We start from the raw sequence: 70972 nt of genomic DNA on the forward strand, positions 1-70972 counted from the left end.
CAATAGAAAGGTGCTAGTTGCATGAAGCCTTATTAAGTTAGGTGCTGCTTTACCAACGCTACCAAGATTGAGGTCTGAGTTAAGCCCACAATCAGTAGTATTTAGGGTTTTTATTTATTTAGATGCAATAGTATTTTAAACTTATAACGTCTACTCTATATTTTTTAGTAATTAGTTAATAATTTTTTATCATTAAGCTAAGACTACCATTGATTTTTGGTGTAAGTAATAATCAAATTATATATCTCTTATTCAATAACAAGAAATTTTGCTAATTGAGATGATTGGAATTTATTGGTTCATTACAAAATATTTATATAATCAATTAGGAATTTATGCATTGTAACTTTTTATGATAATGGATTCGAGTATATATTTTTTTAATTAAAAGTGCCCTTTACTGGTTTTGCTCATGTTATAATCATTATGTAACACCTATCACATTTGGTAATCCTTAAAATAATCACTAATATCCAAAGTTCGTCCTATTAAGGATTCCATTAGTCAAAAAAGGCTGGTGGAATGTGATAAACCTTTTCCAATCAAACTCTTTTTTAATTGTAATGAATTAATAGAGAATAATACCTTAAAGAAGAAAATATACAAACATACAACCTTAACATTAACATATAAGAAGAGGAACAAGATCCTCTCAATTTCAAGTTTAAATTCTTTTCATTTTGTTCATTTTACTGTTAATATTTTATTTTTTAGATTTAGCAGTGCATAGAGCTACAAATTACCACTGTCCCTTGAAATTTGTCATAGAAATAATAAAACATGATGAAATTTTAATTAAGTTATTTTTTTTACCCAAAAAAAAACCCCACTCTTATCGTTTAACCAATTGTGAGTTAAGGACTTTCTCAAAAAAAAAAAAAAAAAAAAATTGTGAGTTAAGGACAGAATAAGGATTTCTTTATATTTGTTGTGCTTGTAACCCTGACAAGCCCAAACCATTGGGCTTCTATCCCTCCGTTGGGGCAACTTCTTTTTTTCATAATTATCATGTAGTTTATCTGGGCTTGTGATGGATTGTTATCTTAAGTTCTATGGTTGGGCTTAAAAGTTAGCCCAACCAACTAACTCTTTGCAAGTTGTTTATTAATGAAAATTCAGGGAGATACTTATAAAAAAAAATTGAATAATATTATATCCACAAATTATTTTATAATATATTTAAAATTTGTAATTACGGTAAATTCTTACTGTTTTTCGTCGGGACCGACTAATAACAATACTTTTTTACTTATCAATAACTGTTCACGACATCAACAGTTAGTAAAAAATATTGTAAAATAGTTTGTAACTCTAACATTTTTCTAACAAAATAAAATGAAAAGAAGAACAAAGGGAAAGAATTGAAAGAAATAAAATTCAGGGAATTCTTTGGTCCAAATGGAGCCTTTAAAAAAAAAAATTTGAAGCCTCAATCAGCAATTAATAGTGGCCTCATGGGCCGGAAGATAGGCCCTCGATCTGTGGTCTAAACTTAAACGAGTGAACTTTGCCAGCAGACAGTGTTGCACAAATGCAATGCAGCATTTTCGGAATGTCTGATATGCCATATCTCGTGTAAAAGGTTCAACAGGATCTAGTTGAGTCCAATCTTACGTGTTTGGATCCCATTTTGTAGCCACTCAAGTTCAGATATTACAGACCAAATACAGGGCCATACTTGATCTGAGCCCAATTTGCCATATTTCCGTTAAAAGACTCAAAAGTTTCTTAATTCAAATTAAAAAAAAAAAGATTTATGATTAGTTTTTTTTTTTAATACAAGATAGAATTTTTTCTACAGCTTAATCTAAGTGTATATGTGTGTGAAACTTCCTCCTAGAGACTTGAACCCCAGCTCTTGTTCCCTCACACTCTAGCCTAGTCTTGATTTTTTTGAACAGATTGGCAAGCCTTGCAAGTTACTATTGAGGTTACGTTATGCTTAAACAAAATCCTCACTCCTCCAATGTCATAATCAATGATTCAATGTAGTATAATTCATTTTTTTTTTTCAATATCAAGTAATAAAATTTAAACATAGCCTGTGCATGTCAATTTAAAATAATTATTTTCTGTTAATTAACACAACAGTGGCTTACTTCTGGGTAATTAAGTATTACTTTTTCAATGAGCCAAACAATCAAAATCACAAAATTTGAGGTTTTGTTATTTTCAGATTTGAATACAAATACAATACTACAATCATGCCCATCTACACACGAAAAATGCTGTGAAAGCAACAATGTACTTCATCTTTCATATTGTATTTGAGAAATATGAGCAGCAACATAACAAGTTGCCAACCTAGTAAAAACACAAGCTCTTGGCATATATGAACTTTGTATAAATTTTAAGACAAAATAATAAATAAGCAGGCTTTAAAGGGTTCAGTTAACAAATATTAAGTGTACTTTTTAAAGAGTCGGGCAATTTTTATTTAGGAGTATTTGTTTGTTAACTTTTGGTACTTCACAATGCAATGTAACTCACTAAATTTCTCCTTTATAGTTCCACTATAATACTCGTTAACAATAACTTTATAAGATTTTGTTAACATGCATTTGTTGAGAACAGATTTAATGAGTCTTAATACATTAAGAAGAAGAAGAAAAAAAAGACAAATTTCCCTTTAACCAAAGATTTAAAAAAAAAAAGATTAAAAAAAAAAGTTTCTCAAAAAAAAAAAAGATAAATAAAAAAAAGAAAGAGGACAAATATTTCTTTAACAAAAATGTGTAACTCCCAAAAGACCCGAACTTAGTCAATACTTTCGGCCTTCGTCAATTTCACTCATGTTAAAATTGAGAGTAATTATTTTTAACTTTGACTAGTTTTGCTTCGAAAATTAAAAAAAAAAACAGAAAAGAAAAAGAATAGTGTTGAAATTTGTCCATTAACTACCACCCAACAAAACTGATGATCTGTACTCACACCATGACCCCCAAGAAAAAGAATGAAGAGCCAATAGAGTAACGCCACGTAGAAGACAGTCATAAACTCGAGTACGATGATGCACACCATAGTCACGCCTCTCCGTCTTTGGTTAACATTCAAAACAAATATTTGTCTGCAGAAGAAAAAGTTATCAACTAAAAACACCCAATAGCAGCAATAGCACACAGCTCACTTCCTCTCTCTCTCTCAGTCTCTCTGCTCATTTTCTGTAAAACTCTCTCTCTCTCTCTCTCTCTAGAAGCTTCAGAACCTCAGTCCTCAAATGGCGTCCGTACTCAACACAGTTCCGTCCTTAAGATTATCGAACTTCAACAACACCAACCGAGTCCGAACTCGTCAAGTTTTCACACCGAATCCTGTGTCATTCACCAGTGAGTTCACTCCTCAATAGTTTTTATACTTTGTGCCTTTTGATTACCCAAAAAACACCAAAGTAGAGAAAAGAAGCTGAAACTACTGACCTCATTATAAAAACTATTCAAAAATTTCAATCATAGTTACTAAAATTAGTTTTTTCTTTGTAACCAAACACGGTCTAAGATTGAGTTGTTTGACTTTTTTTCAGGGCGGAGGCTTACGATTAGAGCAACTGAGACCGATGCAAATGAAGGTCTTATAAATTAATTAGTTAATTAATTAAGTTATTTTCGTGTTTTTAAAATTTAAGTAGGAAGAAATTGAAGTTGAATTAAATGTGTGTTATGCAGTTAAACCTGAAGCACCGGATAACGCACCGGCAGCTGCCGGTTCAAGCTTCAACCAGCTTCTAGGTATTAAAGGAGCTGCACAAGAAACTGTGAGTTTGTTATTTGTGAATTTCAGTTTGAGCTCTCTTGGTATTATCATTCTGTGAATTTTTTGAGATTTTACTTGGGTCAAACTTCACTTTTGTTTATTAATTTGAGATAGTTTCAACTTATAGTATTCGCTTCTAACGATAACTCATTAGACTAAGATACCAATAAAATTTTGGTGTAGGCGGGATTGAACCTCATATCTCTTATTCAATTAAAAAAAATTTTAGCAGTTGAACTAATTGGAATCCACCCATAACTTTCATTTCACTAGGGGAAAATTGATTAAAAACCAGTTTTGGGCAAAAAATTATATATATATTTTGGGTTTGCTACGGCAGTGATAGAGCTTGACTAAATTATACATTGGCTGTCAACCTATCACAACCTTTTTCCTTTTTCTGAGCTGCGAAAAAAAATATAATACTAAGCATAGATGTGGGTGAAATTTTATATATATATATATATATATATATATAACATTAGAATATAATGGTGTTTATTACACACACTCTTGCACACAACTGTACACACACTAAGGTCACAATTTCAGTGCAAATTCGTGTGTGTGCGTAACTTGGCATTCTGAATCAGTTTGGACTAAAAAAAATCCTTTAGTATATAAATCTATACGTTAAATTTGTTGAAACATAGCTCTGATGCCATATTAGAATTGATGTTGGAATTAAGAGTGAGAGTGAGAAGAGAGAAATGGAGAGCGGAGGTAAAATTAATGTAGTTCGGCCTGCATGTAAGTTCTAGTATGTTGAATCTAGACCTGTTACAACAGGCTCGGGTCTTGGGCCTGATATCTCTAACACTAAATGCCCTGCATTGTCACAAAACTTATTTGTTTTTTGATAGCATCAATTACTTCCAGTAGAATTAGTATGAGTAAAAGATCCATGGATAAATAAAGAAGGGAGTCCTTCAAATCGTGACTAAATTTTCAGTTTATGATTTGTATAAAAGAGATCGAATCAAATTAGCTATTAAACAATGGCTTTGGTTTATTAGAGACATCATCATAGCATGTTGTTTTAGCTAGGAATATCGTTACAATCCCAGTCTTCTATGTAGAGTTGACATTGTGATTTGTATATTGCAGAATATATGGAAGATCCGACTTCAACTTACAAAGCCTGTTACTTGGCCTCCATTGGTATGGGGAGTGGTTTGTGGAGCTGCTGCATCTGGTACCCCCCTTTGCAAATTATCAGTAGCATTTTCTATCATGAATATTCTAATCCTTGTTTTTGAGCATTTTGTCAGTTTAAATGATACTTATGCTTTTCTCTATTAAATACTACTTCTTAATCTTCTTCCCCCATCCTAGTAACTTTGTTGTTATCATATATTTAGTGCTTGTTTGGAGTTGCTATACGAAGTAAATTGTTAATTGTAGAGCTTTAGTGGTAGAGTTTTTGTGATATAAAGCTTTGATTGAAAAGTTCTTTAAAATTGTTTGGCAAATGAGTGAATATAGCTTTAGACTTATGGATTTATAAAGCATGAACAGTAAAGCTGAAAAGAACTTGGAGACTAAAGTTGAATTTGGGACTTTTAGGGGGAATAAAAAAAGGTCTACAATTTTTTTTCCCCCTAAATGCCCCAAATTCAACTTTAGTCTCCAAGTTCTTTTTAGCGAAATTGCCTAAGTATAGGAAATTTCAGCTAAAAGAGGTTAACCCCATTAAAGTATTGTTCAACCCCTCCTAAAGTAAAACCAGACGCGCCCTTAGTCCCCACTTGGTTAAACACCATAAAAACCTATAAATTGGGATAATTGTAAAATCTCTAATTCCTACTTTTGATAAATATTGTCAAGCTTTGGCCTCAAAGATCCATGTAGGATCCCAGACTGTGCGTGTGTGATTCAATTTTTCTTACATGACAGGAAATTTTCACTGGAATGTTGAGGATGTTGCCAAATCTATTGTTTGCATGATGATGTCTGGTCCATTTCTCACTGGCTACACACAGGTACAATCATGGGAGATTTAAATGGGGCTCCACTTTGACTGAATAGGTGCTTCAAGTTCATCTAACATAAACTTGTCTGCCTGTTACATTGTTCAGACGCTTAATGATTGGTATGACCGAGAAATCGATGCAATAAATGAACCTTATCGACCAATTCCTTCAGGGGCTATATCTGAGAATGAGGCATGTAATTCAACTTTAAAAAAAAAAAAAAGGATATAGGGACTTAACTGATTGTAATGTACATGTTTAACTGCCACAAAGCTTATTTTCTCTCTTCAAAAATTTTTCTCAGGTCATTACCCAAATTTGGTTGTTGCTTTTAGGAGGCCTTGGCTTGGCTGGCCTGTTAGATGTGTGGGTAGGTAATTTATAATGATTTATACATGTTACTCCATTTATAAATATTGGAAGATGAATTTCAATTCCTGATTTTTGTTCCTTACAGGCCGGGCATGATTTCCCTATAGTATTTTACCTTGCGCTTGGTGGATCCTTACTATCATACATATACTCTGCTCCACCCTTAAAGGTACTTTATGTTATTTTTTTTTTTTTTGTCTTGTCATTAAGTCAAGCCATTCTACTTTCCTTCATGTAGCAGTCAAAACTCTGCATAAGACATGACTAAGTTCTAAACATTGTTGCAGCTGAAACAAAATGGATGGATTGGTAATTTTGCCCTGGGAGCAAGTTATATCAGTTTGCCATGGTGAGATATCCTGTGCTCTATTGTCTTTGCTAAAATGATGTAGACAGATTGAAGTTTTTCTGGGTGTCGTTAACATATTGCAATTTTTTCATTTATTGAATTATTCGTTCGTTATTATTCAAGGCATATCAACAGAGAAGTGTATGTCTTGTTGTAAGTGTTTGTCTACATGATGCACAGGATGAGACCATGACATATCTAATGGGGGATCCTTTTTGTAATGAAAACAGGCTTAATTGAACCACTATAATAACCAATTCATGATTTTTTCAGGAAAAAATTATAGGACTTTTGTTGTTTATCCATTGCTTACAGCCCAGGACTTTGTAAATTGGACGTTCATTACTATTGCTTGTTTGTGGGTCAAATGCCTAATAGGATGGGAAATCATTCAGGTTGTAGGTTAAATTCTTCCTTATGAGTTGCCTCAAACATGTTACTAGGATGCAAGTTTCATACAATAGGCTATTCAAGAACCATCATAAGTCTAATTTTCTAGGTTAATTAACTTTAAAAAGCTGAATTATGAGTATAGCTAGTTTTAATTTGATCTCTTATTGACAGGTGGGCTGGTCAAGCTTTATTTGGGACCCTTACACCAGACATAATTGTTCTGACTACCTTGTATAGCATAGCTGGGGTATGTTTTTTGGGAGAAGTTTGGTTATATATGTTACATGTGCGATCCGGTCATCACTATCTGATTATTGCTTCATTACTTTCAGTTGGGTATTGCCATTGTCAATGATTTTAAAAGTGTTGAAGGAGATAGAGAATTGGGACTTCAGGTACCTCTATTGTCTGTTACATATTAATTATATAAATTCTCGCTATCTTAGAACACTTTATTGCCCATCCTTAGAAGTAGCTGTCACAACCTTTTGTATGGTAATGCTGTTTGAGCAGTCACTTCCAGTTGCTTTCGGTGAAGAAACCGCGAAATGGATTTGCGTTGGTGCTATTGACATAACTCAGATATCTGTGGCTGGTACATCATTTTTATCTATTTCCAATATTTATATTTCTTTAAAGAAATATATTTTTTTTGAAGATATATTTCTTTAAACAAATATTTTTTGTTGCTGATGTTATGTCACAATGTATTGAACAATGGGATTGATGTTGCAGGTTATCTGCTAGGGGCTGGTAAACCATACTATGCTTTAGCATTACTTGCTTTGATAATACCACAAGTCATTTTTCAGGTAAAGCACTTACAAAGGTTCTCCACCGTAGAAGTTAAGGTTCAACATTGAATATTTGGTGCTTTCCTTTTATTGTAGTTGAGTATTCATGTGGTTATACTTATATCTTGATGTAAAACATAGTTACAATTCCTTGGGTGTTATACCTTAGGTTCCCCAATTAAATCAATAACGTAGTTGCATTGACCAATGAAGCATGGATGATGTTATCTTTTTCCAAGGATGATAAATTGATTAGATTCAACTGTATGGTTCATTGGTTAATGCAGCCACACGATTGAATTAATTGGGGAATCTAAAGTACAAATGGAACTGTATCTCAGTTTCACGGCTTTCACCCTCTATCTTGCTACTTAAATTTCTTTGCCTTCTATTATGAAAGGTAGCCAGTTGCGACGAGTATTAAAAAGAAAGTTTATTGAACTGTCATCCTTATAATAATCTACTAATATATGATTTGTGTTTCGTTTCATTATTTTAGAAAATAAGCACTGCTAATACTAATACTTTTTATTTTTTATTTTTGATAAGTACTCTTCTAATACCAATTCTTGTGCACTGCAGTTTCAGTATTTCCTCAAAGACCCTGTTAAGTATGACGTGAAGTACCAGGTATCTCCATTTATTGAATTACAGCTTTACAAGGATTTTCCTGAAAATTAAACTTGCCAATAAAGAAATTTCATAAAGGATATAACTTCTACTTTCAAAAAACTATTTAGTCAATTAGTACAAGATCAACCAGCACAAGTGGATAACTTCACGGTTTGATATGCCACATGAATTAACAAGGACCTCCAAAACAACCCATACAGCTTTATAGGTGAACTATTCATAATGGTGTGGATTATAAGCTCTCAAAGTCCTGGACATCCGATACCCACCTAGATCTTCCATGTCTGACTCTTTTTTGATAATCTTCCATGTCTAATTCTGATCAGCATATGTTTATCCTATATGTATGTTTCAGGCAAGTGCCCAGCCATTTCTTGTGCTTGGTCTTTTGGTGACTGCTTTAGCAACCAGCCATTGAATTTTCATGCGGGACTTTCTAAATGACACTGTGGAGAGAGAGACAAGAGATGGACGCAGAGTGAAATGCTCATTGAACACACCTGCTTTGGTGCACAAACCACACGAATCAAATAATACTGCTTTGTTAAGTGATAGGCATGTTCTGCTGATTAAACTATCACGGTAGCCCCTTTTAAGCCGTTGCCTGAGGCAAGATCGGCGTAGGCTTGTCAATCATTGTATGTCTATTTTTTCCTGTTTATACAGTTTTTGCTTTTTCATTTTTGGTTTTTTGCTTTCTAGTCTTGTAAATGTGCGATGGTTTGTTGTAGCATTGTGCTTTATTAGCATTCTTCCTTGATTTTTACTTCTCAAAGCACGAGATGCCCAGAAAATGCATTCCTGAATCCTGATAATGCTCTGAATTTACATTTTGTTTCAAACGGAATTTCCTTACATTTTTAAATATGTCCATTGATCCCATTACCTTATTTGCTCAAACTTCAGAACTTTGAAATTCACTCTCTCGTGTTAAAACTTCAGAATTTTGAATTTTGAATTTTGAATTTTGAATTTTGAATTTTGAATTTTCACTTCCTTTTGTATAGAATGACACTTCTTTTACTTCGTATGATACATCTCACACTTGTTCTTAATGAGTCTGTTCCCTAACCAATAAACACGAAGAAAAACAGCCTACCTCATTTTAGATTTGGACTGGATAGAAAGCCTAAATTCAAGCTGGAAGGTCCAAGGAGGCCCCAAATTTTGGGAATGTCCGAATATTTTGGTTTGCAAAACCAAAAAAAAAAAAAACTGTTGCTATTTATTGGGCTAATTTAGAGGTCAACATTCAACAAACCGAAATCCAAAGTCATTTCTAGAAAGAGAGACTACTTTATTGGATTTCGCTTAACCAGTATAAAAGACAAGGATAGCAAAATGAGCAAAGCATGGATTTTATTTCATTAATCATTTTGCAACAACCAAATAGCGTCAAGGAAATAACCACCTTAGCAGTATAAATTTTTTAATGACGTCTGCGAATAAATTGAAGTTTTATCCCATTTCTTAATAGCGTTTTATTAATGTGTGCCAAGATAGATTATTTTGAAAATTTTTTTATTGAGAAGAAAAAAAGTGATTAACTTAAAAAAAAAAATTTATTGAAAAATAAAAAAGTAATTAACTGTTTTGACATTTTTTATAAAACATTTTTTTTTTCAATTTTTCATGTTGAATTTTTTTTTTTCAAAAATAAATGATTAATATATACCCTAAAGATATATATTAACCGGACCATCTTCTATATAATTCGACTTCATAGACACCAACCGAGATCATAGGTATTTGCGTGTGTACATATATTGGAATGTTCCATGCAGACAAATAAAAAATACACTAAGTTCAACCAAAAAGTTTAGAATCAACTATTGAAAGAGTAATAACAAGCCAACCGTTGCATAAAAAAGAGGGCACCATGCATTATAGGAAGAAAAAAAAAAAAAGACAACATCCTGATACCATATATCACGCCCTTCCCATTCTAGCTAAGCTAGACTTCAGCATAAACTTAAAACTAAGATAGAATACAAAGCACAAACCAGAAATTTCACACCTACTAAACCTAAACCATTTCATTCTACAAAAACATAAAGAGACATCACACAAAGCCTAGCTAGCCAGAGTTCCAAAACTCGTTAGTAGCGATCAACGGCTCTAAGTCCTGAACTTGGACTCATCAATCTCGATGCCTTTGTCAGCAGCATGCTCTCCTCCACTCTTGTCCATGGTGCTGAGTCCGCCTTTGCGGCCCATCTCCTGGTATCCCTCATGTCCCATCTGATCTTTCCTAGCCTGTCCTCCTTTGCTGCCCAACTTTTGGTACCCCTCATGTCCCAACTGCTCCCTCCTTGTCTGCCCTCCACGGCTACGTCCTACATCGATCACCACCACCACCAACAATGCCAATTAGGACATCTTAAATTGAATCAACACTTAAAACTGCTTAATTATTCCAAAATTTTAAGCCGTTAACAATGATCTACGGTATTTAATCATTAATTATCTACATTGATCACCACTACCACCAACACTGAACCAACACTAAAAACTGTTTATTTCAAAAGTTTAAGCTATTAACAATGATCTACAGTATTTAATCATTAATTAATTGTTCTGATAAACTCCTAATAATATAGGAAAATAACTAATGCACGCAAGTTATTGCACACAAAGTTAAAAAATTTATACAAAGTCAAAAAATTTATTACACAACTTTGTGTACGTTGTGTAATAGGCTGAGTGATAAACACTGTAATTTGAGCATGTCTAAACTTATTTTTTAAATGTTAAATAATATATATTTTTTATTATTGAAATGATGTCCAAAATTCTTCAGCATAATTTATTTTTTTATTATTAAAATTTATGTCCAAAATTCTTCAGCACCTAATTAGTATTCCCTCATACTTATGTATAGTCACACACCGGATTTTATTATTAAAACTTTTTTTTTAATTGTGATTAATCACAAAAAAAAGTTTTAAACGTTTTAAGAGAAGTCATAATTTATTAGAACATGTGATATGAGTTGTTCTATTCTTTACAGAATTGATAATTAATCAAATCATATATATATATCTCTTTGAAGAAAAAGTCAACTTAAACTTTATATATGAGAATGAAAATTTTATCATTAAGAAAGGTAAAGTGGAGAATTATATATGAAAGAGGCCCTACTACTTGTAAGTGCACAATTGCACCTGGACCCAAAGAAGATTATGGGCTCAGGCCCAATGAGCCTTGAACAATAAAATTTGTAGAGTGTGGGCTTGAAACCTAGGTTAGAAGTACTGGGAGTTTGATAATAAACTTTTATAAATAAACACAAGTAAATAACGAACGATAAAGGCAAATGGATCTCCTCGGACTTGAGCCGATGACTACCTCTTTATTATTTCTACTTCTTCCTTAAAGATTACACTTTCTCAATTTCTTTCTTAGCTACCGCCCCCCTTTCTTTGGCCTTTACCCCCCTTTTATACTTCCTTCCCTGATACTTTTTGAACAGCCGACTGTAAGCTTTCCACCTCACCGTTCGTGGGTCACCTCCCCATAAATGCGGCCAGAGTAGAAAGGCAGCCTTTAATGCGGAGGTGGCAGCCTTTACTCTTGATATTTTCTTTAATACTGGTGCATCTAGAAGATTTAGGATGTCCCCTTTTATCCATTAGTCTTTCCAGAGTTGTGCCTTTGACCTTTATAACAAAATCTTGAATTCTCTTGGATCTGTCTGAGGTGAAACTCTCCCTCGGCCGTATCCTCGGACCCTCGGCGTATGGGCCAACTCATAGAGTTTAATCCTGGAGCAGGTCGGCCCCCCATGTTACAGCCCAAAGGCCCATATGCCCATTTGGGCCCTTTTACTCCCCACAATAGCCCCTAAAAACTCTATTTTTCATCATCCGAGGAGAAAAATAGGGTTTTGATCCAACGAACACTTCCTCCACACTTTCTGTAAATAACCAAACGTGTGAAAACCGTTCTGCGTTCCAGAGGGTGACACTTGGCGGTTTTATTTTCAAAAACGCGCGCATTTATTACTATAAGTTACACCTTGTCCCCCACGTTCAACGGTGAGATGGGCATCCAACGGTCCTCATTATTCCATGAAAATTTGGGCGGGATAAACATAATTTCGAGGCCGCTTTCCGCACACCGTGACGCTTCGGGAACCTGCGCCTTCATTTAATTCATCAAGGACTAATCCCATCAAAACATCAGTAAACATACTTTACCCGCAGAAAACCGTGGAACTCTGCACAACTTAAGATTCGTAAGTTTTTGATTCTCCCTTTCTTAACCTTTTCTCCTCGGATCTTGTCCTCGGCTATCCTTGTAGATATTTTCCCTTTTAGAGTTTAGTCTTTCGTCCCTCCCTGATGGAAAAATTTAAGTGTCTAGTTGATACTGCCGCTGGAATGGAAGGCTTCAGAGCCAAGTATCACATTCCCGGCGATGTAGGTTTAAAATATTGCCCGGCGGAAGCCGTGGCCGGCTCTAGAAAGGAGGGAGAGGTTATCATCCCAATGATAGCCTTCGTAGAGGGTGGGATGACCCTCCCAATGAAGCCTGTAACTAGGGAGTACCTTCGCAACCATCGGTTGTGTCCCGATCAGTGCCTCCCAAACGTTTTTAGAGTTTTGGGTAGCGTCGATGCTCTAAACGAGCAAATGGGTCTAAACCTCACCTGACACGATGTCGTCTTTCTGTACGAGTCCCACAAACTTTCCAAAGTAGGTTACTACATTAAATCCCGCTCCAGCGTCGTTAGGCTAATATCCCGTCTGCCCAAATCCAACAAAGGCATGAAGGATGACTACCTGATCGTCTCTAGGAACTGGCACGACGGCCTCCACTGCCCAGTTGAGTGGGGAGATCCAGGTGCGACACCTTAGGATTAACCTCCCCCCGCACAAATTCCTCTAACACTCACAAAAAAATGCGTATTCACCTGTATTCACGTTTATTTAGGTTTATTGTGTGTTGTGTGAATCTGACCATGTTCGTTTGCTTTGGTGCCTTTCTTTGCAGATAAGCAACACGTGCGCCCACGCTTAAGCCATTGCAACGTTGCAGATCTCAACCGAGTACTGCGCTCCGAGGTGTTTGTCAGCGAGGACCTACAACTTAGGGCTGCTCATCTGATTCTGGGGTACAATCCCATTTCTTCGGACTTCCAGGAGATAGAAAACGCCATAGTCGCGAGTGACCAAAGGCGAAAGAAGATAAACGTAGCCCGGCCCCACTTTTTGGACGACCACGATCTTCCTGACAGCCCTAACACCATACTGTATTTACAACCGATCGCTGCGGTCCCTCTAGCTACACACTCCCAGGCAACTGTTGTCCCAGAGGAGCAAGTGTCTTCTTCAAACACGCTAGACGAGGAGATAGAACGGTTCCAACTTGAAGACACCGAAAGACCTCGAGGGAACCAGTTCGTTGTACTCTTTGACGAGGAAGAAGAAGCCACTGAGGCCTCTGGAATTGCAGGATTAGTCGTTGCCCAACCAGAGGACGAATCCGAGGAGGATATGGACAGGATAAAGGGTCTCCTAACCAATAGAGCTGCGAAGGTTGTTGAGAGAAAGACGGGGGGGGGTCCCAAGCTCTTTCATCCTTGCCACCTCCCCCTCCTCCAGCTGAGCCAAAACTTCCAGCCGAGGATCCCAAAAAGAAAAGAAAGGGGGAGGCCGAGGGGACAAGCGACAAGGAACCAAAGAAACCGCGACAACAACCGCCAGCCATTCAGCAGCAGAGGCTGGATAAAGGCAAAGGCAGGGCCCGCTCAGTTGAAAGCGGGGAGATCAGGGACGAGGCCGAAGTGCGCCGAGCACCGGCTGCCTGGTCTCCTGACTTAAGGCTGGACGGCGCACCTATCTCCTGCCAGTCCAGTATCAGGGCGATTCAACAAGGCTATGCCCACCACTTGGCCGAAGTGTTGAAGTGCCCTCTTCTGCTGCCCAAGGACATGGAAACCTTGGAAAAAATGAGCCAACCACAACTATTCCTCTCTTTAAAAAGGGATTTAGCGCTGGTAAGTTTAACCCTTTTAGGAAGATTCCACTTTTAACAATATCAGATTATTCATAAGTGCCTTGCTATATCTGACTTCCTCGCACTTTACTGCAGTGCCATTCAAGAAGTCTTCGTAGCCGAGAAATTTATAGAAGACACTCGAAGAAGGCCGAATCGAGTTTGAAGTCGTCGAGACCGAGAAGTCCTTGGGCCCTTGCCGAAAATGAGAAGCTTACCTCGGAGGTGGTTGAGCTAAAGAAAGAGAAAAATGGGGCCGAGGCGAACCTAAAGACCATGAAGAACCAGGTAGAAGGGCAGCGCAAGCTTCTTCGTGAAAAAGATGACGAGCTCTCCCAAGCCCAAAAGGAGCGCTCGAATTTGGAGAAGGAACTTGCGCGAATGAAGGAGGAAGCCGGCGCATTCCATCGTTCTCTCTTGCCGCCAAGCGGTGCGAGTTACGAGGAAGGGGTAGCGGTCACCGAGGAGCAACTGACAGAAGCCTTTGCGGCTCTTGTGCCGGGAGTACGTCAAAAGGTCTCGGGGGAAGCTTCCGAACGTAGCAGAGTTCCTCTATCCTCGGATATGAGGAAGTCCGAGAATGTTCAGCCTTCCCCGGAGATACAGGAGATTGCAGAGGCTCCCCGCCGTTTACTCCTACCCCGAAACAACTCTTCCCCGCTCTTCCTCCCATGGTCCCAAAGCTAATTCCAGATCCTACGTAACCTTCGGGTTCCAATAAAGAAAAGGAAGGAGACGGGGATGCCGAGAAGGACCTCGAGCCGAATGTGGAGTCCAACGTCCCTCCAACAAAGGCAGCAGACAAAAGAAAGCAAGTGCGTCTCCCTTTGAGCGGAGTTGAGAAAGACCGAGGCCACCAGCACTTCTCAGCAAGACCCCCCTCCAAAAGCTTAGGACCTAGCTTAGGACTTCTCTTTTTCCATATTTGAATTAAATATGTAATGTATATTTGAATGATTAATGAAGAATAATTTCATTTAATTCTCACCTATGTTGCATCCATTTTACTTTATTCTTTTTGTATTTGTCATAAAGATTGCCATTAGTACATAGTCAAAAAGGGACAGAACAAACAAATCTAACTCCAAGTATTACACAATCATAACCTCCACGCAGTCATTCGCATGTTTTAGTATTAAAAACTTAACAGCAGATGACATGGTTGAGATATTTTAAACAATGCCTTGGTAAAAAAAAAAGACCTCATATAACGGTTAAACCCTTATAATGTGTGGTTTTGTTTTTAGTAGGATGTAAGATCCGAGGACCATTCCTTACATAAATTTGCTTAACACTTAAAGATATAGAACTTCAAGATCCGATCTAACAAACAGTAAGGCACTAATTTCCAAACGCAATAAGAAATTAACTTTAATCAAGTTTGCGGTCCGAGAACAAGACTTAACCAAGTTGCTGTTTGATTATTTAGATCAGTAACTTCAAATGTTAATTTTTCCAAAGTAGGAGGTCCGAGGACCCGGCATAACTAAGGTTCTGTTTAACAAATGACAAGACATCAATTTCCACAAGGTTTGTGGTCCGAGGACTACACTTAATCAAGTTTCTGTTTGATTATTAGGAATAGTAACTTCAAATGTTAATTTTCCCAAAGTAGGAGGTCCGAGGACCCGGCATAACTAAGGTTCTGTTTAACAAATGACAAGATATTAATTTCCACAAGGTTTGTGGTCCGAGGACAACACTTAACCAAGTTTCTGTTTGATTCTTAAGGATTGTAACTTCAAATGTTAATTTTTCCAAAGTAGGAGGTCCGAGGACCCGGCATAACTAAGGTTCTGTTTAACAAGTGACAAGATATCAATTTCCACAAGGTTTGTGGTCCGAGGACGACACTTAACCAAGTTTCTGTTTGATTCTTAAGGATTGTAACTTCAAATGTTAATTTTCCCAAAGTAGGAGGTCCGAGGACCCGGCATAACTAAGGTTCTGTTTAACAAGTGATAAGATATCAATTTCCACAAGGTTTGTGGTCCGAGGACGACACTTAACCAAGTTTCTGTTTGATTCTTAAGAATTGTAACTTCAAATGTTAATTTTCCCAAAGTAGGAGGTCCGAGGACCCGGCATAACTAAGGTTCTGTTTAACAAGTGACAAGATATCAATTTCCACAAGGTTTGTGGTCCGAGGACGACACTTAACCAAGTTTCTGTTTGATTCTTAAAAGTAGTAACTGCATGCGTCAGAGGTACTCATAACTTTGAAATGTTAACTGACAAAAACACATTTTATTAATAATAATACCTTCTAGGATTATTTACATTCCATGGGCGTGGTACAATTCTCTCATCTAGGTCAGCTAGCCAATATGACCCTATGCCTCATCGAAACAATGCGGATAGAGCCTTCCCGGGTCCTAGCTTACCCCAAGCCGGGTTCTTAGAGGTGCCCACAACTTTTCTTAGCACAAGATCACCAGTGCAAGTGGCCTTAGCTTCACGTGGGCATCATATCCTCGTTTTAGCTTCGTTGATAATAAGCCATTTGGACCATAGCGCCTCGCGCCGTTCCTCAAGTAAATCAAGACCTTTCTCCAGGAGTCCCTTGTTATTCTCTCGGGCTAAAAGAGCTCGTCTTTAAGGTAGGAAAACCAGATTCCGCAGGTATCACCGCCTCGACTCCATAAGTCATAGAGAATGGCGTTTCTCCAAGGGGACCTCGCGGTGTGGTCCTGATACGTCCACGGAACATAGGAGCTCTTTTACCCATCTACCTTTCGCATCGTCCAACCTCTTCTTGAGCCCGTTGACTATGACCTTGTTAATGGCATCGGCTTGTCCATTTCCCCGAGGATAGCCGGTGGAGTACCCATTTATGATACCCATGTCACCGCAATACTTCCTGAAAGCTTTGCTGTCAAATTGGACACCATTATCTGATATAAGTGTATGTGGTATTCCAAATCTAGTGACGATGTTCTTCCACACAAACTTCTTGGAATCAACATCTCTAATGTTTGCCAAGGGCTCCGCCTCGACCCATTTAGTAAAGTAATACGTTCCTACAAGCAGCCATCTTTTGTTACCTGCTGCCCTCGGAAATGGCCCCACTATGTCCAACCCCCACTGTTCGAAGGGCCAAGGACTGGAAAGGGGGTTAAGAACTCCTCCAGGTTGATGGATGTTAGGGGCGAACCTCTAGCATTGATCACATTTCCTGGCGTAGTCTTGAGCCTCCCTTTGCATATTGGGCCACCAATAACCCTGAGTCAGAGCTCTGTGGGCCAAGGACCTTCCCCCAGTGTGGCTGCCACAAATCTCTTCATGCAGTTCTTCCAAAAGTGCTTCCGTTGAGTCAGGGTGCACACACAGCAAGTACGGTCCTGAAAAGGATCGTTTATACAGTTTCTGATCCTCGGACAACCAGAAGCATGGCGCCTTTCGACGTATCTTATCTGCTTCCGATTTGTCCTCGGGAAGGATGTCACTCTTAAGAAAAGACACGACCGGGTCAATCCAACTAGGTCCAGGCCTTACTAGATGGATGCGAGCCACATTGATGGGGGTAAGAGTTGGCTTTAATAAATCCTCCACAAGGATAATCCTGGGCAAACCCTAAGCCGAAGATGTTGCCAATGTGGCTAAAGAGTCTGCATGGGTGTTTCCACTCCTAGGAATGTGAGCTAAGGCAAATGAGTCAAATTCAGCTTGCTGACGTTTGACCTGGGCCAAATATTCCTGCATTCTGGGGTCTCTAGCCTCCATGGTCCCCATGACTTGGCCGACCACTAACTGAGAGTCCGAGAACACATGGATTTTCCTTCCACCCATCCTACGTACCATCTGCATGCCTACCAAGACTGCTTCATACTCGGCCTCATTGTTAGTAGCCGAGAAAGCCAATCTTAAAGATTTTTCGAAGACAATTCCTTCAGGGGACATTAGAACAAGTCCAACACCAGACCCTCTCTGATTAGCAGCCCATCCACATACACTTTCCAAGCCGAGGGCACTGCGGCCGTGATCACTCTAACTGATTTTCCATCCATGTGTGCTTCTTTTAGAGTTTCTTCTAGCAATGGTTCAGTAAACTCTGCCACTAAGTCAGCGAGGACCTGACCCTTCACCGAGGTGCGAGGCTTGTATTTAACGTCAAAAGCTCCCAGGATGGTCCCCCACTTTGCTATCCTGCCTGAGTAGTCAGCACTACGTAGCACTGCCTTGAGGGGCAATTGGGTTAGGACAACCACGGTATGGGACTGGAAATAATGAGGAAGCTTTCGCGTGGCATGAACTACGGCCAAAAGTGCTTTCTCCAAGGGTAGATAGCGCACCTCGGCTTCGTTTAAAGATTTGCTAACATAGTATACCGGCCTTTGCACCCCGTCATCATTCCTTATAAGGACCAGGCTGACCGCATGGACAGCCACTGCCAGATAAGCAAATAAGACCTCGTCCGCCTCGGGACGAGACAAAATGGGCGGCCGAGAAAGATATTGCTTGAGTTGTTGGAAAGCTAACGCGCAGTCCTCGATCCATTGGAACCCTTTCCATTTGTTCAACAACTGAAAGAAAGGACGACATCGGTCAGCCGACCGAGATATAAATCTGTTCAAGGCGGCAATCATTCCGGTTAATTTCTGGACTTCTTTTGGGTTCCGAGGAGGCTGCAAGTCCCGAATAGCCTTAACCCGTGTCGGGTTTACCTCATGCCTCTACGAGTGATCATGTACCCCAAAAAATTTTCCAGACCCAACGCCGAAAGAGCATTTCGAGGTGTTAAGGCGCAGCTTATACTTTCTTAACACCTGAAAGGTGTCACTGTGTCTCTCACGTGCGAGGGTATTGTTTTGCTCTTCACCACCATATCATCCACATATACTTCAACGGTCTTCCCCTGCTGTCGTTCAAACATTCTAGTCATCATCCTCTCGGTAGGCAGCCCCAAGATTCTTCAAACCAAATGGCATGACCTTATAATGATAATTCCCCGTTGGAGTAATGAAAGCGCCTCTCTTGATCCTCCAATGCCAAGGGAATCCGGTGATACCCCGGAAGGCGTCCGTAAAACTCATCTGGGGATGTCCGACAAGAGTATCCACCAGCTGATCAATACGAGGCATTGGGAACGAATCCTTGGGGCAGCTTGTTCACTCGCAAAGTCCACACATACCCTCCATGTCCCATTCTTCTTTTTAACAACAACAAGATGGGCCAACCACTCGAGTAGAAAACTTCTTTGATAGCCCCAGCCCCTCTTAAGTTTAAGAACCTCTTCCTTCATTGCCTCGAATGTTCTCTAGAAGATCGCCGAGGTGGCCGCCTTCTCGAACAATAGCCGGGTTGACATTTAAATGATGACAAATGAAGCTCAGATCAACGCCTGGAGCTTCATAAGGATCCCACGCAAAAACATAAATATTGTCCTTCAAAAATTCTAACAATTCCATCTTTTCTTGGTGCGGCAAATGTATACCGACTTGAAAGAAACTCTCTGGGTCTCCCGCCTACCGGAAACTTTTCTAACTCCTCACAATGTGTCTCCTCTCCCGTCACCATTCCTGGATGAATCAGAGCTATTAATCGCTATAAGTCTTTGGTGAGTAAAGCCGAAGGCTCGCTTCCCCGTCCGATGCGCACTGCGTGCCGATATGCACCGCCCGGCCACCGATTGGCTGCCGAGGATTTCTCAACACATTCCCCGAGGGGAATTTAACTTTAACATGCAAGGTAGAGGAGACAAACCCAAGCGCGTGCGCCAAGGCCCGGCGAGGATGGCTGTATATGGGAGAGTACACGTCAACCACAATGAAATCCACCTCAACCGTTTCTGAGCCGGATTGAACGGGCAAACGGATCTGTCCCTTCGGCACAACGGCTCTCCCTTCAAAGCTTATAAGCGGCGAATCATAAGGAGTAAGATCTTCCAACTTCAACCTTAACCCCTTAAATAGATCGGGTACATGATATCTCGCACCGCCGCCCCGATCTATCATCACCCTCCTCACATCATAATTCCCTATCCTAAGCGTAACTACAAGTGGCATCGTCACGGGGCTGGATAGTCCCTACCTTATCCTCGTCTGAGAATCCCGAGACGGGCAAAGTGCCCTTCATCCTCTTCGGCTGCTGCCCACATCCTCGGCCCGAGAATGGGAAACCGCCATCACCCTAGCGGGACCTCGAGCCGGTCCTACTGTGCAGCAAAGATAACATTGATTGTTCCCAATGCCGGCCGAGACGAATTGTTCCTCTCGATTATTGGAGCCGGACCGGCTGCCCCGACTCGCAGGTTGACACAAGTGCTGCCGCTTTTCCTTCACCGACAAGCCGCTCCAAATGGTTCCAAAGGGTCCGACAGCTTCTCGAGCTGGCCCACATCCCGATGGTACCGACAAAAGAGGTTCGGATTCCTCTTCGCAGGGTCTCCCCGCCATCTTACCAAGCCATTTGAAGAAGGGTTCCTTACGAACTTTCTCCAACAACCGATGCACCGGTTCTCGGAACACGCTGCTCACGGCCCGAGGTGCCGCCGAGCCGGACCGCCCAACGTAATCTCTCCTCGGCCCGTTGTTGTGGTACCGTCCGACCTAAAATCCATTCTCTCGCGGGATAACCTTCTCCTTTCCCTTACCTTGCCGTTGGTCTTCCTCCACTCTCTTATACTCGTCAATACGGTCCATGAGGCGACGTACACTACGGACGGGCTTTTAGTCAAAGACTTTCTCGTGTCGTGATCGTAGGAAGGCCTACCTTAAAGGTATTAAGCGCCACCTCATCAAAGTCGCCATCTATTTCATTAAACATCTCCCAGTAACGGTCGGAGTATGCTTTCAACGTCTCCCCTTCCCTCATGGTCATGGATAACAGCGAGTCCAATGGCTGGGGTACTCTGCTACACGTAATGAACCGCGAAGCAAATGCTCGAGTAAGCTCCCCAAACGAACCTATAGACCCTGATTTAAGGCTGTTGAACCATCTCATAGCAACGGGTCCCAGGCTAGAGGGGAAAACTTTACACATCAGGGTCTCGTTGTGAAAGTGCACCGCCATCCTCTGGTTAAAGTGACTCACGTGCTCCACCGAATCAGTCCGGCCATTGTATATGGTAAAAGTGGGTTGAGTAAACCTCCTGGGAAGCCTTCCCTTCTCAATCCTCCGTGTAAACGGAGATTTGGAGAGTTGGTGCAATGCCCTACTCATAGCATCATTGCCTAAGCCCCTAGAACGAAGCTTCTTACGTCTGCGAGTTGGCTGGTCGTCCTCCTCACCGGAGGACGTTGCACTGGTGGGGGAGCGCGACCTTGAGCTGTAGCCACCTCCCCTATCCTCCTCCGAGGAAGAATTAGACGAGGACGGTGAAAACCTACGTTTAGAACGGCGCAACTTCCTCTTCAAACGATTGATTTCCCTCTGCATGGACTCAGAACCCTCCTCGTGGGTAGTGCTACCCCCCCCATGAGTATGGCTAGCCCCTAGGTATTTAGTGTGGACGCTTCCCTCACGATCCCTTCGACGTTCAAGACGCTCAAAATGATCCTCTGGTTGTGATCCCTGTGACTCTGCATGGTGAGCACCTAAGCCTGCCATAGTATCCCTACCTCTTCTAGACTAGATTTCCCACAGACGGCGCCAATTGTAAGTGCACAATTGCACCTGGACCCAAAGAAGATTATGGGCTCAGGCCCAATGAGCCTTGAACAATAAAATTTGTAGAGTGTGGGATTGAAACCTAGGTTAGAAGTACTGGGAGCTTGATAATAAACTTTTATAAATAAACACAAGTAAAAAACGAACGATAAAGGCAAATGGATCTCCTCGGACTCGAGCCGAGGACTACCTCTTTATTATTTCTACTTCTTCCTTAAAGATTACACTTTCTCAATTTCTTTCTTAGCTACCGCCCCCCTTTCTTTGGCCTTTACCCCCCTTTTATACTTCCTTCCCGGATACTTTTGAATGACTAGAAGTTTCCACCCACCGTTCGGTGTCACCTCCCCATAAATGCGGCCGTGAGGTAGGCGGCAGCCTTTAACGCGGATGTGGCAGCCTTTACTCTTGATATTTTCTTTAATACCTGCGTGCATCTGTAAGATCACATTGCCCCTTTTATCCATTAGTCTTTCCAGAGTTGTGCCTTTGACCTTTATAACAAAATCTTGAATTCTCTTGGATCTGTCCGAGGTGAAACTCTCCCTCGGCCGTATCCTCGGACCCTCGACGTATGGGCCAACTCATAGAGTTTAATCCTGGAGTAGGTCGGCCCCCCATGTTACAGCCCAAAGGCCCATATGCCCATTTGGGCCCTTTTACTCCCCACACTACTCATATATGATAGCATGATAAATTATCATGTATGACATGTAACTTGAAAAAGATAACCAAAACACAAATAGGGTTTACGTACCTTCAGCGAGGTGCTCCTGGGCTTCAAGGCTCTTCCCACCAGTTCCACCAGGAACAACTGTCTCTCCCTGCCTTGCCCTAGAGTCTAGTTCTGATCTTTCCTGTCCTGATGCCATTTCGTCCTTCTGGTACTGATCTACGACTCTCACAAACTATAATCAAAACTTAGTTATTCTTGCCAATTGCACTGATTAATGCTACGTATACTACAAATCAACAATGAAGATATCCGAAGTGTAGAGACTTGCTATATATATATATAGCTGAAAGTAAAGGTGGTGACTCACTTTAGTGGATAGACGTGGCAAAAGAATGGCAATGGAACGAGTTGAGTCAGTGAAAATAGTACCCATTTACAGCAATCAAAATGACACGAGTCCTTGGTTATGGTAGTTAAAACTTAAAAGTCTTCCACGTGTTCTTTGTGTGTCTCACATTCCTGCACAAGTTCCATGGATGTTGGAACTTGGAACCACAAACATGACGCAAGTGTGGATGGATTAGAAGCTCTGTATTGCACGGCCTGGAAATGCAATTAACTCATTGGCAACTAACTTGGATTAAGATCCCATGCAATTGCTACCCTCACTCTTTCATGTTATTTTTATTTTTATTTTCTTACTTTTACTCGATTTTTATACTCAATGTCTCGGCATTGACAGTGTTGCATTGCGTTGATTTGTAATAAAATAAAAATGCGTTGCTAAGAAAAGTTTTGATGGAAAATAAAAATATGATTAACTTTTAAAAAAAAACTTTCTCAATTTTTTTTATAAAAAATTTACTAAAGTAGTTGGTTAATGTACTCTTCTTCTTTTTTTTTTTTTGGTAAACTTCAATGTATTAACTCAAAAAGACAGACAAACTAAGGCATCTTCCTCACAAACAGCAGCCAAACTGGCTGGAAGAGTGCCTGGTACAAAACAGAAAGAACCTAAACAGTCTAGTGCGTACTTTGCTGTCACATGAGCAGTAGCATTTCCACTTCTATTAATCCAAAGAAAAAGACGAGGAAAAAGACTTAGCCAACTGACTGATGTTGAAGGCTTGAGTAGAGATAGCCCACACGGGGATGCCTGAAGAGTCTAAAATGGCATCAATGCTAATTTTTGAGTCGCTTTCCACAGAAATATGCCTCCAGTTTTCCCCATAAGCTAGGTTCAGAGCCCATAGGATTGCTTCAGTTTTAGCAAGAAGGGGGGAACAGAGAGGTATGATTTTTGTCCAAACCTTAATCACAGCCCCACGCTCATTTCTGGCAATTACTGCTAAGGTTGCATTTGATTGGGAGATGGCTGCATCGACGTTAAGCTTGATGGTGCCCACAGAGGGAGGCATCCACTTGACAATGGTCTTGCTTGAGTAAGGAATCTCGCAAGGAGATAAAAACCGAGAGCATTCCTTGAATTTAGCATTGATCCTTAAACAGGCTGCATTAATATCAGCAGAACCTTTGAGATAAAGAACATCATTTCGGGTATGCCAAATTTCTTCTAACGTGAGTGCCATATTAAGTGTAACTCTCCAAAGGTCCTGGGATTGGCAGAGGGCTGAAGGGGGGGTCTAGGATGACCTTTATAATATCACTGGTGCTAGAACATTGGACTACATCTAGTCTGAACCCCCAGCAAGCCGCAAACCAGATAGCTTTCGCTGCTTGGCATCTAGAGAACAAGTGAATGGCAGATTCTACCTCTTGGTTACATAGGACACAACACGGTTCTGAAATGTCCATGCGACACATGAGGTTTTCCCTTGTGGGAAAAGCATTGACAACTACTCTCCATAAGAACATTTTTAATCTTTCCGGGCCTCTGATTTTCCAAATTTTGGACCAATTCACATCATAAGGAGCCTGCACAGGAAGATTTAGCATCAGTTCTTTGTATGCGGATTTCACCAAGAAGCAACCTTTGGATTCCGGGATCCATATGAGCTTATCAGGTCTAGGCCTCGATGGTAAAGGGATGGATAGAATGGCATGTGCTGAACTGGGGCTAAAAATGTCGAGCACCAGTGATGTTTTCCAAGTGTGGAGCTCATGGTTGATAAGGTGGGCTACCTTCATGGGCGATTGTACCAAAGACTCCACCTTTGGTGATGGGATGAAGTTTTGAACCCAAGACACCCAAGGGTCCAGCCACATATCAACGGATTCGCCATCTCCAATACGGAAGCAAGCACCTTTCTTAACCACCGACCTTGCTTTCTCGATTGCTTTCCAAGTAGGGGAAGCATGCTTAGATGTGTCCGCCCGAAGCCAATCCTCTTTGACCTTGTATTTGGCTCTAAGGATCCTCATACATAGGCTATCCTTTTTGGATGCTATCATCCAGGCTAGCTTGGCCAGTAGAGCAGGATTGATACTTATCGCTTTTTTGAAGCCTGGGCCTCCCAACACTTCTAGGGCAGCAAAGATTGTCCCAGGCTCTCCAAGCTATAAATCTACCTTCCTGCTGATTGGGCTTCCACCAAAACCTTCTAGCTAGTCAGTCTAACTTGTCACAAACTTTATTGGAATATTGAAAGTGGACATGGTGTAGATAAGGATGGATTGTGCCACCAAGTTTAGCTCCAATATACTCCTTGAGACATATATTAATGGGACCCAAAAAAGTCCTTGCTTAATGTTTGAAAGTCAAGTATACTATGTAAATATTTTTCCGAAAAAAAAAAACTATGTAAATTTTATTTTATTAATTTTTTTATTAAAAATTTGATTCATCGATCCCTATTATTTTAGAGTTACATTCGTTAGTTTTAGGAAAACTATTATGGATTAGGATTTAGAAAGTTTCATGATTTTAGAAAGTTTTAGGAATACACTTAGTGACCGTTAATTGGGAATAGATTATCTAGTTTTTATTGAAAACTTTTTACTGAAAATATACTAAAGTATACTTGTATTTTGAATTTTTTTAAAAATGTGAGAAAATGTAGAAAAAAAAATTCTAAAAATTTGTACATAAAAACTAAAAACTAAAAATTAAAAACTAAAAGTTGAATTTATAAGTTAATGCCTGTTAAGGCTCATTTTTGAGAAGCCTAGCAGTAAGAAGAAGCCCAACAATATGGGCAAAAAGAGAGTTAGTGGATTGATAAGAAAGAACCATTAATGGCAGGAATAATGGATCACAAACCCATAAAAAGAATAAATGGGTCTTAAGAAAGGCAAATGGGCCCAGAGGAGCCCAAATAAGGAAATAGTAAACTCATGGGCATTATGTAACGAAGAAAAGAAAGAATGGGTCATGGCAAACCCGATGTAATGAAGTAAGAAAGAAATGGGTTGATGGAAAGCCCATGAGCCCCAAGGATGAAAGATAAAGTAATTGGGCAAAGGAAGCCCAAAAGAGTTAGCAAAGTGCCCATGGGAATGCAGAATTAGGAAATGGGCCGAGAATGCCTAAGGAAAGCAAATGAGCAAAAGATGCCCAAGGAGAAAGAAATGGGACAAAAGAGCCCATAAGCAATGTAATGGATTGAGAAAGTCCAAAGTAACATGAATGACCATATGGAGTTATTGAAAGAAGGCTGGGCAGCAGGCCCAAAGAGGCCTAGCAAACACGGGCCTAATAACACCGTGGCAAGAACAACAGAATGGTGTGGCAGGAATGGCAACGAGACTACGGGTGGAGCAAGGAATAGACTAAAAGGAGAAAAACCAAGCAAGGCCCAGCCCTTGGAAAGAAACAAACCAATAAAGAATGAAAGACCAGAAGACGGTTCATGCCATAAGAGGTCAAGGGCAGGCGGTAAAACGCACAAACAAGCCTCAGACCACGACAAACGCATGAGCAACAAACAGATTTTGGACATACACGGGAAGTGGAGCACACGCAAGACCCAGGCCATACCATCCTGTACACAACCAATACAGGAGTGGTGGGTTATGGATCAGAGGTAAGAGAGGTATGGTCTAGCGGTAAGGAGAAGGGGAAGCTTATTCTGGGGTTCCTACTCAAGCTCTTTTGGGAAAAATGTCCTGTTGGGATGACATATTACCTAAAAGAGGAAGGATGAGCTGGAACTACTAAGTACATACCATAAGGGATAGGAAGGGAGAACACTTACACCGTGGCAGATGAGAAGGCCCACAATGAGCAAACAAACAAAATAACCTTTTTTGTCTGGTAATTGGGAGTGGCACAGCCAGCATAGGTAAGTGGTGGTGGCTGGGGCACTGACAGACCAGTGGTGGTCGGCAAGGACCGGACCAGACAAAGGTTGTTAAGGGGTAAAATGGTAAAGAAACAGTCACATCAGACAGTATATAAAGAGCCTTTTCCATGCATAGTAGGGGAGAGAGGCAACTGTGGCATTCACCACAAGAGTGATCACCATCACGCAGCACAAGAAAACAAAAGGAAGAATTGAAATGGTAAAATAGGGGAAAGAAAGAGAGAGTAAAAAAAAGAAGCAAGAGGGATTAGAATGACAGGCATGCACTAATGAGTTTTCTCCTTCTCTCCCTCTTAAAGTCTACCCTCTGCTAAGACATACTTTCGGACACAAGCCATTCAGGTCCGCTCCTTCAAAGTATGTAATTTCTGCGGCAGGATGCTTCTACGAGGTTACCCACATTGAGGAAATGGTTCCCTTATTGGCCACAGCCCCGTAACTAAATTAAATATGGCAAATTAGTCATATTCTTCTTTGACTTTACTGATTATTAATGTATTTTCTCCTCCAACTTTTATTATTACTCTTACAACTTTTTCTTTTTTTTTAGTGAAAGACTGTTTACTTAGTTCGTCTAACAATAGCGTATCTCGCTTATCATTGTTTTGTTGTACCCATTCTGCCACAACCTTTTTTTGCGGCAGTTTCGCCTGCCGTGGGCATGTGACAATAGTTTCGGCAAACGGAGGCATAGTTTGTGCGCAAGCCGAACCAAAGTGAGTTGCAATTGGACCGGTCCCGACCCTCTTATCCAGAATACTTTGGCCCAATGCAGTAGGAGACAGTTCAGCCCAAAATCACAAAAAAGGCCCACCACAATGCCAAACAATCCCTAATACAGATCATTAAATTTGTTAATTTATCAGGCGAAATCTTTCATCTAAGTACTTCATTGTACTCTGCCTATTTTTTACCATTGGCATCTCTTGGAAATCTTGCAAAGGTATCTCCCTCTTGAGTTACATAGGCTTCACTTGATTATTTTGTTAACATACTGAACTTAAGTAAATAATATTCTTTTGCAGTCAATTCTTTTTCTTTCATTATTTTTTGGTAACACATTGTAGCTATTGTAGATGTAGAAGTGCACCATAAGTATGTGTTAAGTGATTAGACTTATATACTGATTTACTTGAGATTGAAACTTAAACAGGTTGTGTAGCAGGAGGAGAAATTATATGCCTAGTATATTTCAAATTACTCCTAAGACTAACCAATTTAATTGGGTAATATAGTATTACTAAAACTAAGGAATGTAACTCTAAAATATTAGGGATCAATCTATCAAATTTTCAAATAAAAAAAAAAGAAAACATGAATTTTTAAAAAAAAAATTTACATAAACTTTACTTTCAAGATATCAAGTTTATTTTTATTTTACTAAGAAAACAACACAACGCTAACTCCCACCGCATGTGCTCCCTCCAAAACCACCGCCAACTCCTCTCTCCGTGCCATGTCACTGGCACACCACAAAGACAAAGTGCACGTCACCGTCGCCGGAGCTCCGGTGGAAGAAAATTTGCTCCAGTACTTCGGTGGAAGAAAATATGCTCCGGTGGAGGAAAATATATTGCCGAGACATGTGCCGTTGGTAATGGATGGGAACCAATTCTAGAATTGGTTTCGCCCTTTTTTGTTTTTGGTGTTTTTTTTGTTTGTGATTGAAAGGGTTCTGTTTAGTAATGATGCAGGTGGAAGTTAAGTTTTTAATGTAATTTTTTGAAAGAGGATTGAGAGAAAAAATGGGAGCTTTTTGAGGTGAGCATTTGAGAAAATATATTACTTCCTTCAATTGCTACCTCTTTTAGAGAAATTAAGAATTAGTATAGTTTTATGATAAAGATTTAGGGTTTGTTTGTTATACAATCTCAAACTCACATTTTTACATTTTAAACAACTTTACACACTTTTTCAAACACTTTTTCACCCCACAAATTTTAAAAAATTACAAAAATCTCATCTCAAACTACTCTACCAAACACCCCTATTAGTTGTTTATTTTTTATTTTTTTGGTTTTTAAGAATATAAGGTGTTTATGGTGGTACTTTCAATGACTTCTTAGCACGTCTTTTTTTTTTTTTTTTGGGTATTATATGGTTTCTTTCTTTGTCATGAAATAGACATTCTTAATTTCTGTAGCTTTGGTTTGCATTTGTAAGATGCTTGATTTATATTGAAGGGTATCGAATTGAATATTTGGTTATGTGAGACTTGCAGAAATTGATTGGCATGGATTGGGGAGTGAGTGAATGATTACAAAGGACTATTGGCAAAGACTTTAGGTCCCATTTTTTCCAATAAATTTTTCTTTGCTCACCCTAACCCTCACTAGAATTTTCTAATAAGGGACAGTAGCTATACTATCTATAGTCAAAATCTTTTGGATTGTCTTAATAGCTTATCAATTCAGTTTATATAAGGGACAGTAGCTATACTATAAATAGTCAGAAGCTTAAGGAAAAAAAGTCAATACTCAGATTCACCAGATCTCTCATCTCAGGAAACAAGGTTGTTGCTTTGTTATACACTTCCTCAAAGGCAAAGTTAGCATCAACCATTGAAAGTAATAAGCCAACCATTGCCAACAAAAAAGGGAATCATGCATCAAGCCCTTCCCATTTCAAGCAACCTAGACTTCATAGAAACTTAAAGAGTACTGGTTTATGATTATCCATCAGAAACACACATACACTGATGGAACACAAGCACAAACCAGAAAAGCAACAGATTATTCTTACACAACTACCAAACCTAAACCAGTTTATTCTACAAAAAGCAGAAGAGAGACGTCACAAGCCTAGCTAGCCAGAGTTCCAGAACTATTTAGTAGTCATACTCAACGGTTCTTAGTCTTGAACTTGGACTCATCAATCTCAATCCCTTCCTCTGCTGCACGCTCTCCTCCAGACTTGTCCATGGTGCTCAATCCGCCTTTGCGACCCATCTCCTGATACCCTTCATGTCCAAGCTGCTGTTTCCTAGTCTGTCCTCCTTTGGATCCAATCTCTTGGTAACCCTCATGTCCCAGCTGCTCTCTCCTAGTCTGTCCTCCTCTGCTGCCTAACTGCTGGTACCCTTCATGTCCAAGCTGCTCCTTTCTAGTCTGCCCTCCACGGCTACGTCCTTTTCATCACCACCAACAATGCCAAATTAGCACAATATGATCATGCTCACAAGTTTAGGTTTATGCTATAACTTAGTTTCTTAGTGCTTATTTGCTGCTAATTTTATTTGTTAAGAAAAAATGCTTTCAGCTTATTTTGATTAAGCAGACGAACTAACCAATTTGTTTTTAGTTGGCTGGAGTCCTTGTCCCACAAACATAATAATAAATCTTAGATGAGTATTGTTAATGTCACATATTTCTTTACCTTTTTCAATTCTATTTAAAGTATTCACTTTTCACATAGAAAATTTATAGTACCCTAAAAGCAAAAAAAACAAACAGGTTTTACCTTCAGCTAGGTGCTCCTGGGCTTCAAGGCTCTTTCCACCAGTTCCACCAGGAATAACAGTCTCTCCTTGCCTTGCCCTGAAGTCAAGTTCTGATCTTTCCTGTCCTGATGCCATTTCTTTTTCTTAAGACTCTACCCTCACACCACAAACTGCTATAATCAAAGCTTAGTTGCCAATATTGCACTGATTGTTGCTAGCTATTATACGAACAAGTACAATGAAGATCCAAGTAAACACACTACTCCTTTATATAGAGAATCCAATTGTGAAGCTGAGAAAGGAGGGGTAGAAGACACGTAAGGGGGTAGACGCGTCAAAACAGTAGCAGAGGAACTATAGGTGAATGACAAGTAGCAACCTGAGTCGGTGAAAACAGTATCTATTTACAGCAATCAAATTGACACGAGTCCTATCCTAGCTTTGTTCCCAGCCATTCGGTTGGCTATGCCTATGCTAGTTTTACTGTCTTCCACGTGTCCTTTGTGGTCTCCCATTCGATCATTCCTTATGCCGCTAACAACCTACACATCAGTCCCATGGAACTTCATACATGCTTGCTTCGGCAGAAATGTGACAAATTGCAAGTTATATGAGAGAAAGAAAAACAAATACAACAAGCCTAACGGTTCATAAAACACATATTTTCTTCTTCTTCTTCTTCTTATTCTAAATAAAAAATACAATATAATTTTAATGTTAGTTTTATGAGGATTATTTTTTATTCTCAAATCAAAATACTGATCGATTTTTTTTATGTAAACGGGTTTGAATTCTAATTTTTTTTTTATTCGAGAATAAGAGATTTTATCAATTAAATTAATTAGAATCTACTCACACATTTTCCAAATTAGTTGCATAGAATTTCTCTAGCTAAGAAAAAACTATTTAAGACTTTATGCTCTATAAGCTCTATTTTAAAAGAATCTATTTAACTGTTCGTATTAATTATTAAATACCATAATTTCGATTTTTGAAGATATATCAAGTAATACATAAAATTTTAAATGATATGATAATATTAATAGGTACACTATTATTTATAAAAGCCTAATAAAATTTGTCACACTTAAAATGGAGAGGGATTGTTTCCATGGGCGGAGCTGTTATTGGACTAGGGGGGGCAATGGCCCCCCCTAATTTTTTTTATAAAAATATTATTATACTAATAGGTACTAAGTTTAACAATTTTGTTCAATAAAATTACACTTTGCCCCCCTTAATAATGCCATTAATTCTTTTGAGAGTAATCTTATAGCCAAAAACGTTTTTACAATGTTTATACAAACTATTAAGGTAGCAAATTCTTATTAGTTCGTACACTTGCATAACTTTTTATATATCAATAACCACTTATCACATTAGTAATTTGTAAAAATTTTGTAGTTTTAGCATTTTTCACCTTTTAAAGGACATAAAAAATTAATAGATTAAATCTAAAACAAAATATAAAAACTCAAAAAAATTAGCTCAACAACAAAAATTACCAATATAATAAAACTAAAAAAATTAAGTCCAATCAATATATTTTACCCAGAACAAACTACTTGGCCATTTAAAAAAATTTTAACAAAAATCCTTAGTAGTAAAAAAATAGGCTGAGTCGAGTCACCATGTCATAGCAATGAAAGCCGCTAACTCCAAGTACTGGCTTCGTCCCTGATTGTTTCTCCCTTTTGTTTTTGTTTCTGTTTCTGTTTTTCAGGGGTCTAGAGGATTGAAATCAGACTCTGCTTCGCCATTTTTATTAATGGGCTTGACAAGGCTTTGGGCAAATATTACGGGTTTGTAAGTGTACCATAAGCCGAGGGAGGAAAATAGAACAACAATTGAATGGGCATTATATGGGTCTAATTTTAAGCAGGCTTGGGCATCACAGGTCACACGAGTGAATCGCTATAACAGCCCAACCTAAGAAAAGGGAAAAAAAAATCTAAGATAGGTGCCTAGGTGGTCCACCAGGGCTTGCACGTGCCCAAACGTCTTTTCTAATTGCTTCCAAAGTTCCAAGTCCAAGCAGAAGAAGATATTCGCATTTTGAGTCGCTTCTAAAATATTCCACGTCTCCCCATATTCCATATACTTTTTATGAAGTGAAATAATTTATTCTATACTATATAATAAAAAGTGAGCTTAGAAGTTGTAATTGCGCAAGTTGCTTCACTAAATAGAAGAAATTTTTTAAAATTTTAAAATTTTAAAAATATATAATTTTTTCTCCTATAATTTTTAAGTTGATAAAAATCTTAATTTGATTACAATTGAAATTCTTCATCTAATCCATCAACTATAATTTCTAAGTTGATAAAAATATTAATTTGATTACAATCTAAATTCTTCATTTAATCCATTTAATCTTTATTTTTTAAGTGTAGTGTATTGTAATCCAAATTCTGCATCTAATCCTTATTTGAACCTGTAGTGTATTATAAAAAAAAATTAGTTTTAACAAAACATGCAACTTACATTAAGAAATTAGTTTTAACAAAACATGCAGCTTACATTAAGAAATAACTGTTTTAACAAAACATGCTACCTACATTTAACAAAACTTAAAATTTTAAAAAGAGATTAAATTTAGTTGGTTTTCTTCTTTGAAAAGTAAATTTAGTTGGTTGGTTCCCTACAACTACAACCTACAATTGTGACTATCTAAATATTATCAAAAAAATCTAAAATAATAGGATAGAAAGAAAAAAAAATCCAAAGCGTAAAATATTAAAATGTGTAGTTGTGTATCTAGAAGTATAGCTAATCCCATGAATTTAAAATAAAATAAAAAGAAAAAAAAAAGAAAGAAAAAACAGCACTTTCCTTGAAAGGATATACATATGGGGAGGAATCTTATCATATACTATATAATAAAAATTAGGTTTAGAAGCGTGATTGCGCCAAGTTGTTGCACTAAATAGCAAATTTTTTTTTAAAAAAAAATACTATAATTTTTTTGTACTTATCTTCTTCTCTTATAATTTCTAAATTGATAATAATCTTAATTTAATTACAATCCAAACTTTTCATTTAATCCTTTTATTATTATAATTTATAAGTTGATAAAAAATTTTAATTTGATTACAATTCAAACTATTCATCTAATCAGTTTCCAAAAAAAAAAAAAAACTATTCATCTAATCATTTTTTTTTAAATTTAAGAGACAAAAAAAAAACAACAATCTTCATCTATTCTTTTTTTTTTTTTATTTAAATTATGTTATTTCCTGTATAAAAATAAAAAATAAAAAACAACATAAAACCCAAAAAAAAAAAATAGCTACATATTCAATAGCAAAATCTTCCACTTCAGACTTGAATTTTTTTTTTATAGATAATTATTGTTCATACTGATTTACCAAATTTTTTTTTGGATAAAGTTAAAAAAAATTTGTAAATAAGGTAATAAGTATTTGAGTTCAAAGTAAACACCTTCTCTTTCTTCTAAAAAAAAAAGTATCTATTCTATATATAATAAATGTTTGTTCTTCTAAAAAAACCTTTTTTTTTTTTTTTTTTTTTTTTTCTGTTTTGGTTATAAAAGAAAAGTTTCCATTTTTCCATAAAAAAATGTTTTCATTTTTCTTTCTCTTCATATGACCTTTTTTTCTTCATTTTTTATGAGATTTATGAGATAGCAACAAACAAATTGATTATAAATCTTAATGCCAACAAGATTTGAATTCTATATCAAATGAAACCCTACCTCTCTCTCTCTCTCTCTCTCTCTCTCTCTCTCTCTCTCTCTCTCTCTCTCTCTCTCTCTCTCTCTCTATATATATATATATTACAGGTATACAAGTATGCATTATTTCTTCATTATTATTTTTTCATTTTGTTTAAACTATTTTTCTTTAACTTCAAACATATTAATAAAAACTTTTGACACACATTTCAACTCAATTCATAATATTAAACTTTCGTACTCATTTATTCTCTTTTACAATAATTGATTTAGGTTTTAGTTACATACTTACATTTTCATCTCTCAAAGTGATAGAGAAAACAAACAGGTTTATTCTTTATTCTTTTTCTAAATTTATATCTTAATTTATAATTTGTGTTAATTTCTTAATTTTAAATCATGCATAAGTTTGATTATATTCTTTATATTGAATGTAAATTGTTGTTTATAGGTTTTTTGTTGTATTATATTCACTGGAAAAAAAAAGAAACAAAATAAAATAAAAGAGTTTATATAAATTTGACAACAAAGCTAAATAGATAAGTCTAAAAAATGTTTACTAATAATAGTTTTATCAATAACTTTTTATTAACAAGATTTTAAAAAAAAAATGAATAAAGAGATAATTTATTAACGTGATACAAAATCTACTATAACTTTTTTAAGGGATTGGTTTAAAAAAATTTCAAACTAATTTTCTAATTATTAACTGTAAGTGCACAATTGCACCTGGACCCAAAGAAGATTATGGGCTCAGGCCCAATGAGCCTTAAACAATAAAATTTGTAGAGTGTGGGCTTGAAACCTAGGTTAGAAGTGCGGGGAGCTTAATAACAGGCTTTTATAAACGAATACAGGTAAATAACGAACGATAATTGCAAATGGATCTCCTCGGACTCGAGTCGAGGACTACTTCTTTATTATTTTTCTTTCTTTCTTACAGGTTACAATCCTTTATTTCTTTTCTTTTTCTTTAGAGAGAGAGAGTCAGCGAGAGAGAAAAAGATCAAGATCCCCCCTTCCTTTTGTATTCCTCCTCCCTTAAATACCCCTTTTTAGATGCCCTTTGGGACCCTGACTAGAAGTTTCTGCCCTACTGTTCAGGGGTCACTTCCCCATTAATGCGGCCAGGGAGGTAGGTGCAGAGTCTTTAATGCGGAGGTGGCAGCCTTTACTCTAGATATTTTCCTTAACACTAGGGTATCGAGAAGGTTCAGGGTTTCCCCCTTTAACCATTAGTCTTTCTAGAGTTGAGCTTTGACCTTCATAATGAAACTTTGAATTCTCTAGGGCTTGTCCGAGGAGAAGCTCGTCCTCGGCTGTAACCTTGGACCCTCGGCGTATTGGCCAATTCGTAGAGTTCAATTCTGAAGCAGGTCGGCCCTTCATGCTACAGTCCAAAGGCTCATATGCCCATTTGGGTCCTTTTACTCCCCACATTAACTACTATGCGTTAACTTCTAACTACTAAAGCCCACAATTGAAATAATAATCTGTATGGGATACCATTTCCAAAGATTAATATCTTAAATATTATATATTATATGCTGACCTCTTTTTTTCAAAAGAAGCATTTCTCTCTCTTGTCACAAAATAAATGGATTATAATAAGAATTAGCTAGAAAGGGGTAAGACTACACCACCTTTTTTCTACAATAAATATTAAATTATGATAATTTTTTATGCATATACACGCGTTACACAAAGTGATTATAACAATAATAAGCTAGACAAGGTAAGACTACACCACCTCTTTTCTACAATAAATGTTAAATTCATATTATTTTTTTATGCATATATAGACACATGTAGTGTTCAACACATAAGACTTAAACTTGGTAGGGTGAAACTCACTCAAGTTTCAGTGTTTTTTTCCATGGTTTCAAGGGAAAAAATTAGATTCTCATGTAAGTCTTACTCTACTTCAAATTTTTAAATGTTTAATAATTTAGATTGTTTTTAATTATTGAATTGAGGTTTCACTTAAACATGATTTCAATTATTGTTTTGGATAATTTTTAACAATTAAATTCAAGGGTTTTCCATTTAAATATATGCGATTAATTGAGCCTTAAAGTTCAATATATTATTGAAGATCATTTTATATATATTTTTGAGTACCTCTACTATCTTACATTCAATTATATATATATATATATATATATATATATATGCATTTTATGATACCTTAGTCTCACGCAACATGCATTCATTATGTAACTTAAAAGTAAAATATTTATTTATTTTAAGTAAATTAATAAAAAATGATTTACATATGAATTTTGATTAAGCTATGCATCGGACAAGCATAATGCTAGTTAATAATAAATTTGTTGTCTACTTTTTTCAAATATATTTTGTTTTAATTAATTTATTTTTTGGATAAATATCAAATTTTTGGATAGCCAAAAAAAAAGAAGCTAATAACATTAAAAAATTGATCTTTACCGTATATTAGGGAAAAAATTGTAATTAACGTTAACAACTTGATTTTTATGGTATTTGATTTTAAATAAATTCCTTCTTTTTTTTTCTTTGCTTATAACAACTTCTTCACAATTTAAAATTATTATTCTAAATAAAAACAACTTCTTATGAACTTTTTTTATTTTTTTTGGTTGAAGTTTACCATGGTTGAAATTTTATTTGTTATGGATAATAGTTTTAGAATACCATAACTCTCATATTTATATTTTCAAGTCACTTTAAACAGCAAGGCCAAATTCATGATTTTTTTTCATTAATATTTTGAACGTCCAAGTTTCTATAATTTTTTAGGGTTATTTGTTATTTGTTTTTCTCTCAAATTCAGTCTCTCTTGGCTTCAAAAAATAAATTCCCAATTTTGTTTGGTTTATTTATTTATTCATTTTTTTCTAGAGAGTTTTCCAAACACTCGATCAAAATTTTTTCTCAAAAAAATTTCTTGAAGTTTATATTTACACATTTTGTTTTGATAAGGAGAAATTCGGTGCCTCCTCCCTCACTTTCCAAGACAAAAATTCAATTCTTACGTAAGTTTATCTACTTTTATTTTTTAATGTCTAGTAATTTGGGTTGTTCATAATTCTTAACTATTACATTGAGGTTACTACTTAAATATGCTTTCAATTATTATTATTTAATTATTGAATTCAAGGTTTTTCATTTAAATATGCACTTGAGTTTTGATCATGCAAACTCTCTTTTATATTTTTCAGACATCTCCTTTTATATTAGTTGCATAGTTATCTACCATATTCCATTCAATTAATTTTTGACTTATATACGATTTTTTTATTTATAAAAACTTAATCTTACACAATGTGCATTCATTATATAACTTAAAATAAAAGGTTGTTTATTTTAAAAAAGAGTAAAAGATTACTTTGTTTTTATAATCTATTTAATTTTAATTAATATAATTTTTTTTTCATTAATTTACACATGATTCTTGATAAGTCATGCATTGCACGAGCATAATATTAGTAATTATATATAGTAAGTATATCAAACAAAATTATTCATGTCTCAACCATATTGAGCAATCATTATTAGTTACTTAAAAAAAAAGATCAGCACATTTTATAATCTGAATCCTGAATTATAGAAACTTTGGTACAAAAAGCCTCTAGATGCACATGCAAATGCAATCACCCCCAAGTGAAAGTATCTCAAGTATGCATCACTCCTTTTAGTTACCTACCATTTCCTTTCATTTGTCCCTTTTAAGTCTTTTTAATCCTTGAGAATCCAACCTATATATTTTTTTACTTAATAAATAATGTAAAAATTGGTCAAGCTATTTTAATAATAATTCACTTTTATTTTATGATTGTTGTTAACAAGTGTCTCAAGATATGGATTAAACCGCATTTAATACTACATTGAATAATATTTATATTATATTTATATTTGTATATATATATTTTAAAATGTTCAAACTATATACAAATATCAAGAAAAACGCCAATTACTAAATTTATACATTCAAAGTTTCAAACTATTAAATTATTGAAAAATGTCCCTTTCCTTTTTCCATTCCGCCTCTTTCTTTACTTTGTTCCAATAGAGTCTAAGGCAAAGCAATGGTGGTTCGTATGCCTACTTTACCTACTTAGGAAAAGGGAATACACTTTCTTTGGTTTCCAGGTTTATGAATTGGATTGAGTTAGCGTCATGCTATCACAACAGAATCAAGAAGGAGTGATACTTTAGTTTATACCCTTTATTTGTACCGTTCAAATATTCCCTATTCACATGATTTATTTCCTTTACAAAGAGGGAAGAGTCCAACCAAATTCTTCTAATGTCTAATATTAGATAATACTATTCACCCACAAGCCCTTATTAAAATCATTGACATCCCTATCAATTGATTGTCACAATTTTATACTATTTACTTAAATTTAAATATTTTTTTTATACAAAATAGAAATTATACTATAACCTAATTTAGGTGTATATGTGTGTGTGAAATTTCCTCTTTTACCTCTCACATTTCACAAATATTTATATTTGTGAAGTGGCAATCGCATCAAGTATGTATTGTGGTAACTTAAATTTAAATACTATTTGTAAGGACCTAAAAACTCATAAACCCGCTAAGTATCCCACTGCTTGTTCCTTAACCAAAGGTCCGAATACAATATATTTGGTAGAGAGGGTCCAACAACAAAAGTCCCCCTTCCATATCTTCCAGCTCCTATTTATATCATTCGTTCCTATTATCTCAGCCTTACACCTTGCCATCTATCAAGCTTTTTCCCCCGACACCTGTCTGTCGATAACAGAACAAAGCTCTAACTCTGCGTTTCACACTGTTCAGGTCATATCTACATTAATGCAACGGACAAAGTTGATATTTTCTAATTAATGCGGCTAGAAAAGTTGGTGCCAGACATTTAATGCAATCTTCTAGATTATCCTGCCACATTTAGATATTTGCAATATGTCCCTTATGTTACCAGTGCCCATGCCACCTCATCTTCGGGTATTATCAGGTAAATTTCCTTATTCCTTTATTTCCTCTTGCTTGCTACGTGTCGGCTTTCCCTTCCTCGGGTCCTCAGGTTCTTGGGTCTTCGGCACCTCACACTATTAATCTAAAATAATTAGTCCTAATTTTTTTTTTGGATTGTCAATGACTTCACGTAGAGGAAAAGAAGAAGAATCTCCTCATGGAGTTTGTCCCTCCCCAACTTAAAACGTATCGAAAAAAAAAAAAATTATTAATTTCCTCACACAGTCTGAGGCCGCTTTAAAAACACACCTGAGAGTCACTTCATCAATACTAAAAAGTGTAGAGAAAGGAAGCAGAAGCATAAGAAACAAAACTTCTTTTCCTTTTCTCTACCATTTCATTTTCAATCAGAAATCCAAAATCCCTAAACATTTCAATTCCCACACTCAAACCATGAAATCCAAGAAATCCCAATTCCCAGAAAAGAAGCCACAGAGGAAAACGATCCCACCTTACATGAAAGCCATCTTAGGTGGTCCAATAGGGTTTGCACGTGCCCAACTGTCTTTTTCTAAATGCTTCCAAAGTTCCAAGTCCAAGCAGAAGAAGATATTCGCATTTTGAGTCGCCAGTAAAATACTCCACGTCTCTACATATATTATATAGGAAATGTTAACCAGCACCGTGCTGGTTGACATTTCCTCTTTTGTGTTTAACTTAAAAAGAGGAAAAAAAACTGTAAAAAAAATTGCTAAAAGAAATAAAAAAAAAAGACCAAAAATTGAAAAATTATCAAAAGTTAGAAAAGTTACACAAAAAATTACTCAAAATGTGTTGTTAATCCCGTTAACACAACCCATATTATATATACTTATAACCTCTTTCTGATGTGTATTTGTTACATCTCAACCGTATTGAGCAATCATTATTAGTTACTTAAAAAAAAAAAAAAAAACAGCATGTTTCATAATCTGAATCCTGAATTAGAAACTTTGGTACCACACGTGAAAATATCCCAAGTATGCATCACTCCTTTTAGTTAACTACCGTTCCCTTTCATTTATCCCTTTTGAGTCTTTTTAATCCTTGAGAATAGAATCCAAACTATATATTTTTTCACTTAATAAATAATGTAAATATTTTTTTTGGGGTAAGCTGCTAAGAAAGAAAACAAATTAAGAATTATTAAAAGGCATTGTCCTATTTGGTCCCAAAGAAAATTCGTCAAACTATTTTAATAATCATTCACTTTTATTTTATAATATTTGTTAATAAGTGCCCTCAAGACATAGGTTAAACCGCATATAATACCACATTGAATAATATATATATATATATAGTCAAACTATATACAAATATCAAGAAAAACGCCAATTACTAAATTTATACATTCAAAGTTTCAAACTATTAAATTTTTGACAAATGTCCTTTTTCTTTCTCCATTCTGCCTCTTTCTTCACTTTGTTTCAATTGACTCTAAAGCAAAGTAATAGTAGTTCATATGCCTAATTTACCTACTTGATAAAGGGGAACACACTTTCTTTTGTTTTCAGGTTTATGAATTAGATTCGGTCAGCGTCGCGTTGTCACAACATAACCAATAACCAAAAGGAATGAGCGAGTGGCACTTTGGTTAATACCCTTTATTTGTACCCTTGAAATATTCCCTATTCACATGATGTATTTCCCTTGAAATATTCCCTATTCACATGATGAAATATACCTTTTTATATATATATATATATATAATATATATATCAATAATAATAGATGAAATTAAGAGAAATTAAAATTAAAATTTTAAATTAAAAATTTAATTTTATGTCATATATTTAAATTTAAATTTTAATTTGATGATAAAAAGTATCATCACAAAAGTCATAAAAAATAAAAAATAAAAACTCATCGAATTTGTCCCTCCCCAACTTAAAACGTATCGAATAAAAAAAAAACATTATTAATTTCCTCTCTCAGTTTGAGGCTGCTTTTAAAAACACACCTGAGAGAGTCACTTCACCAGTACTAAAAAAAGAGTAGAGAAAAGGAAGCAGAAGCATAAGAAACAAAAACACTTCTCTTGCTTTTCTCTACATTTCATTTTCAATCAGAAATCCAAAAATCCCTAAACATTTCAATTCCCCACACTCAAACCATGAAATCCGAGGAATCCCAATTCCCGGAAAAGAAGCCACAGAGGAAAACGATCCCACCTTACATGAAAGCAATCTCAGGCTCGCTCGGCGGAATCGTGGAGGCCTGTTGTTTGCAGCCGATCGACGTTATCAAGACCCGGCTCCAGCTCGACCGGTCCGGGAATTACAGGGGAATAATCCACTGCGGCACCACGATTACTCGCTCCGAGGGCGTGCGAGCCCTGTGGAAGGGCTTGACTCCCTTCGCTACTCACCTCACTCTCAAGTACACGCTTCGAATGGGCTCCAATGCCATGTTTCAGAGCGCTTTCAAGGACTCTGAGTCTGGGAAGATCAGCAATAAGGGGAGGTTGCTCTCTGGGTTCGGTGCTGGAGTCCTCGAAGCTCTCGCTATCGTTACGCCTTTTGAGGTTTGTTTTTGTTTGTTAATGCGGATTTTTTAATTTCGTATTTTTCTCGGGAAAACGTTTTACTGGAAAATGCTTTTTTTTACATGATTTGAAACTTGCATGTGTTTTAATTGATTTCAAATCCAATTTTTGGCTTAGTGAAGTTGAAATCAACTTATTTGCAGCTACTATTTTCGTTGTGTTTTTGCTGTTTAGCTAAGAATCACGGACACGGCAATAATGCTGAAAAAAAAATTGGACACGGCAATAATGCAGAAAAAAATTTGGACACGGCACGATGAGATAGAAGAAGTAATTAATATAAATATATATTTAGGTATATTTTATCTTTATTTTCAGTTTTTGAAATGAATAGCAATTATCGAAATACAAATTAAAACTAAGCCTGTGGCACTAATACATGGCAATTCATCGCTAAAGTAACAAAAAAAAAAATGTATTATCAAGAAAATCAGGCTGGGCTTTTCATTATCAAATGAAGATTACTGAAGAAAGAGAAATGTTTTGTTATCAATTCTTAATCCTTCTTAATTTTTGTTCCTGAATCCTAAGTTCTTAATGGAGAATGATTTGAGACTCTGGTTACTAAATGGAGTATTGTTATGGTCTAGGGAGGCCAGTTGTCAAATCATGATACCTGCTGTAATACAAGTTCTTTAGGTCCACCTATTTAATTTTCTCATTTTGCTGCACTTGAGCGCTAATTGGTCGGTCGTCTGCGTTGGACTTTGATACATGAGTGCAAAATGTGATCAGAGGTAGTTGTTTATGTTCTCCAGGATTCTCTCAAACACAATTTCTTCTTCTTTCTTGTCTTCTATCTCTTGATGTGAGATGTATGTACATAATTTGCTGTTAAAATGGGTGCAATAGCTCTTAATTTAAAATTGTAGCCTCGAGTTACTTTGAAATGGGCGAGAAAGGAACTTACGTACTTTTGAAGGAAAAGGGTCACTGGTGGCATATCTCAAGACCCTATAGGAATGGACATTAGCAGCCCACTTTACTCCTTTTCGTCTATCGGACTTTATAGATGATATGCCCTTGGATGATAATGTCTGGCATATCTCAAGTTTTCAATTCTTCAGACCTTATATGAATGAACACCATCTGGAGATCACTTTTCTCCTTTTAGTCTATTGGACTTCATAGATGAAAGTGTCTTGCTTATTATCTTTGTATATTTTCCTTGTCTTATTTTGACGCTTTCTTCGCATACTTCTTGTGTACTAGGATTACACCTCTTCTGCACTTTTTAATGAATTTTAGTTAAGAAAATATTAAATTGCAACCTCAGTTATGTCAACCATCAATGCCCACAATATTATTTGTGTAATCTGCACATAGATTGGCCTTGTGAGGAATATGTTATTTACAAATAGCAAGATATTTGAAAGTTCTGCATGGTGTGTTGTGTGTTTAAACAGCTTGCTTATCAGAATCAGAATGAAAAGAAATCAAGAAATTTAGTTTTAGTGATTTGTATGAGTTGAGAAGATACTACTGTGCTTTTTGTAGTTGGATGGAGTGATTGAACTTTTATCTTTGACTGTAGAGGCATTACCTACCTTAATGCATTCTCTGTGTCTTATGAGGAAATTGGGGATTACTTGGTGCAGGTGGTTAAAATTAGATTGCAGCAACAGAGAGGTTTGAGTCCTGAGCTTCTGAAGTATAAGGGTCCTGTGCACTGTGCTCGTTTGATCATCCGGGAAGAAGGCATCCTTGGTCTCTGGGCAGGGGCTGCTCCAACTGTTATGCGTAACGGGACAAACCAGGCTGCCATGTTTACAGCGAAAAATGCTTTTGATGTACTATTGTGGAAAAAACATGAAGGTGATGGGAAAGTCCTCCAACTATGGCAGTCTATGATATCAGGATTTCTTGCAGGTACAGCAGGTCCTGTGTGTACTGGACCCTTTGACGTTGTGAAAACAAGGTTGATGGCTCAAACCCGGGAGGGAGGTGCATTGAAATACAAAGGTATGATCCATGCCATCAGAACAATATATGCAGAGGAAGGGCTTCTTGCCTTGTGGAAAGGACTTTTGCCGCGACTCATGAGGATCCCACCTGGCCAGGCCATAATGTGGGCTGTGGCTGACCAAGTGACTGGGTTTTATGAGGGGAGATATCTTCGTGGTGCACCCTTGTAGGTATCATTCACATTGTTTTGCTTGTATGTTCCATTGCAAGCATAGAGTTAAGAAATTGTTGTAACATTTTTAATTTCATTAGTGTGAACATCAGAATAAAAAATCATATCAATAATTTTGAGGTGCAAGTAAAGTGGGGAGGGGGGCCTAGGGGCAGTAATGACCAATCCTTCTAGCTTTGGAAATTTATTTTATGTTAGTGGAAGGACATTTTTTTTTTGGATGTATTGATAATTTGAAGTGGGAGGATTTGAAGTCTCAATTGAAAATATCATAAGGTGCGAGTTGAGTTACATGACTCTTGACAAGTTGAAGGAATTTGATGTGGCCAAAGAATGGATTTGAGGAGGCAGCAGATGTCTTAGCATCCCTTTTGGACATCTGAGAAATCAGTACATTGAACAATTTGAACTTTAATTTGGTGACTTCTTTAGTGGTACCTCCTTGGGGAAAGCAAAGTTTTTACTTTATGATTTCCTCATTCACTCGAAGGGAAGTATATTTGTTTGTCTAGGTGCAGTAGGAGAGTACTGCCTGACCAGAAAAAGTTTTTATTACCTGACTTCCTCACTGTAATAAGCATTGAACAACTAGAAAAAGTTCAATACAAAACAAGCAACATAACTTAAGATGCACACAAAATATGGATTCCAGTGTACTACCAATAAGAAAGTTAAAACAAAGATCTGGGAGAAGTATCATAAAGTATTTCCTTCTTCTGTTGTTGACATGTTGTTAACCCCCATTAGCCAAAACATCAGCACACATATTTGCCTCCAGTAGTGTGCTTTGCTTCCCAGTGCCCAGTATGTTCCTGCAATTAGATTAGGAGCATAGGGTGGGGATGCTTTGTGTTAATTGTTAAATGGTCATGTGGTGGTAACTGGTAAGCAAAGAATCTGCTTAGCTAAGACTCTCTTAAAGCCTCTATTCTAGGTTAATAGCAACCCGAATCTAAAGGAGGGCCCATAATATTACAATAACACTATTAGTCCATTTAGTATAAGAAAAGAATCCCAACCATGGGCAACGCAAGGTAGCAGAAACAAAGGCCTCTCTTCCAAGCATCCCAAACACAAGGTCTACCTTCCATTTACCATCTTTATTCCCTTCGAGCAAACATTGGTGTTCAATTTGACTATGTTGGATAGAGGAGGACACCATACAACATGTAAACTATGGCCGATCTTATTGATAGAGTTAATTAGAAGAATTTAGTAGAACAAACTCATTGCAGAAAATAAAGCCATTGCGAGCTAATAGTTCAGATGATAAATAGAAAAATAATGTACTAAGATATAACTTTTAGAGTAGTGTCATTACACCTGTGAAAATTGCACTAAAAACATGACTTGAAGTCACAATTTTAAATCGAGTCATGATTTCAATACAATTTTTGCATGTATAAATGTGTGTGCAACAAATATTTTCCTAACTTTTATAGGAGCTAACCAAATAATTCAAAAAGCAAATAGAAAATTGATGTTCCGAGATAACTTTTATAAGAGCTAATCAAATAGTTCAAATAGCAAATAGAAAAATGATGATTCAAAACATATCCTTAATGGTAGATATTTAACACTAGAAATAAACCAGGCATTTCATTTCCTCTAATCATATGGTGGGAGTTCAAAAAGGGCAAAATGTAGCACGTGAACATTTAAGCTTAGCCCACACACAATCCCTCCTTTATAACATGAAGTGTACATTATGATGCAATTTTTTGCAAATTGCTTATTTGTTGAAAGTTTGTAAATTATAGTTATATTCATAAAAAAGTGATGCTCTAAAGTTGTATACGATTACACTCGCAATGAAGCTAAAAAACTTAAAAAATAAGGGTTTGTTTGGTAAGTAATTCCAAACTCACATTTTCACATTTTAAATAACATTACACACATTTTCACCCACACATATTTCAAAAAACTACAAAAATTATTTCTCAAATTACTTTTTCAAACACTCCCTAAAAATTGATTACAAACATATGATACAAAACACCACAAAGAATGTCACTGTCCATTGAATTGTCACTACCCATTAAAAAAAATATAAAATGTTGTTATATATTTTTGATAATGTTACTTTCCATTATTAAAAATACAGAATGTAGTTACCCATTGAATTATCACTTAACTCGTCTCCCGTTATATATAAAAAGTTTGCAAAATCATCGTATCATATATATAAGCCAAGCTTACTCAACAATAAATATATATATATATATATATATATATATATATATATATAAATGTTACATCACCCAATAACTTGTTATAAAATGAATATTTTGAAAATCTAATCGTTGAATTACATGTTTTATATGTTTTTAACATGCATACCAATTTTCATGTCTATTGAATGTAATTTACCATTTGATTCATAAACTCATCTTTTATGCATAATTTTAAATTACAAAAATTTGAATTTAAACAATTGATTGATGACATAGCTATGAATCTTTGATCATCTTGAAATTTTGTAAGTATGGAGAATATACGAAGATAATGTAATCTAACGGTAGGTTTGTCAAAATTTGCATCAAATTAAAAAATATTAAGTAGTGTAACATTACTTAGAGTTACACCAGGTGCAACTTGAATCAAATCCATATATATATATATATATATATATATATATATATATATATATATATAAAAAGCCAAGGACAGAAATTTTCCAAATATGTCATATGCATTAAAAAAAATGTTTTAGTAGTAAAGACAATAAGACATATAATTATAGGACAAGGTTTAGGTACGGTACTTTTTTATTTTATTTTATGAGAATTAGGTACAGTACTTAAGTTCTCATTTTAAGATTCAGAGCTATGTGGATTTTTTCTCATAAGATGGAAGCATATTTTTTAGTTAAATAGTTACATAACTGAATCTTAAGAGGAGACCTAAGAAACAACACTTAAGATATAAAATCTAAGTTTTGTCCATAATTATATATATCACACATCACTATTCACTACCTAAAAAATGCTGAAAATATACTAATGTACCATACGTTATATAGTATATGGTACTATAGTGTAATAATTAATAAAACATTAAAATTCAAAGGTTTCAAACATTAAAAAAAGAAGAAGTTAAAATAAAAAAAAAAAGAAAAAAAAGAAAACCCTATTACTCAGAGGCCAAGCTGGTCCATAACGAAAAATGCTCTATATAAACTGACGCTGGCGTAAGAATCGCAACCCTAGCTTAAAGCTTTTTAGTCATAGCCACCTCCACCTTTCACTTTGTCTCTCTCTGTCTCTCTCTCTCTCTCTCCTTTCCTTCATCTCTATCTCTATCTCTCCCTTAAACCCTAGCTCTCAAAGCTCGCTACCGCTTCACTTCCTCGCCGCCATTTTCTTCGAGTAAGAAACTCTCCCTATCTTCTCTCTATAATTCATTCTCCATTTCACACGCTTCGCCTCTAAACCCAATCAATTCGACTCTCTTCTTTTTTTTTTTCTGTTGCAGAAGGAGTTTTTCTTAAAGCTCCTAAACGATGTCGTCGGACGAAGAAAGAGAAGAGAAGGAGTTGGATCTCACTTCCCCTGAAGTCGTCACCAAATACAAAAGCGCTGCCGAGATCATTAACAGTATATATATATAAATATGTTCACACACGCGCACACAAAAAAATCTTAATTTTTGATGTTGTTTATTTGATTTTAGCTTTGTATTGATTAAGATAGTGTGAAATTTTCGCAGAGGCTTTGCAATTAGTCGTGTCTGAATGCAAACCAAAGGCTAAGATTGTAGATGTTTGCGAGATTGGCGACTCGTACATTAGAGAGTGAGCTTTTTTCAAATTTTGAACTGAGATACTGTTATTGTGGTTAGTCTTATTATGTTTAGTTTGTAATGATTTTTGTGGGTGTTTTGTTTTATATATAAAAATTAAGGCAAACTGGCAATATGTACAAGAATGTTAAGAAGAAGATCGAAAGGGGTGTTGCGTTCCCAACTTGCATTTCTGTAAACAACACTGTGTGTCATTTCTCTCCGCTCGCGAGCGATGAGACCGTGATGGAAGCTGGTGATGTCCTGAAAATGTGAGCTTTCTTGAATTTCTGTTTTGGGTTTTTAATTTTTATGGACAATGTAAAAGTGGGGTTCAATTGGATTGGATAGAATGGCGAAAAAGAATATATGTGGCCAACCCCAACTGGTCTGTTGGTCAATCACTTGTTATTGTACTAATATAATAGTGGCTGAAATATTTTTATACAAATTTTGAATGGTTTGAATGTTTATTTTTTTTGTGGGGACAGTGATTTGGGTTGCCATATAGATGGGTTTATTGCGGTTGTGGCACATACTCATGTTCTTCAGGATGGGCCGGTTACTGGAAAGGCAGCTGATGTAATTGCGGCAGCTAATACGGCTGCGGAAGTTGCTTTGAGGCTTGTAAGGCCGGGAAAGAAGGTAAATTTTCAGTAAAATTTATGTCTTGTATTTTCAATTTGTGACATTTGATTAGAGATTCATGATTGTTCGAATTATGTTGGTGTTTGGGTTGTTTGTGATATGCCTGTTTGGGTTATATGCTTATATTTGATCACATATGAAAGATGCTTTCGGAGTCTTGTTATCAATATCATGGGCTGCTTTTGCTTTGATGTTGATTTCTGTGTCCTCTGAGTTGCACTGTTGTGGAAGTTAATTCAAGAACTTCCAAATGAAGCTTTTGTTGTTGTTTGATTTGTCGGTTTTCATCTAGACACTTGGGGCTGTTTAATCTGCTATATGCTTGGCATTCTTGCTGAAGCATGACAATGATGTTATTTGAGCATTTAATTCTTGTTTAGTTATGATTCTTTCAGTTCATGGGAGAGTTGAGAGAGTTCATGCTCTTTTTTATCATGCTTTATTTCTCTCTCCTTTTTCTGGGTTATTAGCCCATTTCACTCTGTATTCTTCCTTTCCAAAATTTCTTTTGGCAAGTTTAATCAGATTTTTTTCTCGATTTTTAATATTGGAAATAATATGCTTCAGTTCTCATTGCACCCCTAAATGATGAACTCTTTATAATAAGCTATGGGTATACATCCAAATGAAGCATTTGTCATAGTTACTCTGATAGGGGAACGATCGATCTCTAAACTTTGAGAAATACTTATTTCATTCACTTGAGATTGACTACCTGAATTCTGTATATCCACTCTACTTTTCCAATGACATTTATTTAACCATTGATACTGAATGTTGGACAATTTCACATGATGAAATTGTCTATGTGACATAATTTTTCCGATCTGTTTCCACAAGTACTGTTGAATTGATTCTTTTGAAAGTTCCTTTTTTTTTATTAAGGTTCACAAAGGCATCAACATTTTCTCTCTGTCCCTTTTCCTTGGGGGACTAGTATCAGAGAGAGACTAATGGTTCAGTTTCAGTTGCATTTCACGATTTGATTGCTGAAACAAAAAAAAAGTAGAAAGCTGCCTTCTTGCCATTTTCTTTCATAAGGGCAGTTCAGTATAGTCTGTATACTTAAGCTGCTTTCTTAAAACATTCTACATTTATTTTTGATTGTTACAACCATTCATACTTGTATATAAATAAATAAAATCATGGCAACTTTGCCGAGGCAATCGATGTCTTCTTGATTTCCTCTTTTCCCTGTTGCCTATATTGTGCTTTGCCATGCCTGGGGTGCTTTAGGTAGACATATTTTTGTGGTTAATACCTATTCTCCTATGTTGGCCAATATTGTTTCAATTGCTACGACATATTCTCTTTGCTAAGACTTAAGCTTCTGTCTTAAAACATTCTACATTTCTTTTTGATTGTTACAATCGTTCACACTTATATATAAATAATCAAAATCATGCCTAAATATTAAAAATCATGGCAACTTTGCCGAGGCAATCGATGTCTTCTTGATTTCCTCTTTTCCCTGTTGCCTATATTGTGCTTTGCCATGCCTGGGGTGCGTTAGGTAGACATATTTTTGTGGTTAATACCTATTCTCCTATGTTGGCCAATATTGTTTCAATTGATAAGACATATTCTCTTTGCTAAGACTTAAGCTGTTGTCTTAAAACATTCTACATTTCTTTTTGATTGTTACAATCGTTCATACTTATATATAAATAAATAAAGTCATTCCTAAATATTAAAAATCATGGCAACTTTGCCGAGGCAATCAATGTCTTCTTGATTTCCTCTTTTCCCTGTTGCCTATATTGTGCTTTGCCATGCCTGGGTTGCTTTAGGTAAACATATTTTGTGGTCAATACCATTTTTCCTATGTTGGCTAACATTGTTTCAATTGCTAAGACATATTCTGTGTCGTCATTGAAATTTTTATTACCTTGGGGACAAGCTGCTCCATGTCCAAATGGACATCTAAATTTATGCGTATAGCTAAGCACTTGTAGCTGCAATGCAAAATTGCTTTGTTTTCCTGTTAGTGTATTTTTAGCATTTGCTTCATTTGACCTCTCCACAAGAGAGGTATTTTTCCCCTTTGACATGATTTCTACATGATGAAGACTATCATGGGCTATGGATAAGCTCCAATGAAGCGTCTTTTTTGTCATAGTTACACTGATAGAACATCATGTATTTTTGTTCCATCTGTGTGTGCTCGCATGCGTGCGTGCGTGAGTGAGAGTGATTTTGGTTTTGGGTTTCACTACTAGTGAGATGTTTTTTCTACTTTGACATGATGTCTACATGATGAAGACTATCATTGGCTATGGACAAGCTCCAATGAAGCCTCTTTTTAGTCATAGTTACACTGATAGGACATCATGTATTTTTGTTCCATTTGTGTGTGTGTGAGTGAGAGAGATTTCGGTTTTGGGTTTCACTACCAGTGAGGTTTTTTCCCCTTCGACATTGATGTCTACATGATGAAGACTATCATTGGCTATGGACAAGCTCCAGTGAAGCCTCTTTTTTGTCATAGTTACACTGATAGGACATCATGTATTTTTGTTACATTTTTGTGTGAGTGAGAGATATTATGGTTTTGGGTTTCCCCACTAGTTCATGATTTGATTATTGAAACATACGAAGAAGAAAGATGCCTAATTGCTGAAGTTTTTCATAAGGGCATTTGGGTATGTAGTCTGTATACTTGAACTGTTATCTGATCTCATTCAACCAATCTTAACTACAAATAAATCAATAAATAATAATAACAAAGCTTAAATAGTATACTTAAGGGCGACTTTGCCGAGGTGATCAATGTCTTCTTGATTTCCTCTTTTCCCTGTTGCCTATATTGTGCTTGGCCATTCTTAGGGTGCTTTAGGTAGGCATATTTTTGTTGCTAGTACCTATTCTCCCATGTTGACCTACATTATTTCATTTGCTAGGACATATTTGAGTCAGATTCATGAAATTTTGATTCCTTGCTCTTTGTATTCATGGATTTTTTTTATTTCCCTAGGGAACAAGTAGCTCTGGTTACAAATGGACAAGTAATGTTGTTTTTAGTTAATTATTTGTTGCCGCAAAGCAAAGTAGCTTTGTTTCCTGATTCTGGTTTCCTATGCTCACTTTATTTGACCTCCGCATCAGAGTGGTTTTCCCCCCTTTTGATATGATCTCTACATGATGAGGACTATCATGGGCTATGGATAAACTCCAATGAAGCCTCTTTTTGTCATAGTTACACTGATAGAGCATCATGTATTTTTGTTCCATTTGCTTGGAAAAGTTCTCTCTCTCTCTCTCTCTCTATATATATATATATATAACTGATATTTTTACTTGTACTTGCATAAATATGCAGTATGGGACTCATTTTGTATGCAAGAGTTTCAAGGTCCACTTTTTCTTGTGGAAGTAGAGAGCTGCAAATGATTTTCATTGTTGTTATTCCATCTTTCCTTCATATATGTCAATCTAGTGATTGTTCTATGTTTTTATTAGTAGAACTTAATTCTCATATTCTTTAATTATTTGGTTAATTGTATCTTTGTTTGTTTAACAGAACAAAGATGTAACTGATGCAATTCAGAAGGTTGCTGCTGCTTATGACTGCAAAATTGTTGAGGGTGTTCTTAGCCACCAGCTGAAGCAGTTTGTGATAGATGGTAACAAGGTTGTGCTGAGTGTGTCTAATACAGATACAAGAGTTGATGATGCGGAGTTTGAGGAGAATGAAGTTTATGCTATTGATATTGTAACAAGCTCAGGTGAAGGCAAGGTAATGTCAAGTCAAGATAAAATTAAAATGCAATATATGTTCGCTATTCTAATTTATGAGTCCTCAAATTATTTAAATGGAATTTGCAGCCTAAGTTGTTGGATGAGAAGCAGACAACTATTTACAAGAGAGCTGTTGACAAGAACTACCACCTGAAGATGAAAGCATCTAGGTTTATTTTCAGTGAAATAAGCCAGAAATTCCCTATCATGCCATTCACTGCTAGGTATGTTGTGCCTTCACAGAATACTTTCCCTTTTGGTATTGTCTTTTGCGTTCTCTTTAACCTTCATAGAACATGTGGAATTTCTTTACGATAGGGCTCTGGAGGAGAAGAGAGCTCGTCTTGGTTTAGTGGAATGTGTTAATCATGAGCTATTGCAGCCATATCCTGTTCTTCATGAGAAGCCTGGTAAGAAACATATTTCTGGGTTCTATAGCAGATCCTGATCAGTTTCACCCGCAGGAAGGTGATAATGACATTTTGCACTGTTGAATTCCTGGTTTTGCAGGTGATTATGTTGCTCACATCAAATTCACAGTTTTGCTAATGCCAAATGGGTCAGATCGGGTCACATCTCATCCTCTGCAGGAGCTGCAGCCCACAAAGACAATAGATGATCCTGAAATCAAGGCTTGGTTAGCCTTGGCCACAAAGACAAAGAAGAAAGGCGGTGGAAAGAAGAAGAAAGGTAAGCTTGGTCTTGACTGTTTATCTGTAGACTAAGAAGTTAGAATGTAAACTAATTCTGAGTCATTCACCTCTGGAACTAGACTGAATTACTTGTGAATTGCAGGTAAAAAGGGTGACAAAACTGAAGAGTCCACAGAAGCTGATCCTATGGATGAAACAACTACAAATGGTGCTGCATCCCAGGAATGAGTTTTTTTACATTTCATTTTTTTCCAACCCCCGCCTTGTCAATTTTGGTACTTCGTCCATTGTATCAGGTTGAATATGAGCTGGTTTACTAGTCTTTGGACATTAATCTTAATCATGTTTTCTTGCAAATATACCATTTTATGTATCTTCTAGATAATCCTAATTTCTTAGATACACTCTAGAATCAAAGAATTCAGTAGCAGCAGATTCAATCAACGTTGTGGTATATTGTGTGACATTTCTAAGGTTACTGGAAGTGATAAGACCCACAATTAATATACAAGAATCACACCAAGAGGAAACTTATTTCCTTTATGTTAGGAAGATTTTGAGTAATTATTAGGTGCTTTTGGACTATGGTGGATCTTGCTAATTGAATTTAAGGTGGGATATTTCATGAATATGAGAGGAGAGACTGTCTTGGGTATTACCTTTTTGTACAATCAAATAGAGATTAGGATGTTAAACAGTTATAATAGTACTTTAATGAGTCAACCGACTATACTGCCAAATTAGCTTCTAATTGTGAAGAAGATTTTTGTTGGAATATGCATAATCTACTAATTATTCACTAATTTTAAAAGGGTGAATCTCATGGTATACACTCAATGGATTGTTGTGGTATAATTGTTGTTAGAGAGAATTTCTTCCAAAATTGTTACGAGCGAGATTCTCCTCGACCTCTACGTAAGATTTAATTAATATTAATTGTAGTAGACTGCGTAATTCGATCTATACCATTGATTTAAATTTAAAACTTCTCTCTTCAAAAATGAAAAGTAAATATAAAAATAAAAATTAAAGCTCCCATTTAATGGCATCTGCCCCTGCAATCGTGAGACAAACATAGGCAAAAATAGGATAAAGGGTATAGCTCATGCCTGTCAGAAGCAAAGAAAATGGGGGCAACGGAAATGATATTTTAAGCTTTAAGGAGGAAAAAGCTTAGAATCATTAAATTTTTCACAATTCTTTAATACGATAATTTGACAAATTGTGATTGGTGGAAAAAAAAAAAAAAAACTTAACCACTTATAAAAATTATGAAATAATTTGTAGTATTAATGTATTATAAGGTTAGTCATTTTCCATTCCCTCAAAAAAGAAAAAAGGGCAAAGGCTATGCCAATTTTCCCGCCAAAAGGAGATAAACCAATTCATAGTCTCCTTGTGTAATTAATGGCAGGTCTGACAAGCTGACTCTGAATTCAGGCTTGGTCTGGCCCAGGGGCGGAACTACTTTAGGGCAGAGGGGGGCCATCCCCCCTCAATAAATAAAAAAAATATAGTATAAAAAAATTAAAGTTGGTCTTTAAATATTTATATATATATATATATATATATATATATTTTATCTCTCTTTCTCTAAAATATTTAGATATTAACCTAAAAAAAAAAATAAATAAACAAAGTTCATGCCCATTTAACTACAAAAAAAAATAAAAAAATAATTATGGACTAAACAAAAATCTTGCACAAAATAAGAAACACTTATTTTGTATGTTATACTTTGTTGATGTATTTTATAATATGAAATATTTAAAAAATACTTATTTTGTATGTAATATTTTGTTGAATATGAAATAGATGTTAGTCTTTATTTTCATAATTTTTTATTTTTGGTTTTAAGCTTTGACCCCCTTCGAGTATGAGTCTTGGTTCCATCCCTAGTCTGGTCCATATAGCCCCATGAAAAATGACCGTTGTTTTTTAGGGCTGTTTGGCATGTAAGTTTTAATATAATAATTCATATTTTAAATAACATGATACATATTTTTACATATTTTTTTATTCATACGTATATAAAAAATACCCAAACAACATAATTTAAACTACTCTACCAAATACCCCCTTAAGCTTTATTTGGTTTGCGTTTGCGGACGGTGTGTCTGCGTTTTCAGCCTTTTTTTTTTATTTTTTATTTTTTAAGTCTAGCATTTGTTGCACTGTTTATGAGACATTAACAATGCAATCAACAGTAAATTCATTAATGAAGAGTAACTAATATATATATATATATATATATATATATATATATATATATTTTTTTTTTTTAGCAAAATAAAGCAGTATCCAAATGCACACTTAGACAGAACTATGTAGCCGGGTTTCTCTCTCTATTTTTTGTTTGTTTTGAGAGAGGCTACGTTGGCCGAGTTGAACAAACAAACAAAGTATTAAAAATTCAGCATTATTCATATTAAAACTTTTTTCTTTAGCAAACTTTGAATTTGTTCACTAGTTATTTGATTTATTATTTTTCCGTACTTCACTACTACAGATTTTTACTCAATGAAAAATCTATTCTAATGATAAGTAACTAAATTAAAATTGAAATAAGATTATTTTAAATTAATTAAATAGAATAAGTCTCTTTTCTAAAGAAAAAAAAAAAGAAAAAAGAAAAAGTCTCATTTTAAAATTAGATTATAAAAGTTTCATTCACAAATATGGTAAATTATATGTAAATTGTCATAACATTTTCACAAAAGCTAAGATGTCAGTCTCTCATAGTAAAAAAAATAAAAAATTAATTAGGACTCACCACAATTAAAGATAAAATTGGTAAATTGCAAATTACAATCTTAAAATTTGAGATTGTTTGAATTTTATACCTTAAGTTTCAAAATTTAGGAGTTGAAATCTAAATTTTAAAACATTAGGGTATAAAATCCAAACACTCTCAAACTTAAGATGATAAAATTTAAAATTTAAAATTTCAGGGTGTAAAATTCAAGCATTCCTAAATTTTAGAAGTGTAATATGCAATTTACCCAAAATAAAAATATCGTAAGATTTTGTTAAGTAAAGAGAATTTCTCAAATTTTTATTACCTTTGGTTATAAATGAAGGATCAATGATAGAGCAAATTAAAGAATTAAAAATTCATAATTTCAATTGAAAAAAAAAAAAATTTTCTCAAAAAAAGAAAACAAATGATTTAAAATCTAAAAGGTCGAATTTACTCCCAAGTCCCCAAAGGTTAAAAATAAAAAGCCAAAGACGCTTTCCCAATTCTATATAAACCGACCTTCCTCTACGCTCTACCAAACCTAAGTTCAGCTCGCTCTAAAAAAAATCTCTCTCTCTCTCTCTCTCTCTCTCTGAAAAATCAAAAGTTGGTAGCAATGTCGAGCAGTGAACCAGAGCAAAGTCACAGAAAAGATGAAGAAGAAGAAACCACAGCGGCCGATGACGAAGACACAGGCGCACAAGTAGCTCCGATTGTGAGGCTCGAGGAGGTCGCTATCTCTACCGGCGAGGAAGAAGAGGAACCAATTCTCGATCTGTACGGACTCATCTTCGTCTTCTAGGGTTTCTAGTTCGTCTTTTTTTTTTGGCTTTTTTTTTTTTACCTTCCTTTTTTTGTTTTTGTTTTTGGTGTTTTGGTTTCAGAAAAGCAAAACTGTACCGTTTCGATAAAGATGGGAAACAGTGGAAAGAGAGAGGCGCAGGGACCGTGAAGCTTCTGAAGCACAAGGAATCTGGAAAAGTCAGGCTCGTAATGCGCCAATCTAAGACTCTCAAGATCTGCGCTAATCATCTAGGTCAGTTTTTTTTTTTTTTTTTAATCGAAGTTTTGTTTTTGTTTTTTTATATTTGCCGTTTTGCTCTGTTTGGTTGCTTAGAAATTGCAAAAGAACAGTAATTACACGAAAATTATTCCCTTCGTTGTTTAATTTTTTGATTAATTTTTGTTTTTAATATCTTTGCTATTATAATCTGTTTGGTTGCCTAGAAATTGCAAAAGAACAGAATTAACTATTACACAAAAAATAGTCCCTTAGTTTGAACCTATCACGAAATTTTAGTCTAGTGGAAGCTTGTTATTATCTTCTTTTTTTTTTTCTTTGCTTGACTTGAAATTTAGTAAACCTAAGCAGATTGAATCATAGAATTTTGGCTTTGAGGAAGCATGGAATTCACATTGATGAGTTATGCATTTTTTTAAAATTTTTTTTTAATTTATTATTGAAATTATATTTGGGTTTGGAAAAAGGCGTGTTTTTTATGTATTTGGCATGTGTTGCAGTTATTCCGACCATGACAGTGCAAGAGCATGCTGGAAACGAAAAATCATGTGTGTGGCATGCTACGGATTTTGCGGATGGGGAATTGAAGGATGAGCTCTTCTGCATTAGATTTGCTTCGCTTGAGAGTAAGTGTTCTTTTTCTAATTTTTAGCTTCTTTGCGTGCCTGAATATACGTATAAAAAAAATTTATGTCTTTGGGTAGTCCTTAGCTGGTTCCTTTGTGTGTTTCTGTGAGATGTTTGATATGCTCCTTCAATTATAATTCAAGCTCTAAGTTTAGGGGAACTTAGATGTGAAGGTTCTCTCTTTTAAGAGAAGGAGAGTCTGGTAAAGGTTTGGATAATAAGTAGTTTTGAATTGTTGAAAATTATTTGCAGATGGTCATGAACTGTCTAAGATCCAATTTGTTGTAATAGAAACTTATTGTTATTAATTTAATTTGTAAGACAATTGAATGCTTTGTTTATAACTTCGGTGAAGGCTTTGAGAGAAGACTAAGTTTGATAGTATTTTTGAGGTTTTTGTACCATATGTGTTGTTATGAATCTTATGGTTACATGTGGGTAGAGAAATTTGTGGCTGCTCTCTTACTGGTGGGTGTGGCTTTGTTTTATTGTCACTTGCTATGGTTGTTTGTGGGATGAGCAACAGAGCTATTTTCAAAGATTCTTTCTTGTGTCATTGAAAATTACTTTTGGTTTTAATAAATTGTTACATTTTCCAGAAATTGTTAAAAGATAGTTCTATATGTGGTTCTATGTAATGCTGGAAACTAAATTCATCTTTGGAGCTTATATTTATGTTTTTGTACTGACCTACTTCATGTAATTTTGGTCACTTGACAACAACTGCATGTGATAAACTAATGTCTACTGATCTATGATTCAGTTACAATTTCTTCTTTTTTCTTTTAATCGAAATTGGAGTTGTGGGGACTGGGGAGTGAGGTATGGCACATTGTTGCTCTGGCATACAAAGCAGCACCCTAGCTACATCCTTAAATGAAGGAGGATTTTTTGCAAATTGCCGCTTCTCTGTTTTTCTAGATATTGGCAAACTTGCGGCTTATATGACCATTAAATGTGTTGTGTTAAAATTTAGAAATACATGTGGATGCTTTTAGAGCCTCTATGTAGGGCGTTAGAGGAACCTGGTTTGGAGGAAAAGTCTGACCTACACACTAGCCGATTGTGATTTTCAAGCGGGAGACAGTTACAGCTCTTGTGAATTGAAATTGGAAACATTTTATTCTTTGTAATATGTTTAGAACTCATAAGTTTACATGTTTAACATAGTTGTTTTTATTCAGACTGCAGGAGCTTCATGGAAACATTTCAAGAGGTTGCCGAATCACAGGGGAAGAAAGAGGATAATAAAGATGCGTCAGATACTGCTGGACTCTTGGAGAAATTGAATGTTGGGGATGATAAAACCGAGGGTAAAAAGCAGGAAGAGAAGCCTGATGTGGCCAAGGAGGAGGATAAGCAAACCTACACGGAGGAAGGAGGGTGATAAGAAAGCTGTAGATGACCAAGCAAAACCGGTGGCAGAGAACAAGGATGAGCCAGCTTCATAGACTAAACAGAGCACTGTTGATATATTTGAACATTTTATCAATATAGGTGTTGGTTTGGTTGGCTAGTAAAGGTTGTTTTTCCCGCTAGTTTGGGGAATGCAGCTGTATTTACGTAGTTTATTGAAATTTTTGGTAATCTATGGATGTGGATGATGGTTAGTCTGTTGGTCTTGAATTATGTTTTTTTTTGGGGTCAAATGTCCAGTTTCATTACTTATGATAGATTGTTTGCAAGGTTCTCATTAGTTCCTTTTCAAGTTTTTTACAGGCTTTATTATTAAGTAATCACATATTAAATCCTAAGGTTTAATCTTAGTTTAGATCTAGACCTTAAAATTTCAACTGCAATAATGTCCTGTAGTTTTTGAAACTGTTGCAATCTAAACCCTAGGGCGACTCTATCAATTTAAAGCAGCAAGAATTCATTTAAGTGTCAATTTGGACAACACCTTATATTGAAAATTTACGCGTCCATGGTAAGGTGTGATATTAAGAAATGGTTTATAACATGTTCCGCGACATTAATTGCTGCATGCAGTTTTGGTGTTGGTGTGTGAGTGTATTTTTTTATCTCATCCTCTTCTCCTGTGTGTGTGTTTGTGCTTCTAAAAAAAAAATAAAACAAAAAAGCTTACCAGTTATTAAAAAAATAATTAACACTTAGGCCACGTGGCAACTGAACCGTTTATAGTGGTCTTTGAAAGGATGAATTCCCTTAGTCTACAGCTGGCATTTAAAAAAAAAAAAATTTACAAACATCAAACAACACTAGCAACCAACTGCACGTATACATTATTTATTTATATATTATGCTCTTATTGGTTTATATTGCAACCGAAAAAACTACATTTAACTATGATAAAATTGTCTTCAGTACCGCCGCACCTGATTCTTTGCTTTTGTGCTCGTCGATGGAATTTCTTTCAAAGATTCAGCTGAGGAAAGATCTTGATAAGAATGTCATCAGCGTGTCTGTAATACCGTATTCTCCACCTCTTCCAATACATTATGGGCCCAACGACAACCCAAAAGCCAAAAATAAATCCAAGTTCTGCACTAACGTAGTTCCAATCTGTCCAAATCCAAGATTTAGACTGAGTTTCTTCAAATGTTGGAGGCAACTATCCTGGCTCATCATATTTGCACTCTACATTCAGAGGGAAGCCACATAATCCTTTGTTTCCTTCATAGGAAGTTTCCAAGAATGTAGCAAACTGCTTAATTTGAGGAATCTGGCCCACCAATTGGTTGAAAGAAAGGTTTAGGACTGATAGGAAACTAAGACCATCTGCAAGCTGCATAGGTATCGCCCCAGTAAGCTTGTTGCTTGACAAATCTAGCGACTCAAGATGACTCAATTTTCCTAGGGATGGTGGGATTGAGTCTGTGAAAGAATTATGCGACAAGTTTAGGACATATAGTGATTTGAGCTCTCCTATTTTTTCTGGTATCGGTCCTTCAAGATTGTTGCAGGAAACGTCAATTGAGGTGAAGACACTTAGAATCTTCACCAGCTCAAGATCTTGACCTTTACTGGTAACTGTTATTGCATCTTGATAATAATATTGACTAAATTTTAAGACTTCATATTGGATATAATTGAGCATTGGTTGGTCATTGTCTTCATCATCTAGCATTGCTTTCGTAGAAAAGGATTTTATTTGAAGTTGACCAGAAAATTTGTTTGAAGCTAGGTCTACAATTCGAAGCATTGGCCAGTTGATATTTATTCCTCCGCAATCAATAGACCCGTAAAATTTGTTAGATCGCAGGACAAGGACACGTAACTGGGATAGGTTCCTCAGATAACACGGGAAAGCATCCTCAATGTGGTTGTTACCAATGTCAAAGACGTCCAAATTAATGCATTGGGCTAGAGACCTTGGAACCATTCCTCTTAGTCGGTTTCCATTGAGATTTAGAGTTTGCAAACCACAATTGTCATGAAATGTATCAGATATTTTGCCACTTAGTTTATTTCTTCTCACATCCAACACCCCTAAAGTCTCGCTCATCTCGATTATGCATTGGGGAATCGTGCCATTCAGGGTATTATTAGACAAATTAAGAACTTGAAGATTTGTAGCGTTGCATAATGATTGAGGGATAAACCCATGGAATTTATTGCTTGAAATAGAGAAGAAACAAGCAAAAGCAAGGGAGTCACCGATGCTAGCTGGTATGGCAGAGTTGAAGTTATTCATCGACAAATCCAAGAATACGGCAAACGGTGGGAGAATCGGTAATTCCCCGGCAAGCTGGTTGGAGTGAAGGTCTAGGACAGTTATGGCACTCAAACTAGAAAGATTGAGTAATGGTCCTTCCCGAGTCATCACTAGTTGGTTAAAAGAGATCCAAGTGCATAAGCTTACTAAATTTCCAAATCCAGTTGGGATCTCTCCATGAATCTGGTTATTTGAAAGGTCCAGAATGGTTAAATTGGAAAGGTTTACCAAGAAATCAAGAAATATTTTCAACTTGCAAGAAGCTAATTTTAATTTGGTAACTTGGAAAAGGGAGGATAATGAAGAACTAGTTCCATTATATTCAATCAACAAGCTATTGTATGAAAGATCAAGATCGAAAAGATTTCTTAACTGTTGAATCACATTAAACTGCAAAGATCCGTTAAATTTATTTGGAGAAAGTAGGAGATTCCCAATATCTCGGAGTTCAAAGATAGACATGGGTATTGGCCCTTCCAAGTAGTTGCTACTCAAATCAAGGGTCTTCAGTTGGCAAGAAGAAACGTTGGAAAATTCATTGAGTTGACCAGAAAATTGGTTGTTGGAAAGTTGTAATGTTTGCAATGATGGAAGGGAAAGCAGGGAGACAGGAATATTCCCTTCAAGTGAATTGTAACCTAAGTCAAGATTCACTAGATTCAGAAGATCTTTCCAGTTAAGGAAATGAATCTTACCTGTTAAATGATTATGAGAAAGGTATATCTCAGTCAAATTCTTGGCCATACTGAATGATGGAATTGGTCCAGTGAAGTTGTTTGATGACATGTCCAAATAAACCAATTGAGTAAGATTTTCCATAGAGCTCGGGATTGATCCACTGAAATTGCATCCAAAAAGATCTATTCTGGACAACATTGTAAGATTACTAATAGAATTTGGAAGCGTCCCTGAGAAATTTGTAAATACAAGCAGTAGTGACCGGAGAGAACCATTTGAAAGAAATTCAGGCAAAGAACCTTGAAGTAGATCATTATTTGATAAGCCAAGCTTCTGCAGTGTTTGAATTTGGAAGATCTTTTTTGGAAATGTTCCATTCAATCCACAAGCACCGAGATCCAAGGAAGTCAGATTTGTGAAATTTGCAAAAAATTCTGAAACTGGAGCATTAATAGGATTATAATAGAGGCTGATAATTGAGAGGGACTGAAGCTTTGATAAGGAGAATTCGAAAGGCCCTGAAAGAGAACAACCTGACATACTCAACACCCTTAGATTTGGCACTGAAGATGATAAGGCCTGACACCACTCATACCCTTGCACTGATATATGTACACCATCAAGATAAAGTTCCTTCAGCTCCGAAAGGTTCTGAACTAGCATAGCTAAATTTGGGTCCTCAAGTTTCAACATAGAATCAGCCAATAAATAAGAGGTAGACAAATCGAGAGTAACCAACCTTGTGAGGCCTGAAATCGCATTAGGGATCTGCCCTGCAAAGCAAGCATTTGACAAATTCAAGTAACTCAAATTCTTCAGCTTTCTAAACTCCGTTGGAATCGAACTGTAGAAGCTGTTATAAGCCAAATTCAGGTTCTCAAGATACTTGAGACTGAAAAGGCTACTTGAATTGTCAAGTCCAGCCGTAATGGATTCGTCGAACAGGTTGAGACCAATAGCACGTCCCTCCTTGCTGCAGGTTAAACCTTCCCACAAACAGCAATCAACACTTTGATTCCAACGCACCAGTTTTGTGGACAACGTACTGTTGAACTTGAGGGTGTTCTTCAATTCGAGCAAATAGGATTGTTGATCGCCATGACATTGGCCAGACACCACAATGATACCAAAGCTGATGAAAAGTGAGCATATTGGTATCAAGAAGAGCCATGCAAAGTAGAGAATTTTCATTGGGGGCTGTAATAAGAAACACTAATACAATCAAGAATTGAAGAGGTGATGAAATTAATGGTTGGTTCAGGAGGGCAAAGATCTATGAACATGGCTTTATTGACCTGTGACTCAAAGTCTTACTGAACCCAAAAGGACAAAACCACTCAGAATGTAGAATTGGGAGGTAAACGTCGTACTCAACCCACTGTCTCTAGCGTAGACAAGATATAGTTGCCATTGACTCATCTTCTCATTAACTCGTTGACTCATTGACTCGTTGCAAATTTTACAAAGGTTATGTCGAAATCATACTAGCAATTGTTTGGAGGAGAGATAACTTTATTTATTTTACCAACTCATTTAATAATATACTAAATATCACAATTTTTATTTTTACATAAATTCAATAAAATAATATAAACTACCCTATCAGCTCATTCTTTCTCGCTTCTCTCCCATCTATTTCTTTCTTCTTTTTTGTACTTTCATATACTTTTTATATTTGCTTTTACGTTTAGCAACCATGAGTAGGAGGTTGTATTATTGTATATATACAACCTTATTATTCATGGTTGCTAAAAATTTTAAGCAACCCACTCTTGGATGGAGCTCAATTTGAGCGGGCAGGTTGCTAAAATAGCAACTTGGGGGGTTTACACCCAATGCTAATGCTCCCAAGGCAAAGACGCTTGGTTTTTATTTTTTATTTTATTTTATTAACCAAGGCTAGGACGCAGGTTAATTCGGGTGCTAAAGCGGCAAACATTCATATTGAATGAGATATATTTAAATTTCACTAGCTCACATTATAATTGAGAATTTTATTAAAAAAAATTTGAGAATTAATTATATTATTTGTCATTAAAATATTAGAGATGTAAATTATGAATAATGCTATACAAACTTTTTTATAAATTTTTTTACAAATTGCTAATACGGTGAATGGTTATTGGTAAATAAAAAAATGATGGACCTATGAAAACCAATAAAAAATTAGTTACATCAACAGTTTGTAAAAATGTTGTAAAATAGTTTACGGCTGTAACATTACTCGTAAATTATTGTGATCCATAAATTCAAAATACGATATATATGGTTTGAATGAATTCAAAAATATCTAATTATTTTGACTAATTTAATTGCATACTAATTGTTTTTTTTTATTGCATGTATTATTAAATTTTCTTTTATATTTTGCTAGTTTTTGTTTCAATTATTGCTTAAGCAACTAAAATTGAGCAGGAATTTCATATTCTAAATAAATTGTTTTAAAATATCAAACTTAAAAAAAAAAAAGCATATAAATTCCCAAGACCATTATTTCTCAATGGCATTGCCTGGAAGAACTCAAATATAAACCCTCCCTCCCAATTTGTTGTTAGAAAAAAAAAAAGTTATAAATAACATTTTTATATTAATAATTAGTACCCACCTATAAAAAGTTAATACTTAGAAATGAATGCATATAGCTCATGAAACACATAACAAGAAATTAATATATTGCATGTCATAAAAATAAAAAGTATTCTATTCCTTTCTCAAGGCATGCGCCACATGGCAAAACTTTAGGGTATTGCAGCTTGGGATAAAACATAAGGAACAAATTTATTAGTTGGAAACTTGAGATAACATATATTAAACACTTTTAATTTTGAAGATTTATCAACCAACACATTAGCAAGCCATTTATGATGCACAATATCATATATTGCTAAGTGGTTGCACCAAAATTATTTTAAAATTTAAATATTAAGGAAATAAAATTATTTATGGTTGAATATAAATAAATAAGAAAAAAAATGAAATAATTCATTAAGACCTTTGCTTAGGTGAAAGGTTAAATGTATACCGTATAGTACCTTTTCTTTTTCTTCTTCTTCTTCTTTTTTAATTTTAATTTTAATTTTTTTATATTTTTTAAAGAGTTGTGACACGTGGCACTAATTAAATAAGCGAAACACAAAATGAAAGAATTCTCAAAGAATGCACAACATAGTGAAATCTAATGCTCCCACATGTGAGGTTCCTAGACACTTTTTATTTTGAAGATTCATCAACCAACATGTGAGCAAGCCATTTATGATGCACAATACCATTTATTTTGAGATTTTTTGTTTTTGCTCTAAAAGAAATATATATACCTTGCTAAGTAATTACACAATAAATATATTAAAATTTAAATACTAGGAAAATGAAATTAGTTATTTTTAATATAAATAAGTATAATAAAACTTAAATAATTCATTAAAACCTTTATTTAGGTGGAATGTTTAATGTATAGTACCTATTTTTCTTTCATAAAAATAGTGACCCTGACACATCAATATATATATATATATATATATATAAAAGCAGAGACCTCATGTGAGAGTGCATGAGATCCTGCCACGTAGCACTCTAATATTACATTTAACTTTTTTTACCTTTTTTCATTAAGTTTTTTTAACCGTTACCCAATAGATCATAGTAACTCATTTTTACTATTATATAAATTTAGCATTTTTTACCTCTTTTTATTATTATTTTTACTGTTACCCAATAGATCATAGTAACTTCTTTTTACTGTCCTGCCACGTGGCATTCTAATATTGCATTTAACATTTTTTACCTTTTTTCATTAAGTTTTTTTAACCGTTACCCAATATATCATAGTAACTTATTTTTACTATTATATAAATTTAGCATTTTTTTACCTCTTTTTATTAAGTTTTTTTTACTGTTACCCAATAGATCATAGTAACTTCTTTTTACTATTATATAAAATATGGGCTGTTCTTGACAATTAGACCATTAGACCAAAATTAATTCACTCTAAGATAAACTACCTTTTAAAAGTAGACCAAACCTTATGAAAAATTCAAGTCAGTTCTTACCTTATATATGATGACCCAAGTTTGACTCTTCCCACGTGTAAATCAAAGCAAAAACTCTTACCCTCTTACAAACTCTCTTCTTCCTCCCTCACGTATATGTGGTACTTCTAGAAAATCTCATCCTCATGAAATCATGTCTTCATTTTTCCCCAATTTCAATTCAATATGCGTTTGTCTATTAATAATATTCTATGCAATTTATGCAGACAAATTCTCTGTTATCGACCAGTGCAACAAAAATATATATATAAATCTTAAGATCCTTGCTGAAATAATTGACAAGTGCATATTTCTAAAATTTATAATAACAAAAAAGTCTAATAAATATCATATACTATCTCACAAAATGCCATTAACTTAATATTTTCTTTAAAAAAAATCAATGATAGGAATGGTAAAAAACATGATCCTATACAAGAAATATAAAAAATACATGCAAAAAAAAAAAATTCATAGGAGGATTTATCTTTAAATATTATGAAGACAATAGTAAAAATAAAATGCATTGAATGAGATCCTACGAAACAGGTTTTTTAATCATTTCAATTTATACTCATCATTTACGTAAAAAAAAATCATACATCATATTATTTACATTAAAAAAATAATACATATTAATTTCAAAGTTCATTGCAAGATGTAAACTGCTAGGGTATTGCAATAATAAGTACTATTTATACAACAATAGGTTGGTATTACATTTTATGCGTACTTTGTGAAAGGAATGTCAAACCACAACCAAAATCTGAAACAAAAATAAATCTTTCTATCCCAAAGTTAGAGACACTCACATTAACTATATACCCTCCAAATATTTATAATATATTTATCTCACTATAACTACTATATATATATATATATATATATATATATATATATATATATATATATATATATATAATTGCAAACTACTTTAGATACATGATTCAAATTGAAGTTTTTAATGCAACTATCAAAGCAAATTTTGTGATATTTGATTGAGACGCCGAGAAAATCCTAATTGAATCTACAAGATATTTTGCTAAAAAATAAACTGAGATACAACTTATTTAAATTATTGTAAAAATATTGATATTGGAGAACGAATTCCACGTGATTTGAAAAAAAAATTAGGAAAAAATGGATATCTCTACTTCATTTGAATTAATTCAATCTAAAGGGTGGTTTTGAAAATTACATAGTTGCTAAGATTCTTGATGCACCTTCAAATGATAAAAAGGTATGGAAGAAAAAAAAAAATACACAATTCAATATGCTATATTAATTCTTTTTGCTACACTATTCCAAAATTAACAAAAATAAAAATATTTACAAAAAATTGTAACATCATTGAAATTTAATATAAATGCAAATACTATGAAAAATCTTAGTGACAAAGTTCAAACTTTGTAAGATCCAATTAAGAATCTCTCGATGCCAATTCATTAGTGATTAACACAAATGATGCAACAAAAGTAAAAAAATGATGAAAGCTCAAAAATTAAACAAATATGGACAGACTAAACTTTAAACGTTGAAGATAGAGAAACTGATGATGATAACAAGTATCACCGTACCTTAATAACAAAGATTGAAGAAACCAAAAAAAAAAAAAAAAGATTTCATAATGAAGCTTTCTATTACATCCTATAATAAAAATCAATAATAGAATGAATTAATATGCTTTTATCAACTTTTATTATACAATATTATTCCAAGTGGTTTTAATTATTGCTCATTACTTGAACAAAATAATTATAATAGATATATGTGAGCAATTTATAATTGTTACTTTTTATGATGAACTCATTACTAACAAAGTTTTATAATAAATATGCTATAATATATGTCTAATATTTTCAAAAAATAAATTTACATAAAAAGTATCCGTGCATTGCACGGAAAACTTACTAGTGACACTAATTTCAAGATTGAGCACTGTTTGGACCTAATGCTCTCACACGTGGATGTGATTGAGCACTGGTTGGACCTCATCTTCACCATCCAAGATTGCCTTCGTAGAAAAGGATTCTATTTGAAGTTGACCAGTAAATTTGTTTGAAGCTAGGTATACAATTTAAAGCATTGGCCAGTTTACATTTGATCCTCCACAATCAATAGTCAGCCAGTAAAATTTGTTAGATTGCAAGACAAGGATATGTAACCTAGATATGTTCCTCAAGTAACACGGCAAGAAGTCATCCTCAATGTGGTTTTTACTTGTTACAATCAAATGTACTCCTAGAATATAGCAACTTATACATTTTTTATGTTCTTATCAGATTCTCTTTCCATTTCAAGTTTGAATCCGCGCATGAATGCATCTAAGATGAATGATAATGCACATAATAAAATAATTTAAATCCACCCATCCCCGAAATTTCTACCAAGTCTTCTTAATATTTTTTTCCCAATCTCTCTGCCAGTGTGGCAGTGATGTTGCCATTGCTCTTCCCTGACCTGCAGCAGTTAAAAGTGAAAAACTGAAAATATGCTGCAACTTATCATCCATCACCTGATCTCAATTATCCAATTAATAGCACCAAAACTAGTGCCATATACAAAAAACTGCAGTCAAATCATGACAGAATCTTCATCAATTTTTTCTTTTCTTGAAGTATTATTATTTTCTGTTATTTACTCATCTAAAAATGTTTTTTTTTTTTAAACGCCAAATGCAGCTGGGAGAATGCCTTCCTGATCTGTCACCACCGCCACATAGATCGCCGGAGCAGAACGATTTCGAAGAAGAAAGAGTTCTCGCCGTGCCCTCTGCTTCCTCTTCTAGGGTTGTGCCGTCCTTGCTTGCCCGAACCTCCACCACACCACACCACACAACGAATCACACCGCCACATAGGTCGCCGGAGCTGTGCGTGGAGCTTGTAAACATACCGGAGCGGCCGTGAGCTACGATCCAACGGTTTGTTTTTCATTATTTGTCATTTTTCCCAATTTGGATTTTGAATTATTTTGATGGGTTTTTCTGGGTTTATGGGTTTTGATTAGATTCCTAAGTGTTAGGGCTAAATGAATCTGATTGTTTTTTGAAACTTACTTTTTTTTATGCAAATCATTATATCTTGATGGCTTTTGATTAGATTCCTAAGTATTAAGATCGTTTTTTGCTTATTTTTTTTGTTATTTTCGTTTGTGTTTTTTTTTTTTTTCCTGTATAGGTTACTTTTGTATGCTTTTGAAATTGTAAAAATTAGTGATTTTTTACAAAGCTCAATGATAAAAATTAAAGCTAGATGTGAAAAACTAGAAGCCTAAAAGAGGTCTTTCTTCCTCTTTCCACTTAAGTGAACTCTGACGTGGCGTGGTCTCATTGGCTGGCGTAAAACACTGGTTTTACGCCAGCTCTGGACCTAATGTTTTCTCTTATTCCAAATACATCCAAAATCAAAAGAGAAAACATAAAATTAAATAAAAAGTAACAACTTTTACATGACATACGGAAAAAGTAACGCTGTAAACGTTTTACTTATACCTAACCCTTTTTTTTTTTGGTTGAAACATGATACGGCACTTTATTCAAATAACTGAAAAATCAGAAAAAAAAACTGAAAAATTAGATACTTATACCTAACCAAATAAACTAAATAAGCCACAAAATAAACAAGCCAAACAAAGATAAACTACCATTAGTACCACACACTTTGCCGCAACTACCCTATCATTAGTGCCTCCGCCCTTGATATATGCGTGCTCGTCTTTGACGGTATTTAATTCCAAGATTCAGTTGAGGGAAGATCCTGATAAGAATGTCATCAACGTGTTTGAAATACCATCTACTCCATCTCTTCCAAAACATAAGGGGCCCAATGACAATGCCAAAACCAAAAATAAATCCTAGTTCAACACTTATGAAATTCCAATGAATTTCTCCAGATTTTTGTGTTGCTGAAGGTGGTGGAGCAGTACCATTTGTGCAATTTGTCACCTATGGGGATCCACATAATCCTCTGTTCCCTTCATATGAATCATTTGTAAACGTAGCAAATTGCTTGCCTTGTGGAATTGGCCCCACCAATTGATTGAATGAAAGGTTTAGGAATGAAAGGAAAGTAAGACTATCTTCAAGTTGCACGGGGATCTCCCCTGTAAGGTTGTTGTTTGACAAGTCCAATGATTCCAATTGAGTCAAGTTGCCCAGAGATGGTGGAATGTGGCCTGTAAGAGCATTTTGCGAGAAGTTGAGAAGACGTAGTGATTTGAGCTCTCTTATTCCTTCTGGTATTGTCCCATTAAGATTGTTGCAGGATACATCAATCGAAGTGAAAAGAGTTAAAATCCTAACCAGCTCAATGTCTAGACCTTTAATGGTAACTATTATCTTATCTTATCTTGATAATAATTTTCACTGAATTGTAGGACTCCAAATTGGAGGTATTGAATTCGTGACTGGGCATGATCCATCATTGCCTTCCAACCAAGAATGGATTCTCTTGGAAGTGGACCAATAAAATTGTTTGAAGCTAGGTCAACAATTTGAAGCATTGGCCAAGAGGTATTTGGCCCTCCACAATCAATGGACCCATAAAATTGGTTAGATCGCAAGATAATGACATGCAACGAGGACATGTTATTCAGGTAACATGGGAAGGCATCCTTTATCTTATTGTTCCCCAGGTCCAAGACCTCCAAATTTTTGCAATTCCCCAAAGACTTTGGTACCGCTCCTTCTAATTGGTTTCCATTGAGGCTTAGAGTTAGTAAACCACAATTAACTGGAAACGAATCAGATAAATTGCCACCGAGTTTGTTCCTTCTCAAATCCAACACCCTTAGAGTCCCACTCATTCCATAGAAGCATTGGGGAATAGTGCCATTCAAAAAATTATTGTACAGATCAAGAACTTGCAGATATGGAGCATTGCATATTGATACAGGGATACTGCCAGATAATTGATTGTTTGCAAGAGATAAGAAATAAGCATAATAAAGGGAACTGCCAATGCCAGCAGGTATAAAAGAGGTGAAATTATTCATTGAGAAATCCAGATATACGGCAGGTGGTGGGAGAGTTGGGAGTTGCCCCTGGAGTTGGTTGGAATGAAGATCTAGGATAGTTAACGTAGAAGGAAGATTGAGCAAAGGCCCTACCAGGTGGTTATGCGAGAGATTTAGGTAAAGAAGATTAGTAAGATTCTGAATCCAGTTAGGTATCTCTCCGGGAATCTCATTATTTGAAAGGTCTAACATGGCTAATTGGGATTGGTTTATCAAGAAATCAGGAGAAGTCTTCAATTTGCAAGAAGCCAATTTTAATGTGGAAATTTGGGGAAAGGACGATGATGAAGAATTAGTTTCAATATACTCAATCGATAAGCTGTTGTAGGAAAGATCAAGAGTGAAAAGGTTTCTCAACTGCTGAATCTTATTGAGCTGCAAGGAGCCGTTAAAGTTGTTTGAAGAAAGTGAGAGAAACTTGAGACCTTGAAGTTCAAAGACAGATGTTGGTACTGGCCCTTCCAAGTTGTTGCTACTCAAATCAAGGGTGTTCAGTAGGTGAGAAGAAACATTAAATTCAAGCCGACCAGAAAATTGGTTGTTGGAAAGTTGTAATATTTGCAATGATGGAAGGGAAAACAAGGAGGCCGGAATATTCCCTCCAAGTAAATTGTAACCCAAGTCAAGAATCACCAGATTCAGAAGATCTTTCCAGTTAAGGGAATCAATCTTGCCTTTTAGATCATTATGGGAAAGGTATATCTCGGTCAACTTCTTGGCCATGCTGAATGATGGAATTAGTCCGGTGAAGTTGTTTGATGACATG

General features: G+C 35.6%; 7 protein-coding genes and 1 pseudogene across 8 annotated transcripts; 4 read left to right on the forward strand and 4 right to left on the reverse strand.

Annotated features, from left to right (window-relative positions):
* The first annotated feature begins 3079 nt into the window (after window positions 1–3079).
* On the forward strand, window positions 3080–9070 carry LOC142608625 (chlorophyll synthase, chloroplastic). The gene is made up of 15 exons (XM_075780316.1): window positions 3080–3326; window positions 3521–3565; window positions 3663–3751; window positions 4858–4945; window positions 5647–5732; window positions 5829–5915; window positions 6028–6093; window positions 6181–6264; window positions 6383–6444; window positions 7009–7084; window positions 7170–7232; window positions 7351–7432; window positions 7573–7649; window positions 8214–8261; window positions 8620–9070. Exons 1-15 carry the CDS (start codon window positions 3218–3220, stop codon window positions 8680–8682), a joined length of 1125 nt encoding a protein of 374 aa, XP_075636431.1. The 5' UTR covers window positions 3080–3217; the 3' UTR covers window positions 8683–9070.
* Window positions 9071–10183: 1113 nt separating this feature from the next.
* Window positions 10184–22744, reverse strand: LOC142611362 (em protein H5). Of its 2 annotated transcripts, XM_075783472.1 has the most exons (3): window positions 22630–22744; window positions 13490–13496; window positions 10184–10533 (listed from the first exon to the last, which is right to left on the reverse strand). In XM_075783472.1, exons 1-3 carry the CDS (start codon window positions 22742–22744, stop codon window positions 10383–10385), a joined length of 273 nt encoding a protein of 90 aa, XP_075639587.1. In that variant the 3' UTR covers window positions 10184–10382. The 2 variants fall into 2 exon arrangements, with proteins under 2 accessions (XP_075639587.1, XP_075639586.1); XM_075783471.1 differs by lacking the exon at window positions 13490–13496 and having other exon boundaries at window positions 10184–10600.
* A 6569-nt stretch (window positions 22745–29313) lies between these two features.
* LOC142609988 (late embryogenesis abundant protein B19.3-like) lies at window positions 29314–30490 on the reverse strand. Its single transcript, XM_075781709.1, has 2 exons — window positions 30270–30490; window positions 29314–29937 (listed from the first exon to the last, which is right to left on the reverse strand). Exons 1-2 carry the CDS (start codon window positions 30382–30384, stop codon window positions 29651–29653), a joined length of 402 nt encoding a protein of 133 aa, XP_075637824.1. The 5' UTR covers window positions 30385–30490; the 3' UTR covers window positions 29314–29650.
* A 10390-nt stretch (window positions 30491–40880) lies between these two features.
* Window positions 40881–43900, forward strand: LOC142609662 (mitochondrial succinate-fumarate transporter 1). Its single transcript, XM_075781317.1, has 2 exons — window positions 40881–41448; window positions 43068–43900. The coding sequence occupies exons 1-2, from the start codon at window positions 41038–41040 to the stop codon at window positions 43602–43604; spliced, it is 948 nt and encodes a 315-aa protein (XP_075637432.1). The 5' UTR covers window positions 40881–41037; the 3' UTR covers window positions 43605–43900.
* Window positions 43901–46780: 2880 nt separating this feature from the next.
* On the forward strand, window positions 46781–52782 carry LOC142610338 (ERBB-3 BINDING PROTEIN 1). Its single transcript, XM_075782143.1, has 10 exons — window positions 46781–46974; window positions 47081–47202; window positions 47315–47399; window positions 47509–47658; window positions 47878–48031; window positions 51555–51770; window positions 51860–51996; window positions 52091–52182; window positions 52283–52462; window positions 52568–52782. Exons 2-10 carry the CDS (start codon window positions 47109–47111, stop codon window positions 52651–52653), a joined length of 1194 nt encoding a protein of 397 aa, XP_075638258.1. The 5' UTR covers window positions 46781–46974; window positions 47081–47108; the 3' UTR covers window positions 52654–52782.
* A 2893-nt stretch (window positions 52783–55675) lies between these two features.
* LOC142611087 (ran-binding protein 1 homolog b-like) lies at window positions 55676–58509 on the forward strand. Its single transcript, XM_075783118.1, has 4 exons — window positions 55676–55942; window positions 56050–56201; window positions 56687–56812; window positions 57998–58509. Exons 1-4 carry the CDS (start codon window positions 55782–55784, stop codon window positions 58198–58200), a joined length of 642 nt encoding a protein of 213 aa, XP_075639233.1. The 5' UTR covers window positions 55676–55781; the 3' UTR covers window positions 58201–58509.
* A 489-nt stretch (window positions 58510–58998) lies between these two features.
* LOC142611159 (uncharacterized) lies at window positions 58999–62358 on the reverse strand. The gene has a single exon (XM_075783210.1). It carries the CDS (start codon window positions 62356–62358, stop codon window positions 59386–59388), a length of 2973 nt encoding a protein of 990 aa, XP_075639325.1. The 3' UTR covers window positions 58999–59385.
* Window positions 62359–68668: 6310 nt separating this feature from the next.
* The window catches only part of LOC142609641 (receptor-like protein 7), a 3490-nt pseudogene continuing 1186 nt past the window's right edge, over window positions 68669–70972 (reverse strand).

This window comes from Castanea sativa, chromosome 9 (genome assembly GCF_040712315.1).
Source record: "Castanea sativa cultivar Marrone di Chiusa Pesio chromosome 9, ASM4071231v1".
In the NCBI taxonomy this organism is placed as follows: domain Eukaryota; kingdom Viridiplantae; phylum Streptophyta; class Magnoliopsida; order Fagales; family Fagaceae; genus Castanea; species Castanea sativa.

Coding starts and splice junctions, on each gene's coding strand:
- LOC142611362 (XM_075783471.1), bottom strand. CDS start 22,744: ATGGCATCAGGACAGGAAAGATCAGAACTAGACTCTAGGGCAAGGCAG. Junction 10,601..22,629: donor CCAGGAGCACCTCGCTGAAG/GTACGTAAACCC, acceptor TGATCGATGTAG/GACGTAGCCGTGGAGGGCAG.
- LOC142609988 (XM_075781709.1), bottom strand. CDS start 30,384: ATGGCATCAGGACAGGAAAGATCAGAACTTGACTTCAGGGCAAGGCAA. Junction 29,938..30,269: donor CCAGGAGCACCTAGCTGAAG/GTAAAACCTGTT, acceptor GGTGATGAAAAG/GACGTAGCCGTGGAGGGCAG.
- LOC142611159 (XM_075783210.1), bottom strand. CDS start 62,358: ATGAAAATTCTCTACTTTGCATGGCTCTTCTTGATACCAATATGCTCA.
- LOC142610338 (XM_075782143.1), top strand. CDS start 47,109: ATGTCGTCGGACGAAGAAAGAGAAGAGAAGGAGTTGGATCTCACTTCC. Junction 47,400..47,508: donor GGCGACTCGTACATTAGAGA/GTGAGCTTTTTT, acceptor ATAAAAATTAAG/GCAAACTGGCAATATGTACA. Junction 51,771..51,859: donor CAAGCTCAGGTGAAGGCAAG/GTAATGTCAAGT, acceptor TGGAATTTGCAG/CCTAAGTTGTTGGATGAGAA.
- LOC142609662 (XM_075781317.1), top strand. CDS start 41,038: ATGAAATCCGAGGAATCCCAATTCCCGGAAAAGAAGCCACAGAGGAAA. Junction 41,449..43,067: donor CTATCGTTACGCCTTTTGAG/GTTTGTTTTTGT, acceptor TACTTGGTGCAG/GTGGTTAAAATTAGATTGCA.
- LOC142611087 (XM_075783118.1), top strand. CDS start 55,782: ATGTCGAGCAGTGAACCAGAGCAAAGTCACAGAAAAGATGAAGAAGAA. Junction 56,202..56,686: donor GATCTGCGCTAATCATCTAG/GTCAGTTTTTTT, acceptor CATGTGTTGCAG/TTATTCCGACCATGACAGTG. Junction 56,813..57,997: donor TAGATTTGCTTCGCTTGAGA/GTAAGTGTTCTT, acceptor GTTTTTATTCAG/ACTGCAGGAGCTTCATGGAA.
- LOC142608625 (XM_075780316.1), top strand. CDS start 3,218: ATGGCGTCCGTACTCAACACAGTTCCGTCCTTAAGATTATCGAACTTC. Junction 5,916..6,027: donor GGGCTATATCTGAGAATGAG/GCATGTAATTCA, acceptor AATTTTTCTCAG/GTCATTACCCAAATTTGGTT. Junction 7,650..8,213: donor TACCACAAGTCATTTTTCAG/GTAAAGCACTTA, acceptor TGTGCACTGCAG/TTTCAGTATTTCCTCAAAGA.